We start from the raw sequence: 66,267 nt of genomic DNA, 5'->3' as shown, positions 1-66,267 counted from the left end.
CGCTAGAACTTTATTTGGGGTGAAGGCGGCAAAGACGCAGGTGGGTTGGTCACATCCAGGGTGTCAGGGTGCAGACCGCATCCGCACCCCCGCGTCTAGAGGCGGGTGACGAGGTAGCACGTGCGGTGGGAGGCAGAGAGGGTCTTGGCAACAGCGGAGCAGGGGGTGGGAGGCCTGGGGAGACAGACCGCAGCGCTGGGTCCTGCCTGGCCCCTGCCCTCCCAGACCTAAGCTCTGCCCTCCTTCCTGACCTCAGGAGGCCATTTCTTGTTACCTGGGGCCTGGGCTGAGGTGGGGAACTTGGGTCCGATGGCTGCCCGGCCCTTCCTGAAGCTGTGAGAGGAGGGAGAGGGTCAGAGGTGGGGGCGGGGATGGAGGGGTCTCCCCCCACCAGGGACCAGCCAGGATCACTGCCCTCCCCTGTCTTTCAGCTGGGTAGGGATGGTGTTCTACACTTATGAGGGGGCTGAGCACCCACAGTGGCGATGGCAGGAGTGGGGATTCGGGGGACTGTTACCAGATTGGCGCTGGAGGGCCTCTGGGGGCGCTTTCGGTTCCAGAAGCGACGACCCAGGACTCTGTCCCAGAACACCTGGGGACAAGCAGCGCTGGAGGTGGACCCCACACCGCGATGCTGTGGCTTGACTCCCCCTCCCCTAGCTGGGGCCCAGGCCCACCCACCTCACAGAGGTAGTCCAGGATCTCCAGGATGGTGAGCAGGCTGGCCCCGATGAACAGTCCCATCTGGCCCCCAATGTCCCCTGTGGAGGCGGGATCACCCGGTCAGCCCACAGCTGTCTGCCCTGCCCACGCCTCCCTCCGGGCCGCAGGGCTCTAGCTGCAAGCAGGCGCAGACACACCAAGCAACTCGGACATTTCGTAGGCCTTCTTCTGCTCCACCGTCTCATAGTTGAGGGCTTCGAAGAAGATGTCCAGCACCAGCACGTTCTCCCTGGAGGAGGAGAGTGTTTGCTGGACACCCCTAGTGCCAGTTGCTGGCAGGAAGGTTGAGGCTCTTGCCCAGAGCCCCCGGAGCCGGGGAGCGTTGGGTAGCTGGGTTTCCCAGCCCTGGGTGCGCACGGAGGTTCTGCCCGGAGGAGGGGGCCCGCCCCGCCTCCAGGGCCCCGCCCGGCTCACGCGATGTAGGCCTCGCTGCGGTTGTGTTTCCGGGCCAGGTAGCGGGCGGCGGCGCGGCTGGGCATCCGCACCATGGAGAGCTCCTTGGCGTAGCGAGTACTGGCGCACGGGTTGGGGCAGCGGCACGCGTCCTTCCGCAGCAGGGCATCTGCCGGCCACAGGCGCCCGGGTCAGGGCCTCCCGCTTCGCGGGGCCGGCGCCGGGATCCGGGTCGCCGGCGGAGCCGGGGTGGGGGTGGGGCCGGGGTGCGGGGGAAGCTCGCCCCTTACCCAGCGCCGGGTGGGCACAGTCCTTGTACTGCTGGGGGCTGCACACTGGGGCACTGCCTGCACGGCAGGGGCAGGAGACAGCTTCAGGAGCGGCCCCCAGGACCCCTGCTTCCCCGTACCCCCTCCTCTGAGGCCCCCCCTCACCCGGCATGTGCACCATTCTGCAGCCGCACTTGCGGGCCACATAGCGGCTCTGGCAGGCCAGGCGACACCCCACTAGACTATACGGAGGGCTGAGGCCCGGGCTGGGGGTACCCAGAGGACCAGGCGCTTCTGGCTCAAAGTCAGGGTCCAGAGAGACAGAGCTGCAGTCGCCCCAGGGCGGCGGCAGGAAGCTCAGCTGGAGGCAGCGGGTTAAGGAGGCTCCCTGGGGGGCAGTGAGGTCCCTGGGGCAGGTGTGAGGAGCTGGGATGGGGTCTGGGGGGGTGGGGTAGGGGCATCAGGGAGGATGCTTGCTGCTTCTGGCAGGACACGAAAGTCTGGTAGCCAGGGGCTGCCCCGAAGCCCAGCTGGTCGATGAGTGGCGGCTCCTCCTGGGTATGGATCTGCACTCGAACTCCCACCTCAAACGGGGTCTCCTCTGCAGGAAGAGGGGGACCCTGAGTCCTGAGGCCCAGGTCCCAGGGCCCCCCCTGCTGCAGCCCCCTCTCTCCAGGACTGTGACCAGCTAACTCCACCCCTTCCCACAGGAAAAGGACAGGCCTGGCTCCACGTGGGCCCACTCCCGGGACGCCCCCCTGCACGCTCCCCTCCCCGTACCCACGTCCCCCCACACGGGCAGGTACTCCTCCTGCTGCACGTCCAGCATAACCTCCAGCCCGTTGCCCATGCCACCCTTGGGGGTGCTCAGCAGCTCGGCTCCATCAGCACCAGAGTTAAAGGTGTAGCACTGGCCCATCCGCGTGAAGATCTGGGGGAAGGGCAGGGGACAGGCGTCTCCGGGGGCCAGCCGGCCCTTTCTCAAGGCCAGCACGAGGACCCTCCCTGGCCTCTATCTGGCGCTCTCTTTGAACACTGAAGCCTGCATTTTCATGCCCCAACGTGTGTGATAAGTCGCTTCAGTCGTGTCCGACTCTGCGACCCCATGGACCGTATATAGCCCGCCAGGCTCCTCTGTCCATGGGATTCTCCAGCCCAGAATACTGGAGTGGGTTGCATGCCTTCCTCCAGGGGGTCTTCCCGACCCAGTTATGAAACCCAGGTCTCCTGCATTGCAGGTGGATTCTTTGCCAGCTGAGCCACCAGGGAAGCCCAAGAATTTTGGAGTGGGTAGACCATCTCCTCTTCCAGGGGATCTTCCCGACTCAGGGATCAAACCTGGGTCTCCTGCACTCCAGACAGATTCTTTACCTGATAGCTGAGCCACCAGGGAAGCCTCATGCCTCCAGACCCTCCCTCCATTGGCACATGGACTTGGACCCTCATCAGCTCCCATCACCCCCATGCCTCACCCTCACCGCAGGCCTTGAGCACAGCCCGCAGGACAAGTGTTTCTTTGGAGACTGGAATAAAAGGAAGAGGGTCCCAGCTGCCCTCCTTCAGGTCTGGCAGAAGAGGCAGAGGGAAACCAAGCCCCCTCCCTGCTGGCAGAGAAGCAGGGGGCCCTGGCCCAGCACACCAGACACCCCCAACTCCCTAGGAGCAGGCTTTCCCCAGACCAGACCTGGGCCCAGAGCCAGCCTGGGTGAGGGCCCCCAGCGCCCCCAGTGTGACCTTGCCCTCTGCGGTCCAGCTGAGGGTTGGGAGGGGGCTGAGAAGGACCAATTTTTGGGCTGAACAGAAAGGCACTGTTGAGGCAAAGGGAGGGGAGCCCTGGCCCCTGGCATGGCACGGCTGTCCAGGACCCTTGGCTCTGGGGGAGGCTGGCGCGGACAGCTCACCGTGGTGAAGTTCTCGGGCCCGCAAGGCCAGCCTCGGTAGCGACAGTCCAGCAGCATGTCCTCGAGGGCGTGCCCAGCCCGGGCATAGAGCCGGGCCACGTCAAAGGTGGGGCTGGGCATGAAGCCGGGGGGCGCGGGGGGCCGGCCCAGGGCGCGCAGGTAGGCGGCATGCTCGGCAGGCTCCAGGCCCAGCAGCGCGGGCCCGGCCCAGTGCAGGTCATTGGGCGTGAGGCGTGAACGCCGCAGCGGGTTGACGTTGCACAGGGTGACGGCCGGGAAGGTGAGCCGGCGGCTCTCACGTTCCTCCAGGGCCGTCTCGTGGTGGAACTCGCCATAGTAGCGCACCCGCCCTGCCACCTGGTACAGGAAGGTGGCCAGGGCCAGGAGCACGGCGGCGGCCCACAGCCCCCGGCGCACCGGCGGGGCCCCCGGGCCGAAGACGTGGCCCAGCCCGTGCATGGTGCAGCTGCTGGCGAACGCGCGGATGTCCGAGGCGGGCAGCCGGGCCTCCTCTGGGCCCGTGGGGGGCTTCATGGCTGCAGCCCCCGGGGTGGAGGTGCAGGGGCGCAGGGGGGCAGGCAAGAGGGTCAGTCAAGGGTTGGGAAGGGTCATGCAGGGGTGCGTCAAGGAGGGCAGAGGCGAGGCAGAGGCACTGGCCTGGGGAGATGGGCTGTCCTATCCGAAGGAGGGTCCCCTTGGCCTCCTCTGGTCCCAGGTGGTGGCCCCGCTGGGCACAGTGATGGGCCTCAGGGTGCGGGGGTTGCTCCGTGGCAGAGACCAGGTAGGGTGCAGCCGATGTGGCAAGCAGGGCAGCTCTGCTGGAGGCTGCTTGGCTGAGCCGGAGCTGCTGCAGAGGATTGGGTTTCAGCGGTGAGGGGGCAAGGGGGCTGGCAGAGCAGTCTGGGGGGGGTGGGGAGGTCCCTGGGGCCCCAGGCTGAGCCATTAGTGCAGCGTGGGGGGGGGTAAGGGAGGGGGGGTGGCAGTGGAGTCTACCAGAGGCGCCAGCAGGAAACCACAGCATTCCTGGATCGGGCTTGAGGAGGGGGAGCCCGGAGATAAATTGGGGCTGGGGGTGCTCTGGGTGGACCCCAGGTTCCCAGCTGCAGCCCCTGAGTGTTGGGCCTGAGGGGCAGCCGCTGACCCTTGGCCCAGCCCTTGCTCCCCGCCGCCCCCCGCAACCTCACCCTGGTTCATCTGCTCTTTTGCAAACAGCGGAGCTGGCTCTCCACCAGGCTGGAAAGCGATGGGGAGCTGGCATCAGTGAGCTCTTCCTTCCAGACCCCCAGTGTCCCAGATGACTCTGGGTGCTGGGAGCTCCTCTGGCCCCACGTCCAGAGAGGCGGTCCATCTCCAGCGATTCTCTCCCACCTCCCCATGCGCAGGCCCTCCTGTCTGGGTGGAGGGGGGGCTGGCCTCTGCCGCAGTGATGGTGGGCTCACCCCTCACCCTTCAGGTGGGACATAGGTGCCCACGGGCCGCCCTCCTGGGTAGTACAGATGCTCTGTGAACTTCACACCTCTTTTCACTTAACGACACACCCTGGAGGCCATGTGGTATCCAGTACCTGGAAACCTTTTATGGTTTTAAACGGCCGCACACCATTTCATCTGTGTGTGTGGATGCACCATCGTCTGTACTGGCACAGCCTCACCTCTGTTGATGGATATTGGGGGTTTCCAGTCTTTTCTGGCAAACAATGGCACTCTCAGTAACGCTGCACAAATGGAAACTCCCAGAAATACAGCTGCCGGGTCAAGAAGAGGTAACTGCATGGGGAATCTGATCGACACCATAAAATTCCCCATGGTGGGCGCTCCCATCAGGAACAGGGGCGTGTGTCTGTCTTCCAAAGGTGGGTGGGAGGCGGGGGGGGACTTTTCTAAAGGAGGAGCTACATGGCCTCTGGGCCAGCTGGAGAGTCCTGGGCCACAGGGCCCAGCACGGGGTGGTAACACTGGCCGTCTCAGGGCAGTCGGGGCCCTTGAATGATGCCTCGGATGTTCCACAGATGGGTCGGGTGGAGGAGAGCTCCTGGCAGCTGGAAAACAGAGAGCAGAGCTACAGGCCCGCTGGCCTCGTGGGGTTCCGGTATCTTGCTGACCCGAAGTACAGGGGACAGGAAGGAGGCAGCTGCTGAGGGGTCCTAGCTGGGGAGGGCCTGCTGGGCCGCCAGACCCTGGGTTCGGTTAGCCGCTGGTCTGCCTGCAGCTGCGGGAGGCACTGCCAGCCTGAGACGTGCTGGGGTTGATCTCCGCTAGTTTGTCGACTGCATTAATTTCTGCTCCGTGTCCTTCCACAGAGCCTCTGCGGCGAGGCTCCACGAGACGTGGGCTCTTGGCAGCAAGGGGAAGTGTGCCAACTGAACACGGCCACACTGCACCGTGATCGCCCGTCCTCCCAGTGAGACCGCAGTGGGCAGGGGCCTCCCCGTCCCCCCCTAGTGGGCTTTGCGGCCCACAGCATGCACTTAATGAACACACATCTTGAGGGAGTGAATAACACCGTTTACTGCACAGATGTAACCAGCGTCTGAGGCTGTAGCCCCAAGTACCTTACCACAGATCATTCTAATTAAACTCTTAAAAACAAGCTCTCAACTAGAAGTACAACTGGGTTTATGACCCATGCGGAACAGCTGCAGGAGCCGAGGTTGGGGTTAAGACTACGAGTGGGCGGCTGACCGCAGGGGCTTCCGTGGTCTCACTACTTCCCTAAAGGGGGTGGGGTAGGAGGGGGCAGGATTCGGAGAGGCCACCCTGCAGAGGTAAGGAAAGACCTGGGATCTGGTGTCGGGAGACGTCTGGAGGCTGCTGGTGGAACAGGAGCTGGCCAGGGCTGGGAGGGGCCCAGCCGGCCAGTGTGGACCAGGGCGGGAAGCTGAGACCTGCCCTTGGCTGCCCTCCCCAGGGAGGGGTTTAGTGGCAGAGCAAGCTGGAGCCAGGCCAGGCCTGCCTGCCCCAGGGAGTCGACCTCTCATCAGCAAGAAAGCAGGGCATCCAAGCAGGCTGGTCGTGGCCCAACGGTAGCATCTGCTCCCGGACCACATGCACGGAGGCTGCGGGGGACTGAGCCCTGGCTGCCGCGTGCACACTGGAGCTGTGCAAGCTGCCCCAGGCTGGCCTCCAGCTGCAGCCGCAGCCGCCCCCGGTCACCCTTCTATGCCGTGGGATATATCCAAATGGGCTCACTGGGGCAACCTGCTTCCTCACCCCAGGGCGAGACTCGGCGGGGTCGTCAGCCGGTACGGGCTGTGAAGTGGGGTAAGCTTCCTGGACGGAAGTGCCATGAGCAGAACTCAGGGAGGAGGGGTGACCAGTTCTGGGGCGACCAGGGCTGGAGGGAAACCCGGGCTGCTCCGAGGGCCCTTGGAAGCTGACACCCCACCCCACTCACAGCTTCGGGGTCGCAGGCTCATGCCACTGGGCAGCTGGCCTGTCCTCTCTCAAGAGGCAGCTCTGGTCAGACCTGCACGTGGGACCTCCTCTGACCACCCCAGGGAGGCTGGCAGTGGCCGCTCATCGTTGGCCTGATTTTCTGTCTCATCAGCCCAAGGAGCTTGGCGTCAGCTGCTCCATGGTGGGCTCTAGGGGGCGTTAGCACTGACTGTCCCCCGTGGGTGGGGGCTGGGGCATGTGTCCCCCTTCTGTCACTGTCAGAGCTAGGTGTCCCTACCTAGAGGGCGGGGGTCCACGTTCTCACCAGGTGACAGACTACAGCCACCCCTGACCCCCCGCCCCTGGGCCAGGGGGCCCGCCAGGCACCTGTCCCATTCAGACGGTAGTGGGGGTGGGGGCGACGTCTAAAGGACTGTGTTATGGGGCAGGAGAAGGGAAGCTGTGCGCTGGACGGGACTGTAGGTTTGAAGGGTTGGTTCAGAGGCTGGTCCGCTTCTCCCAGCGTCTGAGAGGAACGTTAAGAGTCCGTGGAAGAACTGGCTTGGGTGTGGGAGGAATGCTGGGGTAAGTCCCCACCGCCCTCCCCCAGCGCTGAGTTGTGAAGAGTCCTTGCAGCTGCGGCCTGTATACCGTTAAGCTGTCAGGTACCTAGAGGTGAGGCGCAGCAGGGTGGGCAGAGGGGTCAGGAGGGCTGGGCAAAGGGAGGGGACCTGCGCGGGGCCTGGGAGCCCGCCCCCTCCCCTGGGTGGCCGGCCCAAGGACTCGGCTCCAGCAGGAGGCCGGCAGCCTGGCAGCAGGAGGACAGCTGAGCCCAGCCTCCTCCCAGACCAGTGCCTGGCCCGGGGGTTTTATTCCGAGCAGGGGGAGCCGCCCCACCCAGCATGCTGGCTCTCCTCCTGGAGGCGGGGTCTGCAGGAGGTCCCCCTGAGCTGAGCTTTGGCCTCGGCCATGGACGCCTGGCAGTGACCAGACCTCTCAGGACTTGGAGTGCCGGTGCCCGAGGACTTGGGGTGCCTCCGGAGGCGGGGTGTCCAGGGCCTGTCTCCGGATGAGCTCCGAGTAGAGCCCGCCCTTCTTCAGGAGCTCCTCATGGGTCCCCATCTGCAGAGAGGAAGCGGGGGCAGATGGTCACCCCCGGCCCGGCCCAGAGCTCACAGCCCTCGGAGGACCAGCTCCTTGGGCTGGCCTCCACCTAAGCCAGAGCCCCTCCCGAGGACACAGCACTGTGGGTCACAGGTCGCGGCTGGCGCATCTGCACTTGTTAGCCGAGCTGGATCGTGCAAGAGCCCCTGGGTCCCTCTGTCCTCCTTACAGGGCCCGGCGCCCCTCGCCCAATGCAGGCGGCTGGGGGGCTGTGAGCCGGGCCCCATACAGCCTCCGAGTCCCACTGCAGACCCCCCCTTGGGGTGCTGCTCCTGCTGGGCCCCCACCAGGGCCCTCCCCCAGCACCGTGCGCTTCTGGGAACTCTCCCCTGTGACACTGAGGGTCTCACTGCCGCTCTGCTCACTGCTCACCCACCCCCTGGGGAAGAAACAGGGGCCCAGCGTGGCCAGGGCTTACTGAAGGGCAAGAACTCCTGAATCCACACAGGTGCTACTACCAGACCATAACCCCCAGCCCCCAGGGTCAAGCCAGACCCTCCCACAGCTCAGCTGAGCCACCCACCTCCCTGTGTCCATCCCAGCCCACCGACCGTGCCCCAGGGCCCTGGCCAACCTCGCAGACCCGGCCATGGGCCATGACGACGATCTGGTGGGCCGCGCGCACAGTGCTGAGCCGGTGGGCGATGACCAGCACGGTGCGCCCGGCGCTGGCGCGGTCCAGGGCCTCCTGCACGACTCTCTCGGACTCCGAGTCCAGCGCGCTGGTCGCCTCGTCCAGGATCAGCACGGCGGGCTGCTTGATGAGCGCTCGGGCGATGGCCAGGCGCTGCTTCTGGCCGCCAGACAGGGTTGCACCCCGCTCACCTGGGGGGCACAAGGTGGGGAGAGGGCAGGCGTGACGCCTGGCAGCACTCCGACCCCTCACCCCTGTGCACACAGCGGGGCGCAGTGACACCCGAGTAGGCCAGGCTCCACCCCGCACCAGGGTACAGCTCGGAGCTGCGACAGGCCCGGGCCCACCTGCCCCGGCCCTGAAGCTCTAGCCACCTTCTCCCGGCCTCCTGGGTCTCTGCTGGACCCAGACGTGGCTCCTGGATTGGGGGTGGCAGAATGGCGGGAGTCCACCCTACCCCCGGACATTCTGGGAAGACCACATGTGGGGTCCAAAATGCCCACAGAGAACAGCAGAGGTGGCAGGCTTAGTGCCAAGAAGAGCCTCCAGGTGACGACAGTCACAGAGCAGGAGCCGGAGGGACAGGGAGGGCCGGCTCCTCCAGGCAGGGCAGCGTCCAAGGAGCAGAGTCTCAGCAGCAAGAAACACAGACCTCGAAGGAGGGCTGCACAATGGGGCAGGCTAAGCTCAGCAGACCGAGGCTGAACTGTGTCAGTCACTCAGTCCTGTCCAACTCTGTGACCCTGTGGACTGTAGCCCACCAGGGTCCTCTGTCCATGGGGTTCTCCAGGCAAGAATACTGGAGTGGGTAGCCTTTCCCTTCTCCAGGGGATCTTCCTGGCCCAGGGATCAAACCTGGGCCTCCTGCATTGCAGGCGGATTGTTTACCATCTGAGCCACCAGGGAAGCCCTGACTGAGACCTAAGTGTCAAGAAGAGTTGAGAGGGACTTCCCCAGTGGCCCAGGGGTTACGACTCTGTGCTTCCACTGCAGGGCACCCTGGCTGGATCCCTGGTCAGAGAACTAAAGTCCTGCGTGAAGCAAGGTGTGGCCAAAACAAGAGAGTTGAGAACTTTGGATATGCCTGCACCATGAGAGGACTTCCCAGGTGGCACAGTTGTAAAGAATCCACCTGCCGATTCAGGAGATGCAGGAGACCTGGGTTTAATCCCTGGGTGGGGAAGATCCCCTGGAGGGAGGACATGGCAACCCACTCCAGTATTCTTGCCTGGAGTATCCCATGGACAAAGGAGCCTGGCAGGCTACAGTCCACAGAGTCACAAAGAGTCGGACACGTCCAGCACCATGAGACATGCTGGAATATTCTGCAACAGAGCCAAGAGACTCTGGATAATGGACACGAGCCCAAAGGTTGAAGAAAGGGCCTCTGAGAGGAACACATGAAGCCGCAAGCATCAATATGAAGATTCTCGTGTGATGCTACAACGTTCTAACGTTCTAGAACCACCAGAGCCCTCTTCTGGGTAAGTCAGAATAGAGATTTGCCCAACCAAACCCATCCCTGTGGATAACAAGAGTGGAAACACCTTTCATTCAAGGATAAAAGCCAGAGAGAGAAAGAGATCAATACCCTGAGCTTCTGGTCAGGTCTCGGGAGCTGACGTGGTGAGCTCCGAAGAGTCCCCACGGCGCGGATCACGTGTGTCCCCATCATGCTCCTTTCCCAGCAGCCGGCTTGTGCCTGAACCACCCCGGCATGGACTCTGTCCCCGGAGAGCCACCTCTGTCCCCCGAGGCCACAGTCCCGGTCTGGTCTCCCCTGAGGCCATGACCGTGTTCCCGCCCCACTGCACCCCAGCCCACGTGGGCCCCCAGGCCCGTGTGGGACGCCGTGCCTGAACTCACCCACGATGGTGTTGTAGCCCTCTGGGAAGCTGGTGATGAACTCGTGTGCGTTGGCTTCCCGGGCGGCTGCGTAAACCTCTTCGTCGGAGGCGTCTACCTTCCCGAAACGAATGTTCTCCAGGATTGTGGTTCCAAACAGGATGGGCTCCTGGGGGTGGGAGGTGGGGGGAACCACAGGCAACATCTTGATTCTGCCCCGAACCCCTGAGGGGTGTAATCAGGAGAGTTCTGGCCACAACAGGACCCCGTGGAGGGCAGGTGGGGAGGTTCAGAGTTAGTGGTCAGAGAGAAACCCATCAGAGTGGGGAGAGGCTGAGCTCGCTGCAGGACACGGGGCCCCTTGGGAAGGGGCGAGGGAAGGCGGCTAGGAGAGCAAGACCAGCTGGCCGGGCAGGGCACCCTACTTTGGGGTGACTGGAAAGAAAGATTTTATTATTACAATTTGACCTTCTGGATGCCACGGGCTGTCGGGATCCTAAAAGGGCCGCCCCGTGGGATCTCTTAAATTGAGGAACAAAGTCCAAAGGCAGAGCTGCAGCGGTTGGGACCCCGGTGAATGGACACCAGGACCAGTGCAGACAGCCCACCCGCCCCCACCCCGAGGGCCACAGGACTGAGAAGCAAGCTTCACCTGGCTGATGAAGCCAATGACCTGGCCCCGGAGCCAGGAAGGGTCGAGGGTGCGCAGGTCCTGCCCATCCAGTGTCACCATGCCCGCTGTGGGGTCGTAGAAGCGCTCGAGCAGAGAGGCCACGGTGGTCTTTCCTGGGGGTCGGGGAGGGGAGCGGGGCATGGGTTTCCAGAGCATGTTCCGGGAGAGCGGGGCCCCTCCTGCCACACTGGGTGGTTCCAGGGGCCGGAGTTGCAGATGGGGGGTGGTGGTGGCGGGCCTCTCTTACCTCCCCCGGACTGGCCCACCAGGGCCACGATCTTGCCTGGGGGCAGCGTGAGGCTGAAGTCTCTGAGCACAGGGAAGCCGGGGCGGCAGGGGTAGCTGGCGGGAGGCGAGAGATCCTCAGGTCGCACCAGGTTCTCGGACCCTTGTCGCCCTGGTCCCTCCTGAACTTTCAAGTCTCCCTGAGCCCCGGAGGGGGGCTTATTCAGAGGGCCACACCGTCCCATGGGTCCCCAGACCTCCCCCTCCCCTGCCCTCAGCCTGGAAAGGAGAGGAGGCGGCTGACACCGACCTGAAGGAGACGTTGTGAAAGGCGATGGAGCCACGCAGGTGCTCCCGGGGCAGGCTGCAGCCCCCGCTGAGTGGGATGCTGGGGCTCAGGGTCATGTACTCAAAGACGCGGGCGCCTGCACTGAGCCCCCGCACCACCTGGGGAGGGGTTTGAGTCTGGGGTGAGGGAGGCCTGGGTCTGAGGGAAGGGGCAGCGTCTCCTGGGCTCCCCAACCTGGGTGGGAAGGGCTGATGGTGTCCCCTTCGCCAGATGCCCATGCAAGCATGCAAGTCACGTGGGTGGCTGCGGGACTCCAGCCCGGATTCCAGGCCCGCACCCCCAGACCCTTCTCTGCAGCTCACCTGACCGAACAGGATGGAGAGGTTGGCCATGGACCTGCAAGGAGAAGACGTGGGCTGAAAGCGGGCAACAGCGAGAGGCTGAGAGAAGGCGGCCTGGAGGCGGAGGGGCAGGTTTGAGGGGGCGGGCGTGCTGAGTGAGGTGGGGAACCGGGCAGCCTAAGGCCAAACCGAGAGGCTTCTCCCGAAACCTGGGGCCTGGCAACCCTGGGCAGACCACCCAGTCCTGGGACAAGTCGCTCCTCCCTTCAGAACCGCATTCTCTCCTGGCCCGGAGGGGGCTGACAGCTGAGGACTCCCTGAGGGCCGGGCTCCAGGGAGGAAAAGGCCGGGAAGGCGGGTGGCGGGCAGGGGCTTGGGCTTCAGGCTGCCTGAAGCCTGCAGGGTGAGGCCCACCCAGGCAGTGGGATCTAGGGCTGTCCACGCCCGGGGAAGCAAGGTCTAATGAAGTGGAAAAAAGGATGTTACTCCTTCCACAGGCAGAAGGAAACAGAAGACACTGGACCGCAGGTGGGGGGGTGGCTGGGGGACCCCAAGAGAAAATTCCCTGAAGATGTTATCTCATTGCAGCTGCACCCAGGCAGTGGGCGGCTGCTTCTGTCACACGGGGCTGGAGGGGGGTGAGTCACCGCTCCTTAGTCAAAGCGCCAGGCTGGCCTGGCCACCCATGACTGTGTGTCTGCCATGGTGTGTGCGGGTTTTTCTAGAAGCAAGACTGCCTCCCCAGGGTCATACTTGTCCCAGCACCCAGGTGGGGGCTGGGGGTGGGGGGGACGGGGCTCAGAGTGCTTGCTGGAGGGGGTGAGAGGCACGGAGAGGAGCCGGGACGGGGTGCTCTCGGCCAATGTCGGGAGAGCACGGTCCACCAGAGACCTGGAAGCCACTAGGGCCTGGCGGGGCTGCCATGCGACCACTGAAAGCCAGCTGCGTGTGACCCTGCTCACGGGGATGGTGCGAGAGGCAGGCCTCGCCCTCCCTGGGGGGCCCGCGGGGCAGAGAGGTGGCTGGGCCCTTCCCAGGGGGTCCCAGACCCGGATGCCTGGCCGTGACCCTGGTCCATCTGGGCACCTCCCCGTCCCTTCCAGGACCCCAGGGCCACCACTGAGAACCCCTCAGGTGGGGTCCAAAGATTGAGGCTGCTTGAACTCCGGGCAGGCCTGCCTCCCTGCCTCCCCCTGGGCTAGACCCCAGGAGGAAACACCAACTTCTTTCCTAACACCCAGTTCCTCCAAGGTGGGTGGCGAAGGCTTTCCATGCGGTATATGCGTGTGTGTGTTAGTCACTCAGACGTGTGGTGAAGGCTCTCCATGTGGTATGTGTGTGTGTGTGTGTGTCACTCAGACGTGTGGTGAAGGCTCTCCATGTGGTATGTGTGTGCGTGTGTGTGTCACTCAGACGTGTGGTGAAGGCTCTCCATGTGGTATATGTGTGTGTGTGTGTGTGTCACTCAGACGTGTGGTGAAGGCTCTCCATGTGGGGTGTGTGTGTGTGTGTGTGTGTGTCACTCAGACATGTGGTGAAGGCTCTCCATGTGGTATATGTGTGTGTGTGTGTGTGTCACTCAGTCGTGTCTGACTCTTTGTGACCCCATGGACTGTAGCCCACCAGGCTCCTCCATCCATGGGATTTCCCAGGCAAGAGTACTGGAGTGGGTTGCCATTTCCTTCTCCAGTGGAGTCTTCTGTGGGATCAAACCTGCGTCTCCCACATTGCGGGCAGATGCTTTGCCGCCTGAGTCCCCAGAGAAGCCCCCTGTCCTTGGCGAGGGGCCCCCAAATGGCTGGGCCAAGGGCCCAGCGAGCGGCCCCACCTAGCAGCCTGTGAGCAGCTTTCCTGAGTCTGTAACGGCAGTCTGCTAGCCTGCCAGGCCGTGCAGCTAGGGCCTGGCGGGGAGGGAAGGAGCAGGTCTGTGCCCAGGCCACAGCGCGAGGGGGCCCAGCGGAAGGCGAGTCTGAGGGAGGAAGACCGACCCCATGCAGGGAGCCGGGGGGGGGGGGGTGGTCCATGCAGGTCAGCACTGCGGGAGGGGCAGCCGGGGGCGGCCCGAGTTCCGACTCTGGAACCCTCAGACCTGTGTCCCAAGGCCACGGGGGAGGAGGGGGGTGCGCAGGCCCAGAGGGGGTGTGAAGGGGCCCGACTAGGCAGCACTGAGCAGAAATGGGCGGATCCTGGTCTTTGTGGGACACTGGCCTGGGGCTGGAAAAGGTGGACTCTGTCTACCTGCCCTGCCTCGGGGTGAGCGCCCTCTGCCCCGAATGGTAACAAGGCTAATGGTGAAGGACTCTGGAAGAAATGGCCCCCATGCTCGTGGGGGTGAGACCTGGAGCAGAGCAAGACGCAAAGACCGGGGGAATCGGGGTGAGGTGGGGGGACCCAGGGGGGCGTCGGGGCTGATGCTGTTTTCTCCACACAGTTGGTGGTAACACGGGTCTTCGCTCTGCAGTTACTTGTTGTTTCACGTTTGCTCTATTTATCTAGCGTCTATTTACACTGTGTGTGTTTGGGTGTACATGGTGCATGAGGGAGAAGACAAAGCGAGGGGAAGTGGACTCAGCGGAAGGAGCTGCCAGGAGCTCAGCTTGGAAGGGGCAGGGGAGGGAAGGAGGCCGCCCGCCCTGGGTCCTCTCATGGCAGAGCTGGTGGGGACAGAGGGCCGGCGGAGCCACGGACACGGTGAGCCAGCTTGGTGGGACATGCAGGGGAAGGTCAGGCGGAGGGCGGGAGGCCAGCTCTTAGAGAGTGCATCAGAGATGGCCCACTGTACTTGGACTCTTAAAGAAAGAAAGTGAAGTCGCTCAGTCACGTCCAGCTCTTTGGAGACCCCCATGGACTGTAGCCTGCCAGGCTTCTCTGTCCATGGAATTTCCCAGGCAAGGATACTGGAGGGGGTTGCCATTTCCTCCGCCAGGGGATCTTCCCCACCCAGGGATAGAACCCAGGTCTCGAGCACTGCAGGCAGACCCTTTACCATCTGAGCCACCAAGGAAGACCACACAGAGTCTTACTCAGCCTTAAAAGGGAAGGCAGTTCTGACACCTGGCCCAATGTGGATGAACCTGGGAGAAGTTGCGCTCACAGAAAGACGCCCTCACCAGGGACAGACCCCGTATGAGCCCACCTACACGAGGACCTGAAGCGGACAGACTCACAGAGATAGACAGCAGGACGGGGTTGCTGGGGGCTGGTGGCAGGGGGTGGGGTGGGGGGGTGGGTGGGGGAGGGGGAGTCGTCTAGGGACAGCATTTCGGTTTTGCAAAGTGAAGACGTTCTGAGGACGGATGTTGGTGATGGTCACACAACATGAGTGTTATGTGATGCTAGTGAACTGTACTTAAATACGTTAAGACGGTAAATTTTGTTACGTGCATTTTATCAAAATTAAACAAAAACGGCTTATCAAGCAAACTTTTGAGTTGCTGGGAAGTTGAAGCTGACAGCTGCGTTTCTGAGGGTACAGTGAATGAGGTTGCGGGGAGCCCTGAGTGGGCACTGCTGGGAGGCAGGGGGCCCCCTCCCCAGACCTGCACTTCGCTGGGGGAGCTGGTCACCGTACCCACAGCAGACTGGTGCCCCCTGCCCCAGCTGGGCCCCTCGGGAAGAGAACGGCCCACACTCACCTCTGCACAGTCTGGGAGGCCACCAGGAAGGACATGAGGTCTCCCCCCGTCAGCTGCTGCCCGGCCACAAGGGAGCCCCCAACAAACAGCGTGCCCAAGACCATGCCTGCGAGGGGCGAGGAGAGGTGGTCAGGGAGGAGGGCGGGGCAGAGACTGGCCCCTGTGCTGGTCCTAGCGCCGGTCCCTGCCATGCTCCCCGAATGGCGTTTCGGCAAGTCACGCGAATGGTCTCTGCCTTAGTTCCTCCTTTGGCAATGAGAGGGTTGGGGGCACCTCACTGCTTCCTCCCCAGCAGCTCTGCCCATGGCTCAGATGTGGCACTGGGCCTGCGTGCCCACTCCCTGCCTGAGTTGGCAGCCTTCTCCCCTAGTTAGCAGACCAGCTACCTGGCATTTGGGTGACATTGGCCACCAAACAGGTAGAGGGCTGCCCTGGCTCTTCTGAGTTCACCCAGAGTTGCGCCCATACTCCCCCCGGGGGTCCCTGCTCACGCACAGTTGAAGGCGATGTTGGAGAGCCCCTGGAACAAGGCGATCCCTCTGCCCAGCTCCTCTGCCTTACAGCGGGACCCCTCCAGCTCCGCTCCGTAGCGTCTGGGGATAGAGGCCAAGCCCGGCCTCAGGAAGCTGACAAGGTGGGGCCCAGGGCGGATGGAGGGGCCTTTGGGGAGCATCCCCCAGCTCTGCGCTCTGCCCCGACTCAGGACTCACTCCTCCTCCCGCTGCTCCATGGCGAAGGCTCGCACGGTCCGCACGTTGCCCAGGGCCTCATCTGCCACACCCGTTGCCCTGGCGACCTGCGAGGGACCCAGGAGTTAGGAAGCCGGGATGCAGACGGGGAGGGTGACCGAGGAGCACAGGGCGCAGAGGAGGGGAGTGCGGGGGGGTGGGCGGGAATTCCGATACCTGCTCCTGACACTGGCGGGACAGTTTTCTGAGAGCTGAGCCCATCAGGGTGCCAACTCCCATCAGGGCAGGCGTGGCCACCATCAGCAGCAGCGTGAGGCGTGTGGAGAGCATGGACAGGGACACCAGGCAGCCGGCCACCTGCGTGCAGCTCCGCAACCCCTGGGCAGTGGACAGGAAGCCTGTGAGGTGTCAGCAATAGGACGTGGGACTCACCAAGCATCGCATGGCTAGAGCCAGCTCCCCACTCCACTCACAGGGTAAGGCCACAGGTCTGACCCCCAGGAGGCCACTGGTCACAGACTGTAACCCTCTCCTGACCAGCAGGGGTGAGAAACTACGGACCAAGGCCTCCTCCTCTTCCTCCTCCTAATGCCACTGCCCTCTTCTGCTCCAGAAACTGAACCAAAAAAAGGACCGCCTGGAGATGCCGCCCAGGGCCTGCTGGGGGGTCAGTGACAACATGGGGAGCAGGGGATGGAGAGAGGACATCAGGAATTCAGCAGAGCTGTCGCTGGCTCTCCTGTCAGTGGGCCAGGCACGCCGGGGCCAGGCCATGACGATGCTCTTGGCAAGCAGGGCTGGCAAAGGCTCTTGTCTGAGTTCTTGGGAAGGGTTTTCCGGGGGAGGTCGGATTTCACCGCAGGAGAGAAAGAGCCTGTCCTGACCTTAGACACACGGCCGTGGCACCTCCCACCTGTGAACGTCCCTGTACCCTCACCAACATCCTCACCAGAGGGCAGGCCTCTTGCTTTGGTGTGAGCTCGGGGCGGGGAGACCCAAGAGTGGGGCAGGGCTGGCCTGCGAGAGTGTGTGCAAATGTGTGTGTGACTCTAACAGTGCCCCAGGTCAGGTCCCCTCCACCTGGGGCACTGACCTGGGAGATGACGAGTTTGAAGGAGGATTTAAACTCCTGCACGTCCGTCGTCAGTCGGCTCACCAGCTGCCCTGTCTTCTTAGCATCGAAGAACTCGATGTCTTGGCTGGTGGCGGCCGCAGATGCAGGGAAGGAGGGAGACACGCCCTCAGGACGAGGCCCCGCCCCAGACACGCCCCCAGGCCACAGGGCCCCGCCCCCTACCGGAGCAGGTTGCAGAAAAGCGCCCTCCGCAGGTCCACGGCCATGCGCTCACCAATGCGCGACAGCAGCACCAGGTACCCGAAGGTCAGCAGGCCCTACGAGACAGGCCCGGCTCTCAGGGGAGCCTGGGGCTCCTCGGGGGAGCGGTGGGCCCCCCAGCCCTCCCTCCTGTGGTACCTGGAGGCCGTAGAGGAGGAGCAGGTGGGTGCTGAGGCTCCGGGACTCCGTCAGGAAGCTGCCCGCGTGGTCCCTCGTGTACTTAGCCACGATCTCCACCAGCTGCCCCAGGAGCAGGGGGATCTGCACGTTCACCAAGGCTGCGCCCAGGGCCAGCTTGGGGGCAGGGGCAGCCGGTCAGAGGGGGACCACCTCTACCCCGTTCCTGAACCTTCCTCTCTCACTGCAGCCCCTTGCTGTGGGGTTCCTGTGTCTCTCAGAGAGGAAAACCCAGCCGCCAGCCCCTGGGGACCTTGGACCCTGTCCCCCAGCCACCCTGTGCAGGTCCTCCAAGGGACCCTCGGCCATGTCCCCATGCCAGCGGCTCCAGGTCTCCTCTGAGACTCCGGCGGGCAGGAAAGCTGTCCTTGCGCAGCCCTGGCTGGGGGATTCTGCAAACGGGGGCTGTATCCTTCCCTTCCCTGGTGTTGGTCGGGGGGGCGGGAGAAGACCTCACCACGACGGCTGCCCCCAGGACCAGCAGGTGGGGGCGCAGAAACTGCCAGAAGAGCGTCCAGTTAAAGCGGGGCTCCAGGACACGGGGTCTGGAGCGGACCGGGGGGGCCTCTTCTGGCTCACACAGTGCCACAAGGCCGAGGCGGGGGCACTTACTCAGAACCAGGGGGCCCAGGAGGATTCCCCCGACCCAGTGCCAGGCAGAGGGGCTTTGGATGGGAGCCGGGGGTGCTCGAGGGAGGCGGGCCCGGAGCTGTGAGCGCAGCCGGGCCACGGCCCCGAGGAGGCAGGCGCTGGGGCGGCCATCGGAGGACCTGCAGAGAGAATGTCAATGACGGCTCATGGGCCTGGCTGGCCTTCAGCTGAGCAGCACGGCGCCTGGCTCTTGGCTTTTGTCTCAGCACTCTGGGGGACAGAGGCTTCTCTGTGACAGCTCTCCCTGGCCGTCTCAGGGTGGCTCTTAGGCAACCTCCATTTCTGGGACAAACACACCCAGTGGAAAGTCATCAAGTCTCAAAGGTGTTTGCCCCCAGCTCATCTTTGGGATGGCTGGCCCTAATCAGCGACCACCTCCAACCCCTGCTCTTTCAGAAGAATGACGAGTCATCAGAGCTGGACGGTGCTCCCCTTACAGACAAGCAGCAGAACTGGGACAAGGTGGGAGCCCTGCTGTCTGACTCCAGAATCCAGGCTCAGGACTGAGTGTGATGAGCTCACAGTTACATGTGGTGCGACCAGGAGTGATCCCAAGACTCTGCCCACTGGTTGGAAGCTTCTTATACCCCATCACCCTGTCCCCTCCCGGGCCTCGGCTAACGTGACAGACAAGGCATGGAAGAAAAGGGTGACGATAAAATCCAAGTAACTTGTATCTCGTCATCTCACATAGGCCAAGGTCCCCTATCCTGCAGTTTCGGTATCTGTAGATGGCAATGCAGGGGGACCAGCCTACTGTGCACCGCGCTCTGCTCCAAGGTCCAGGGAGCAAGAGGCCAACAGGACAGACCACGTAACGGTCCTTGTGGTGGTTAAGCTTTAGCATGGGTGTATGGACATACATGCCCTGATGCTGGGAAAGACTGAAGGCAGAAGGAGAAGAGGGCGGCAGAGGATGAGATGGTTAGATAGCAACACCGACTCAATGGACGTGAACTTGAGCAAACTCCAGGAGATGGTGAAGGACAGGGGAGGCTGGCATGCTGCAGTCCAAGGGATGGCAAAGAGTTGGACATGACTTAGTGACTGAACAACAACAATGTATAGGGCGGGGGTGGGGGGGGACACAAAAATAGCTAACGACAAAGCTTGCTGAGGGTGGGGAGTGGGGGACCCATTACTGTCCCTTTAAAACATGTGGACTTGAGAGGGCAAGGAAGACCATAATCATAATTGCATTTTAAAGATCCTTGCAGAGAGGAGTGAGCTGGAGAAGGACAGGAGCAGCTATAGGGAGGCCTGTTAGAAATATCTGTTACCTGGTCAAGAGTAGATGGGAGGATGATCAAAGATGCAAATAAGATTACTGATGGGGAGAGGCTTTTAAAAAACAAATGGATGGGAGGGTTTTCCTTTATGACAATGGTTTTTCCTATTTCCAGACCCTCCTAACTACACACTCAGTCTCATCCTTCCCTGTTTCAATGAAGCCTGCCTGCGCTTCTTGCCACCTCTATGTGACATCTCCCCCCACCCCATCCACCTGCCTGTTTTCCACTGCATATTTCATATCTATCCAAAATATAAATGGAAAAATATATAAACAGAGAAGCTCACTGTCCTGCTCTCTGTAAATACCCCACTTCCCCATCAGACTATACATATTCCTTGATGGCAGGAAGTAAGATCTTATTCACCACTGTATCCCCAGAACACTTAGCAGAGCTCTGGTACAAAACAGAGTTCAGCAAACGGTTATGTTTGTTGAGTGCATGCCCTCATTAGAAATGCAGAAGAATCTGACAAAATCAACCCTGAATATTCATTGGAAGGACTGATGCTGAAGCTCCAATACTTTGGCCACCTGATGTGAAGAGCTGACTCACTGGAAAACACCCTGATGCTGGGAAAGACTGAAGGCAGGAGGAGAAGGGGACGACAGAGGATGAGATAGTTGGACAGCATTATTGACTCAATGGACACGAGTTAGAGCAAACCCTAGGAAATGGTAAAGAACTGGAAAGCCCGGCATGCTGCAGGCCATGGGGTCACAAAGAGTTGGACATGACTTAGTGATTGACCAACAAGTAACCTGATTCACTGCTGCAATGTTTGTAAAGATTTAGACTTACTATAGACAATAGTACGAAATATATTCTACTTTACGACTGAGCACAGTGAACATACGTATGTTGCAGAAAATTGAAATGCTTCACAAAACAATACTTTCCTTAGTTTTTTTTTTTTTTTTTTGGCCTCAAGGTTTGCAGGATCTTTGTTCCTCCACTAGGGATCAAACATGAGCCCTGGCAGTGAAAGGCCCAAGTTCTAACCACTGAATTGCCAGGCAAGTCCCTCCCTAATTTGTTTCTTAAACATGTATTATGTTATATTCACTTTCTTTAAAATTTAATTCATTTATGGCTGTACTGGGTCTTCGCTGGTGCACTCGGGCTCTCCTTAGGTGTGGTGAGCAGGGGCTACTCTGTGTTGCCCTGGGGCTCCTCACTGTGGTGGCTTCTCTTCCTGCAAAGCACAGGCTCTAGGTGTGTGGGCTTAGAAGTTGTGGCATGCTGGCCAGGCCCTCGAGTGCTGACTCAGCAGTTGTGGCCCACGGGCACAGGTGCTCTAAGGGACACGGAATCCTCCCGCACCAGGGATCAAACCTGGGTCTCCTGCATTGACAGGTGGATTCCCATCCACTGTACCGCCAGGGAAGTCCTATACCCCTTCTAAAGGGTCCAGACTCACTAAATTCACTTTCTGATCTATTGTGTTGTGACTTGCAGGTCTGAAAAACACTGCACTATGAACACACAAATCCCAGCACACTATTTGATGTCTTTCCTGGGGTTGTGCTCTCGTTTAAATAACATCAACACCCTTACTCTTTTCCTAAGGACTGTATTCAAACCTTTTAGTAATTTACCATGGCCACTTTCCAGCTTTTCTCATCTTCTCCAAACTAAGGTCTAAGCAGTGCTTGGTCACTGCCCAAAACTGGCAATTACTTCCCAGCACCAGTACTTCTAAGCTGCAGCTCCGCCCCTCTTGCCCTCCATCAGTCAAATGTGCTTCCTGAAGGACACAACTCCACATCCACCCGACCCTGTGATCTGCTGCCTGCCTGGCTCTTGGGTTTTCACTCTCGGATTAGAAAGGAATCAGTTGCTCCTCGTAAAGCTTTTACAACGGAGTCCCAGTCTCTGGGTCCTTTTCGTTCCCCATTTGTGTTTTTCTCTCTTGGGACCAACGTGTGCAGAGCGAATGAACACCAACATATACATACTCCTCTATCTCTGCTGAAAGTATACAGATTTAGGAACCATTTTTGTTCAATTCACACTGAATCTGTGGAACAGCCTTACAAAATGTCTCTGGACACTTAATTTTTGTCCACATCTCCAGACCAATTCCAAGAATGAGGACTGAGGCCAGAAAAGGGGGGGCGGATGAAAGGGAAAAAGTTGGCTTAAAACTCAACATTCAGAAAACTAAGATCATGGCATCCACTACCATCACTTCATGGCAAATAGATGGGGAAACAGTGACAGACTTTATTTTGGGGGCTCCAAAATCACTGCAGATGGTGACTGCAGCCATGAAATTAAATGACACTTGCTCCTTGGAAGAAAAGTTATGACCAACCTAGACAGCATATTAAAAAGCAGAGACATTACTTTGCCAACAAAAGTCCGTCTAGCCAAGGCTATCGTTTTTCCAGTGGTCATGTATGGATGTGAGAGTTGAACTGTAAAGAAAGCTGAGCACCGAAGAACTGATGCTTTTGAACTGTGGTTTTGGAGAAGACACTTGAGAGTCCCTTGGACTGCAAGGAGATCCAACCAGACCATCCTAAAGGAAATCAGTCCTGGATATTCACTGGAAGGACTGATGCTGATGCTGAAACTCCAACACTTTGGCCATCTAATGCGAAGAACTGACTCATTTGAAAAAACCCTGATGCTGGGAAGGATTGAAGGCAGGGGGAGAAGAGGACGACAGAGGATGAGATGGCTGGATGGCATCACCGACTCGATGGACATGAGTTTGAGTAAGCTCCGGGAGTTGGTGATGGACAGGGAGGCCTGGCGTGCAGCAGTCCCTGGGGTCTCAAAGAGTCCAGACACGGCTGAGCGACTGAACTGAACCGAAATGACACCTGTGCAGCACGGCGCCCCCTGGTGGGGAGAGCACACCCAGCGTGGTCCCCGACCCAGAGCGCCCCCCTCCGTCCAGCCTTCGCGCGGACACGGACGCGCCGAGCCTCCTGCCGGCACCTGGCCGTCGCTATAAATAATCGAGGCCGATCCTTCCGGGAACGACAGTCGACCCCCGGGCCAGGACGGCCTACAGCTCCCAGCAGACCTTGCGAGAGCCCGGGACTCCATCTCCCGGCGGGCCCCACGCCCTTCAGGCGGGTCAGTATCCCACGCTCCCAGTTAGATTTCGTCCCTTTTTACCTGACAGCCGAGAATGTCTGGAAGCGGAGGGGTAGCAACGGCTTGCCTGGGACGGGGCCACCCCGAATCCCGACTCGAAACAAGTGCACCAGCATGATGTGGGGAGAACCGGACCAGCCGGCAACAGCGGCTTCACCCTGATCCCATTGAGGGCTCCATGTTGGCTCTGGCCCGCATCCCGACAACCCCCGCGCGACGCGGCGCTGATTGGCGGAAAGAAGCATCAATTTCATTGCAAGCTGTGATTGGAGGAAACCTCGTTCGCGCCTCAACGATGATTGGAGAGAGCCGCCTGTGGCCCGTCCCCCTCCCGTCCAGTTCTGGGCGGGGCCGAGCCGGAAGCGGCAATGTTTTCCGCCCGCCTCCGGGGTCGGCTCTGAGGTGACGTCCTGAGGGCGTGCCGAGTGCTCTCCCCCGCCCCGCCGGGTATCCATAGTAACGCGTCAGCCGCAGACCGCGAGGTCAGTCTCTAACGCGTGCTCTCAGAGCATTCCAGGTGACCCGAAATCTCCGGGGAGTGTAGAACGCTGGTTCTGGGAGACCAAGGGACAAAAATCGTTTGGAGTTTTTTTTTTTTCCCCCCAAAATATGTGCACGTGCCTTTCCATCCACCCCGCTCCCCTAGGCGAGTCAGAGCTCCGGGGACAACGTGTGTGCTTGCTTAGTCGCTTCAGGCGTGTCCGAGTCTTCGCGACTCTACGGACTGCAGCCCGCCAGGCAACTCTGTCCATGGGATTCTCCAGGCAAGAACACTGGAGTGGGTCGCCGTGCCCTTCTCCGGGGATCTTCCCGATCCAGGGATCGAACCTTCATCTGTCTCCTGCATTGGCAGGCAGATTCTTTACCACTAGCTCGCCACCCGCTATGGCCGCCACATATATTTGGGGAAAAACTCCCCTGGTGATTCTGACAAGCTCGCGCTACACAATAGTTTAGAACCACTGGCGCGACTCCAGATTCGTCTCCCCAATAGATACCTTCCTACCGAAGTCAGGCTGACTTGCCTGTAGCTGCCACCGCACAGCTCTTATACCTGCAATTTCTCGCTTATTTCTTCCGTGTAATTATTTGCTTGCATAGCCACCTCCCTACCAGGCTGTGACTGCCTCTTGAATAGTGGCTCTGTCACAGGTCCCCTCTTTCCCTTCTCCACGCCTGGCAAGGAAAAGTGCCCTTTATAATAACTTGAATTGGGCTGGTGGTAGGGAGGCTGTCCATTGATGAATCTGGAGTGAAACTGGGGAGGAAAATGTGCCAGGATTAGTTTGAAGTTCAGCTGGGTGCAGAGGGTGTATGAGAGGATCCTAAAGTGCATATGGTGGAAAACTGGGGTGAGTGAGGTTGGGGAGAGACCAGAGGAAACCCCACAGAACCCATTTGGGCAGACATCTCAGAGAGATCGTGGGAATTTCTCGGCCCCTCTGCAGTGTGAGGTTCCATTTGGGGACAGCCGAAGTCTTGTTTTCATAGCTCTGCCTCCTGCTCTGGGATAAAACTCTGCAAGTCCTGAGCTATTATGACACTTCCCCTCCCAGGAAAGAAGCACAGGTTCCTCCTCCAAGTTCCTCCAGAAGGCAATCTGGAATGCACTCTGTTTCTCTCTCTCTCCATTTCCTGGACTGGTCCTTACATCAACCCCTGGGCCTAAGCCCTGGGGGCCCTAACACCCAGGTGGTTGAGTCAGCACCGCAGGAATGGGCTTCAGTAGGAAACCTAATGATTCAGGATCTCAAGAATGGCGTTGGACAAGCCACCAAACCAGCTGTCTGGGCCTCCGCCCCCTCTTGAGGTGGCAACAAGGAACTCAGCTCAGTCACAGGGCACCCAAATTACCTGCCCTTGCAAATTCCAGACCTTCAGCTGCCCTCTGCTGGGTCAGCCCTGATGCTTCTCAGGGGGGCCCCCGAAACTGGATCAGAACTTGGAGAGGGTTTCAAGAGGATGAATCAGTGAACATAATGGAGCTTCAAGAACCGCCCTTTCCTACTGTAAAAGCTCCAAGAACCATCTCATATCCAAAAGAACCCCCTCTCCTCTCTTCAGTTCTCTCCTGTCCTGTTTCCCCCGACCCAACTGCCAAGTCAGTCTCCCCTTTTCCCTTCTTTAGTACCGTCATAACAACAGAACATGCACACGCTTTTCTTTTCTTTTTGGTTTCAAAGTGTTTCTCTGTTGATCACTCTGTGTGTATGTATGGAGGGAGGAGAGAGAAGTTTTGTTTTGTTTTGAGATTAGGTTTTAAGAAACCAAAGATGCACAGCATTGTCCTGGCCCCATGGCTCTAGCATCTTCAATAGGGTTCTTTTCGCCTTTGGTTTGGCTGCTGCTCTCTAGCCCCACCTTTAAATCCCCTGGAGGTCTGAAGGTGGGACTGTGGGGATCTCCTTCCGTCCTCTGCAACTCCTGCCTGGCCAGGTGTGGAGGTGGAGCCCTAAGAGGTTTGGCCACAGGTTGCCCTGGAAGGGGTGCGAGTGGTCGGGCTGGTGCCTGCGAGTTGGGACGCCTGAGGCCCGCCCCTACTGAGTCACGAGCTGTTGTTGTCACTCGTCCTAGTTGTCAAAGTCCCCTCTCAGCAACGCAGCCCTCTGCGGAGACGGCAGCAGCTCCCATCCTTCCGAGCTTTCAGGAGAAGCCGCTGGCCTGATGGTGAGGCAAATGGGCTGGGGGGGGACCAGGGGGCGGTTGGGGCGGTGGGGAGACCTGGGGCCTGGATCTGTGCCCCTCCTCCCCACGCCACTGCCTCCTCTTCCTCCTCCTCCCTGTCGGGGACCTGGGGCGGGAAGGGTCTCCTTCTTCTGTCTCTCCCCTGTCCCTCGCACAAGAAGGGCCCCTTCCTCAGCTCCTCCTTCAGCCTCGGGGCTCCCCTGCCCAGCGGTGCAGGGCCCAGGGGCTTCTCAGCCTTGCCACAGTGCTCCCCCAACCCCAGCCACTCCCCCAGTGCAGCCCCAGCCCTCGATGACACCCGTCTCTGCTCCCCCTCTCTGGGGTTCCCACTCTGCCCCTCCCCCGGCCTCGGGGACTCCGCCTCCCCCACGCCGATGCCCCCAGGACTCTCCTGGGCTGCGGATAGGCCCTCTGATACCTGAGCAGGATTACGAGCGGCTGGAGGACGGTGACCCTGAGGGGTCCCAAGATTCACCCCTCCATGGGGAGGAGCAGCAGCCCCTGCTTCATGAGCCAGAAGGGCTCCGAAGTGAGTGGGTGGGTTGGTGTGGGGCTGGGGAGGCCCTGGAGCCTCTAGGGTTGCCTCCCTCTTCCCCCCGCCTCCCGCCCTGCCCTGGGCTGGGCCTCTGGCAGCAGCTTGAGGGCATGGAGTCAGGTGAGTGCCACACCCCAATGCTCTCCCTTCTGTGCTCAGGCTCCTGGCACCACATCCAGAACCTGGACAGCTTCTTCACCAAGATATCCTTTCTGTGCGCAGCGTGGCAGAAGGGGCACGGCAGGCAGGGGGACGGGTACCGTGGGCTGGGGACTTGGGGGGGATCGGGAGGCATCCTCAGGAAAAGCCCATCAGGCTTCAGGCTGACTTCTTGACTTGCGGCCACATCTACAGCTACCACCAGACGAATGGCTTTACCTGTATCCTGCTGGAGGATGTCTTCCAGCTGGGGTGAGATGTGCCCAGGGGCCCAGCAGGAGGGGCTAACCAACTCAGTGGGCCTGGGGGCTGGGGCAGGAGCCCACTCAGCCCTCAGGCTTGAGCACTGCTCTTCCTCTCGTCCCAGACAATTCATTTTCATCGTCACCTTCACAACCTTCCTCCTTCGTTGCGTGAATTATAATGTTCTCTTTGCCAACCAACCGAGTAACCGAACACGACCTGGGCCACTCCACAGCAAAGTGACCTTGTCGGACGCCATCCTACCCTCCTCCCAGTGTGCCCAGCGGTAAGTGAAAGCCGGCGGGGGCAGGGGCTGGGGGAGACCAACACAAAAGCCTCCCCTCCTTTTGTTCCTTGGTCTAGATCATCCATTCTCCAAGGTTTTGGTTTGAGTGCACCTTTAATCCGCTTAATGTTGGTGGAGAATACACCTTTAATACACTTAATGTTTGTTGAGAACCAACTCCCAGGGGCTTTTGTTCTGAGCATCCTATCTGCATTTACCTTGTTAGATGTCAAAGCCAAGAACAGCTTTAAAATCTATGAATGTAGGAACATACATCCCGTCTGTGAACGTGATGTCACATAGACTCTGGAAAAGTCCACGGGATACTCTTGGGAGAATGAGAATGAAAATGGCAGAAAACCTGAGTTTTAGCTGAAAACTTTTGACCTTGCAGACACAAGAGTCGGGGGACCTCTAGGACCCACACTCTGAGAATCACTGGTCTGGCAGGGCCCCCTCTCCTTGACCTCCATCGCTCCCCAAGACTGGTCTTCCTTGCTATGGGGCCCCTGCTTTGTCTCTGCTATCTGTCTCGCCTCACACAGGATCTGCTCCAGCCCCCTCCTGGTCTTCCTGCTGATCCTGGCTGCTGCCTTCTGGCTGTTCCAGCTGCTTCGCTCAGTCTGCAACCTCTTCAGCTACTGGGACATCCAGGTGTTTTACAGGGAGGCCCTGCACATCCCCCCGGTGAGTTGGATGAGCATGTCTGTGGAGGGGTGCCATGTCGGGGGGTGGGGGGCCGAGGATGGGGAGGAGTGGCGGGCTGTGCAGACAGGAGGAGCCACTGGAAAGAGGACAGACCTTTGTGACACACCTACCTAGGCTTAGCCCCAAATAACGCTAGGAAGTGGAGTACTACCCGTTAGAACCCGAGGTCCTTACTGTTGTGGTGCTTAGTTGATGCAGATGGTTATGGAAGATATGTACAGCCCCGTACTTGTGGTCCAGACGATGGGGATTTAAAGGGGTGGTCCTCTGGTTTTACAGAGCAGGAAGAACTGAGACCTGGCTGGGAAGGATAGGAGGTGAGAAGGCGTTCCAGGCCCCATGAAGGAAAGGGGTCGGGGGAGAGCAGTGAGCATCTCAGGCAGCGATGAGGAGACTGACCTACCAGCTTGCCACTGAGTGTTCAGGCCCGTCAGGGGAGTCCACCCCGCTTTCTGGCTTCTCTTTGCAGGAAGCTGCTTTGTGGGCCCCTTCACTGTCCCTGGCACACTTCGCTCTCTCCTCCTCCTCTTGGTCTCAGCTCCGTCTGCCTCTGTACTTATTCTCTAAGGCACAGCACAAAGGCTACCTTCGGCAGTCAACTTCCCTTGCTCCCCTCAGAAGTCCAGAACCCTGCCCTCCAGTGCAGCAAAGGGGAGAGGTCCTCCGAAAGCCCCCTTGAGTAGGGGAGCCCGAGACACAGCAGAGGGCTGGGGACGGACGCAGGGAAGGTCGGGAGCTGGACCGCCACTCCTCCAGGAAGGCGCCTGACCCCTTCTCTTTTTCCTTCCTTCTTTCTGCTCTTCCCTGCTTCCTTTCAGAGGTAGGGGAGACCCTGGGGTGGACTGGAGAGGCTGGCCTGGAGGGATGTGACTAAGCTGGGCTGGGGAAGCTGGGTGAAACTGGGCTAAAATGAGTTGCAGTGGAGCAGCAAGTGAGGTCTGACGGCCTTCCCCCACCCCAGATGGGGATGTGGCCACTGTCTTAGGAAGATTAATCTGATGGAGGGGATGGGGGTGGGGTCTCCAAGCATGCCAAGGTAAAAGCTTGTGCGGCTTCTGCGCCCGGCTGGCTGGCACCCTAGGAAGGAGAGTGATCGCCCTGTTACCTGCAGCTGTGGTGTGCCTTGTGCCTGTAGGGCTGCCAGGATGGGGACGTGTCTGGAAGATCTGCTTGGAAGGGGCCGAGCTCATATACCTATGGAGTTTAGCTTATAGGGTGGGGGTGGGGGGTCCCTGGGGAGCACGTGACTCCTGGCCCAGGAGGGGCAAGGGCCTGGGGAGGGCGCTTCAGACCGAGGATGAGGTGCTCCTTGTGGGTGGCAAAGAGAGGAGGGCGAAGGGGCGGCCGTGAAAGGCGGTGGGTTTCCGGCGGGCGGGCCCCGGGTGAGGCCGGCGGGGAGGGCACGCCGGGATGCCGCTCTGGCACGCGGAGGGTGGGCATCGCGATGGAGATGGGTCGGGGGCGCTGGCTTCAGCCGTCGCCTCTCCGCAGGAGGAGCTCAGCTCGGTGCCCTGGGCAGAGGTGCAGTCCCGCCTGCTGGCGCTGCAGAGGAGCGGGGGGCTGTGCGTGCAGCCGAGGCCGCTGACGGAGCTGGACGTCCACCACCGCATCCTGCGCTACACCAACTACCAGGTGGCGCTGGCCAACAAGGGGCTGCTGCCCGCCCGCGCCGCGCTTCCCTGGGGCGGCGGCACGGCCTTCCTCAGCCGTGGCCTGGCGCTCAACGTCGACCTGCTCCTCTTCCGCGGGCCCTTCTCGCTCTTCCGCGGCGGCTGGGAGCTGCCCGACGCCTACAAGCGCGGCGACCGGCGGGCCGCCCTGGCCGCGCGCTGGCGGCGCACGGTGCTACTGCTGGCGGCCGCAAACCTGGCGCTGAGCCCTCTGGTGCTGGCCTGGCAGGTGCTGCACGCCTTCTACAGCCACGCCGAGCTGCTGCGGCGCGAGCCTGGCGCGCTGGGGATGCGCCGCTGGTCCCGCCTGGCCCGCCTGCAGCTCCGCCACTTCAACGAGCTGCCGCACGAGCTGCGCGCGCGCCTGGCCCGCGCCTACCGCCCGGCTGCCGCCTTCCTGCGCGCCGCCGCTCCCCCCGCGCCCCTGCTGGCGCTGCTGGCCCGCCAGCTCGTCTTCTTCGCTGGCGCGCCCTTGGCCGCACTGCTCGTGCTCACCGTGTACGACGAGGACGTGCTCGCCGTGGAGCACGTGCTCACCGCCATGACCGCGCTCGGGATCGCGGCCACCGTGGCCAGGTGCGATGGAAGAGGGCCGGGAGGGGGCCCTTTTACTCGGTCCTGGGTCGGAGCCTCCGCGCACCCCTCCTTCTCCCCCAACCCCCCGCACATCCTCTGAACCGCAGGCCCCCTTCTTTCCCCACCCCGATCCCGCCCTCTAGGTCTTTCATTCCGGATGAGCAAGGCCAAGGCCGTTCGCCGCAGCTCCTGCTGCAGGCGGCCTTGGCCCACATGCACTACCTCCCCGAGGAGACCGGCCCTGCCGGCAGGACCAGCTCTTACAGGCAGATGGCGCGGCTGTTGCAATACCGAGCGGTGAGGGTCAGGCCGGAAGCGGCGCTGCGGGGGCTTTTGGCTGCCCGCCGGGGTCTAGCGGAGGGCCCCCGGAGGGGTTGGAGGTTGCCTACAGGGCGAGTCTGATTGCCCTCAGCAAGCCCTTCTCGGCCTCGGGCCTGCTTTCTCCAGGTCTCCCTGGTGGAGGAGCTCCTGTCCCCTGTCCTCACCCCCTTGTTTCTGATCTTCTGGTTTCGGCCCCGAGCCTTGGAGATTATCGACTTCTTTCGGCACTTTACTGTGGATGTGGCTGGGGTCGGGGACATCTGCTCCTTTGCCCTTATGGACGTGAAGCGGCACGGCCACCCTCAGGTGAGAGCCTGTCCCCGGAGGTGTGGAGTAGGTAGGTTGGGTAGGTATTGGCTTGCCTCACTGGAAGCAAAACTGGGTTCCACCCCCACCTTCACTGCTTGGCACCTGCAACCTCGAGCTCCCCACTTCACTTTCCTGAGCCCTCATTTTTCAAATGTGGGCAATGACTAGCCAGTGCTTGGGGCTGTTAGGAGGATCACGTGAGATGACAGGTGGAGAGCCCTAAGAGGGTGCCCAGCACCGTCACACACCAGTAAATGGGAGTGCAGACCACTGGAGAGAAACGGCGTGGTCAGTGGATGGGGCTGGGGCACGGATGGGTTTCCTGACCAAGGCCATTGGGCCAGTTGTGGTAGCCAGTGTGCACAGGCCGGCAAAACACTGAGCCCACATCATCTGCTAGCACTGGGTCTGGACCCGGGTCCTGCCCTCCGGCTGTGTTTTTTTTTGGCTGATCTTGAACTCGTCCCCTTGTGGCCTCCATCCTTTCACCCTGGGGCTAGTGTTTCCTGTCCTGCCTACCCCATGAGGCCCCCAGCTCAGCTCTCCAAGTGGAGTTGGCTGGAGTTTCCTGGTGGCCTAGTGGTCAGGCTTTAGCGCTTTCACTGCCAGGGCCCCTGGTTCAATCCCTGGTCGGGGATCTGAGATCCCGCAAGCTGCGCTGCCTGATCCTGGCAGCACATGAAGGGCCATCGTTCCTTTCAGTGGCTCTCCGAGGGACAGACCGAGGCCTCACTGTCTCAGCGTGCCGAGGACGGGAAGACAGAACTCTCCTTGATGAGGTTCTCCCTGGTTCACCCACAATGGCGCCCCCCAGGCCACAGCTCCAAGTTCCTGGGGCATCTGCGAGGCCGGGTGCAGCAAGATGCAGCCGCCTGGGGCGCCAGCTCAGTGCGCAGCCCCCCTGCCCCCGGGATCCTCAGCGACTCTCCCTCCCCTCTGGTGAGTCGGAGCCGGTACCCACCACCCTCTGCCTCACCCCTTTATTAACCTGCTCGCTGGTGCCATCTGCTCTCTTGCCTTCCCAGACCTTCTCCCTCCCCTCTGTCCTCTCTTCTGACCCTCTCTCCTCTCTCTCCTAGCCGGAGGCCTTCCTGGCCAACCTCTTGGTGCAGCCCCTCCGGCCGCCTCAAGACCTCAGCCCCACAGCCCCCTGCCCAGCCGCAGCCACGGCCAGCCTCCTGGCCTCCCTTTCCCGAATTACCCAGGACTCAAGGTGAGGGGTAGGGGCCTGAGATGCTGGGAGCCAGGGGTGGGGCTGGTCCTCCAGGAGAAGGGGCACTGGAGTAGGGGGTGATGTGCAAGGGGAGTTGAAGTCAGGCTCTCCCTGGGGGGATGTGCGTGTCTTCATGATCAACCGTGCCCTCTGTTCTAGCTGTGTGTCCCCGGGAGGCACTGGGGGCCAGAAGCTGGCCCAGCTCCCAGAGCTTGCATCTGCTGAGATGAGTCTCCACGCCATCTACCTGCACCAGGTGACCAGAGGGGGTGCCAAAAAGAGAAGGGGAGGGATGAGGCAGCTGAACCAAGGGGAGAGTGTGGAGGGGGCTGGAGTGTAAGGAGTTGCTCAACAGGAGCTGGAGGAGGAGTGTCGACAGCCTCTGCACCTGGCCTGGGGCTGGGCCTCACACCAGGACAGGACAGAGGCCTCTCATCTTCTCCCTTCCACTTAGCTCCATCAACAGCAGCAGCAGCAGCAGGAACTGTGGGGCGAGGCCTCAGCCTCCCCACTGTCCCGGCCCTGGCCCAGCCCCCCACAGACCCTCTCTCCAGATGAGGAAAAGCCGTGCTGGTCCAGTGATGGTGAGGCAGTCAGGGTGTGCAGGGGACAGACGCCGGGGAGCTGCGGCCATCATGGCATTGCCCAACTCATGGCCTTTCTCACCAGGCTCCAGTCCCGCCTCCAGCCCCAGACAGCAGTGGAGAGCCCAGAGGACCCAGAGTTTGTTTCCTGGAGGGTCCCAGGAGCCCACAGACACCCAGAAGGAGCCTGGCCAGGCTACTAGCACTGACTGAGTGGGCTCCTTGGGGGTCAGTATTGTCTCACGGGGGTGGAGGAATGAATAGGATATTGAGTGGTGTCAGACTTGGAGGGGTGGGAAGAGTGGTGGGAATTTGGGGTGACGGGGGTGGTCATCTCTGGAACCTGAACCCCTGGACGCCTGCCAAGAGCTTTTCCTCCCCCAGGCTCCCTGGCTTCTCCAGTCATAGGAGATCGGGCGAGGCGGAGTGGAAAGGCATCCTGAGCCCTCTTTCAAGACCCCCACAGATGCTTTAGTTGGGCAGGACTTGGGAGTCATTGACGAACTTGCCCAGAGCACAGAGGAATGATAGGAGAGGAGCTGCCCGAGGCCTCAGGAAACACGTCTTGGAGACAGTCCCCACGTGGAGGGGCTAAGGGACGACCGTCGGTCCTAGAGTGGTAGCCTGGGGAGAAGTTACCAAGTGACCTCATGCCCGTGGGCAGGGCCAAGGTAGAGGCCAAGCTACACATCAGGAAGCGATGAGGGACGGGACCTGAAAGGCAGTAGGTGCTCAGGTTCGTCTGGCCCTTAGGTTCCTATGGGACTGGTGGAAGGGCATGGGACTGTGAGCATGAAAGACCAGAGGGGCCTGATGTGTTTGGAGTTCACGGCGGTGTGACGTCCGAGAAAGTGGCCGTGGCTCCTCGTGCTGTGGGGAACCAGCAGTGAAGTTTGCCACGGCTGTGCTGCTCATCTTTGTGACCTTAGTCCTGGACTCCCCACGCCTGGCAGCCAGGGCTGTCCCTGCTTCTAGTCAAGATTAGGGAAGCCACACTGGAGAACTGCCTGCTCTTGGCTGGAAACCAGGCTTCTCCAGGGCAGGAGTCAGAGAGGAGCCTATGGGACAGGACTCCTCTGTCCAAGAGTTACCACCCCGACACCTTGCACACAAGTTAAAAGACAAAGCTTGTCATTATTCTGTAACTGTAATTGACAGCGCTGGCTTAGGTATCTTAGTAGGTCTCCTAACTTCTGGTCCAGTCTCTCTTATGGTTAAATCTTCAATAATAAATATTTCAATGATTTAAAGATCAGGTTTCAAGATAAGATACTTCCGGAGAGAGGCGAGGGGAATCTAAAATTCACCTAAACACCAAAGGGCTGACTGTAGGCTCTGGAATACCGCTGCTGCGAGGGGTCTTCCAGATAGACTTAGGGTGGGGAAACAGATCTAGAGATGAGAGGATGAGATAGTACAGGGAATCCGAACAGTCTCCATAGACTCTGGACAGACGGTGGGAAGTCACCTTGGGAGGGGAGGGAGAGGTGGCCGGTCCCAGTAAGGCCGACAGGACAGCGGCAGAGCCACAGTGGAATGACAGCCCCTCTCTTCGGGAACTGCAGTGGGAGGCAAGAGGGGTCTCAGGGGCCGGGGGTGTCTGGGCCGGGCGGGTCGAAGGCCCAGGGCACCGCGCCCCGCAGATGCCGCTCCTGCAGGGAAAAGCTCTGGGTACGTATGCGGCTTGTCACCTCCTGGGTGCGCAGCGTGAGGCCAAAAATGTCCTCGTGATAGCGTTGCTGATCCTGGGAGGGAAAGAGGGCGGAAGATCAAAACCCCAATGGAAGTGTGGAGCGGAGGCCGGCCCGCCGCCGTCTGGCCCCGCCCCCGTCCGGGTCTGGCCCCGCCGGCCCAGGCCACGCCCCTGCCCCGCCCCTCCGCACCCGCAGCACGCCGATGACGTCGCCCGCCTCGTCCAGCTCCATGCCGCCCTCTGTCGCCAAGATGCGCTGCACCGTCTGCAGGACGCTGGTTGCCATAGTGACGTCGCCGCAGACAAACATGTGGCCCCGCTCGAGGCACAGCACGCGGTGCACCTCGGCAGCCAGCTCGGTTCTCAGGATGTCCTGTACGTAGGTCTGAAGGGGAGGCGGGGTTAGGGGCGGACCCCGGCGGGGCCCGCGGAGCAAAGGGCAGGCCCCTGGGGAGCGAGGGGGCCGGGCGGGTCCTGGGCGCGAAGAGATGCCCTGGGTGCCAGGCGGGGCCCAGGTGCGCGGGGCTGGGGTCTGGAGAGACGGAGCGGAGCCGGGGGCGGGGCTTGGGTGAGGGTGACCGGAACCCAAAGGGGGCCCAACGAGCTGATCGGAGTGGGCCGGGCCGGCCTGGGTCTCAGAGCCCAGCTGGAGCACATGGCGATTCTTCCTCCGTACTTAGCTTCGGGTTACCCCAGCACCCTCAGGGTCCCGCACCTTGGGGCTGTCAGGTTCCCGGGAGAAGGCGGTGAGGACACGGCCAAACACCCCGCGCTCCTGGGCGTCCTGCACCTCGTCGCGGTAGAGATGGTCGAGTTGGGAGCACCGGCAGCCGAACACCAGGGTCATGGGGGCGGGCTGCAGCCCTGCGGGCATCACTGTGGCTTGAGAGCGCCCTCAACCCCTCCTAGGGAACCCAGCTCCGGGGACACCTCCCACTGGCTTCCCTTACTCTGGCCGACCGCGCCCCTTTTCCTGCAGAAGCCACCACTCTCCACTCTTTGGCCTCTAGGAGAGGGCTAGATGTTTTCATAGAGAAGCCCAAGGTCACAGGAGGTGGTGACTTCCCTCTGGCTGAATGGCCAGTGGTGACACTGTGCTACAGCAGGGCCTCCTGACTCAGAATCCATGCCCTTGGGACCATGTAACCCTGCAGCCCTGAGACAACCAGCTCTCCCTGTTCAGACCCCACATTCTCCCACACCTTCAGCTTCTGTACTCTGCGCCTTCCTCTTAGTCACAAGCCCCCTTTCTTTTGATCGGCCAGCTTCCCTGGGCACCCTGTACCCAATCCGAACACCCTTCAGCTTCCTGGGATCTCAGACACACCTCGCTGACCTCTGACACAGTCCAGAGTCCACCTGGGGCATTTCCGTCTTTTGAGTCCCAACCCTGTCTTCTCTAGGCTTCCAGGTTCCCTTTGTCCTTAATTCAATCCAATGCTACTTTGTGCTAGGCACCAGGAAACCAGACCAATGGGGCACTGCTCTTGTCTCTAGGGGGTCCCCCCACTCCCCGGTCTAATAAACTTCACCTTTGGAATCCTGTTTCTTGCCTTTCAGCGCCCTGCCCCTTGGTCCCCCTAAATTGTATGACTCCCTCTTGCCTTCTGGTCACTCCCTTGGGCCCTGGCCTCACCTTTGCTCTCAATGTCGTGCAGCCGCTCCTGCCAAAATCCCCGGAAGGGGGCGATGCCAGTGCCGGGGCCCACGAGGATGCAGGGCACGTAGGGGTCAGGCGGCAGCCGGAAAGAGGGAGCCCTGGCCAAGACACCCTCCGTCAGGCCCCCTTTGTTCCCCCAGACCCCGCCACTCTTAACAACCTCGGCAGGGTGGAGAGAGGAGAACTTAACCTGCTTGCATCTAGCTTACAGCGAGCATGGTATGCTTAGGAAAAGAACTCTCCGTGTTGGCAGAGACTCTCTGGACCTGTGGTTTCTGGAGGTTCCGTCAAAGAAAGTAAAGCTCAGGTTTGAACTGAAGAACATTTTGATGTCTCAGTTTAGGAGATATAGAAAGCACGGGGAAGGGAAGGGCAGACAGCCTTTTGGTTCATAATGGGCTTACTGCCTCAATATAGGCCTTTGGTTTGTGTTCACTAGATGGGCAGTTTATCTGTAATTTGGCCTGCTGGATGGGTTTGGGTCACTGGGCCTGGCTGGTGCATCCTGGGAACTCTTGCTTGTGCCACCTTAGGCCTCCAGCTCCTGGGTGCTGGATGGGGCAAGACTTCTGGACGCAGCAGGGAGGGAAGGGTGTCCTGAGATCCTTCCCTTTCCCTTGAGTCCTCAGTGACACTATGGTGAGCTAACTAGTTTTCCCTGGACTAAAGGCTGGTGGAGCACAGTTCCCAGGTGCCTGCCTGCCAACATCTGTGGGACCCCATGGATGTAGGGAGGGACACAGTACACCTTCTAAAGGGGACAGGGCTGCTGGGGTGGGATCCCAGCCCGTTCCTGGGAGCTGCAGCTTCAAGGTAGGACCTGAAGTTCGAATCAGTGAGAGCCCCGAAGCTAAGCCAGAGTTGTGAAGTGAGTGGCTTAACGGGATGCCCCTTCCTGGCTGGGTTAGGCGGGGCCTGCCTGTTCCCACTCACATGCTCCACCAAGGCTTCTCCCCTCCCCGCCCCGGTCCCTCCCCCACTATAGCCAGCCCATCCTTATGTCCTCGGCCATCTGCGTGGCGCTCTGTCCATCCTGGCTTGGACAGACCCCCTCCTCCCTGTGCCCCTCCTGCGTGCCCCCGCCGCCCCTGCAGTGCTCACTCACCCCCTGATGAAGCAGGGCACTGGGTCTCCAGTCTTGAGTTGGCTCAGCCACGTGGAGCAGACCCCGTAGTGTAGGGGGCCCAGCCCATCTAGGGGGTGGGGAGGAGGGAGAGGGCCCCTGGTGAGGGATCCACACCCCCCGCACCCTGCCCCGGGGGTCACTGCGGGGTCCCGGCCCCGTCCCCCCTGTCCCCCGCCTCACCTTGGGTCCTGTACGCCAGCACAGCCACCGTGAGGTGGACCTCTCCGGGGTGGGCGCTGGGGGCCGAGCTGACGGAGTAGTACCGGGGCTGCAGCAGGGGCAGCTGGGTGAGGAGCAGTGGGGCGGGCAGTGCCACGGACGGGAACTGCTCCAGCACCTCCAGCAGCGTGGGGCAGCGGAACCACTTCCACTCCTCGTAGCGCCGGGGGTCCTGGCGGGGCGGGGGGTGGCAGTGAGCTCGGCTCCCGCCTCCTGTCGACCTCCCTTCTTGACCCCTCCTGAGCTGAGCCTCCTGGCTGGGGGGCTTCTCGCTCCTCAGCTGGGGCCACAGACATTTCTCCAGCACCTTCCGTGTGCCTCTTTAAGGCCAGAGAATTTAGAGATGAATAGGAACACCAGAGTTGGTGGGGGGTCTTAGACCTCCAGGACTTCCGCTGGAGGTCCCCCTCCCCGCAGCTCATCCTGTCTCATGGGCCCTTGCTGCCCCACTGGGGGCAGGGATTGGGGAGGGTGTGGGGGCTCCCGACCTGACTGAGGGTCTCGAGCTCCTGCTGCTCGCTGGGTTCTTCGGCCAGGGTGCTGAGCAGTCGGAGAAGCCGGGGGCTGGGCGGGGAGGTGATGTCCAGGAAGAAGGTGAGAGCCTGGCGCAGCGTGCACGGGGGCAGCCGCGGGTCCCGCACCCAGCTGGGAGGAGGGCCGCCTGGGGGTGGGGTGGGGGGCATGAGGGGACGCTCAGAGGACGGGGCCACACTGGGCCCACCTTGTCCAGGGCGACGGCTGCTTCTTGGGGGAGGACGTGGGGACTGACCACACTTTATGGTGTCATTGGACGGCTGGCCCTTGGACAGTGGTGGTGGGCCTGTCTGGGTAGACCCTGTGTGTCTATTCGAGGGCCCCTGCTGGATTGGGTTGGTCTGGTTGTGTGTGTGTGTGTGTGTGTGTGTGTGTGTGTTCGGGGCCCCTGCTGGATTGGCTTGGTCTGGTTGTGTGTGCGTGTGTGTGTGTATTCGGGGCCCCTGCTGAGTTGGCTTGGTCTGGTCGTGTGTGTGTGTTTGAGGGCCCCTGCTGGATTGGCTTGGTCTGGTTGTGTGTGTGTGCACGTGTGTGTGTGTGTGTGTGTGTGTTCAGGGCCCCTGCTGGGTTGGCTTGGTCTGGGCCCCTGCCACTCCCCCGCTCATCTTATTGTAACTCCAGGCCCGGGGGCAGTGGAGGGCAGCCTGGTGCCAGCTACAGAGCAGGCTAGACGGCTGGGGATGGGGACGGGCCCAGAGGGAGGGGTGGCCTTTTGTGGGGGCTCTGGGGGTGGGTTCTGAGAAGGGAGCTGGAATCCATGGAGGTAGCATGGTGGCTGCGAGTGGGGGCCGCAGCAGCCTTCCATCGGGTCCTGACCCTGAGGGGACCCTGGGGCCAGAGGGATGGAGCGGCCCTCGATGGCCCCCCACCCCCGCCCCCTAGATGGCCCCTCACCTGGGCTGCCCTTCTCCAGCTGCTCCACAGCCACAGACTCGGTGGGCGGCGGTGGGTCCTCCACGCGGCTCAGCAGCGCCTCCACGAGGCCTGGCCGGTTGGGCGGGCAGATGCCTATGTGGTCCCCCGGCTGGTACTGCAGCCCCTCCTGGCCTGCAGTGTCCAGGCGCACCAGGATGGTGGCCCGGCTGGGATGGGGAGAAGGGAAAGTTGTAGGACGGCTGGGGGCGAGGAGGTGGGTGCTGGGGTCTGGGGAAGCGGGGGTGGGTGGGTGGGTTGGGGGAGGGGCCCTCCTCACGTGGACTTGCTGCTTTGCAGGTTTTCCACTGAGAGGACTGTGGCCTGAAACATCTTCCGTCTGTGCACGTGGATCAGGCCTGAGGGGCAAGGGGGTGGGGAGGCGAGCAGACGAGACTGAACCCAAGCCAGGGACTCAGGCCTGGCCCCCGAGTAGTGGGTCCCGGGCCCCCTGGAGCCCAGAGGGCCGGCAGGGTTGGGGTAACGTCGGGCCCCACCTGGCAGCAGCTGGAGGCCCTCGGCCTGGGCGCTTAGCCGGTACCTCTGGCGTTTCCAGCTCCGTTTGGGGCTGAAGATGTCTTGGGCGGCGGCCTTGGCCTCCTCCCCGACGCAGAACGTCTCGCAGGAGGCCTGGGGGTGAGGAGGTGAGTGTTGAGGACCCCCGGCCGCCAGGGAGGCCCGAGCAGCAGGGAGCTCAGAGAGGCTGATCAAGGGCCCGTTGGATCCTCGCCACCTCCCCGAAACAGAGGCTGACGGCGCCTTGTCCTTCAGCCCACTTGGTGCCGCTGTGCTGGCTACTCTTTTGCACGTATCTGTGTCATACCCACTCAGTGGTTAACCTGGTGAGTGTTAATCTCATGGTGCAAGAGGCACAGAACTCATTGCACACAGTAAGTAGCCCTCAGCGAAGGCGTCTGTGTTCAGACCTGAGGTCACAGTCTGATTCCTAGACTGAAAGTGAAAGAAAGTGAAGTTGCTCAGTTGTGTCCGACCCTTTGCAACCCCATGGACTGGAGCCTCCCAGGCTCCTCCTGCCATTGGGTTTTCCAGGCAAGGATACTGGAGTGGGTGGCCATTTCCTTCTCCAGGGGATCTTCCTGACCCAGGGATCGAACCCAGATCTCCCTCTTTGTAGGCAGCTGCTTTACCGTCTTAGCCACCGGGGAAGCCCAGGCATTCCTAACCTAGCAGCTTGCGAGTCTCCGGTTCCCAGGCTTTACACACCTGCTTTGAGTCTGCTGAAGATGAAATGAGAAGCTTAGGTAAAGCCCTGAAGTGCTCCTGGAGTGGGCACAGAAGGGGGGCGGGGCCTGGGGCAGGACCCCTGGGAGGGTATGTATCCTATCTGTTTCTGCTCAGGCGCAAGCCTGGCAAACCACTTAGCCGGCCCCTTAGTGTGAAACCTACAGCTCATCCAGGATTGGCTGCCGCCTCCCCTCCCACTCGCATCGCCAGTCCTGTTAATCTTTCTTTTGTGTGTGTAAAGTCTTATATCTCTTCCTTCCTTCCTTGGCCCCCTCCCTTCCTTCCTACCCCCCTCTGCTCCCACCCTGGTCAGCTCAGAGCCTTCCTGCTTCAGTCTGGATGCTCCTCCCGTCAGCCCTGCATTTCTAAGCGCTGTCCGCCAGCCTCATGCCCGCTCCCTGCTTCTCTCCTCACGCTCCCAGCTTCCTGTCACTTCCCTTTGTCTGAATTCTTTACTCCTGTTTTCCATTCCCTCTTCTCCCCAGCAAGGGCTTCCCTGCTGGCTCAGATGGTAAAGAATCCGTCTGCAATGCAGGAGACCCGGGTTCCATCCCCGGGTCGGGAAGATCCCCTGGAGAAGGGAATGGCTACCCACTCTTGAATTCTTGCCTGGGAAACCCATGGCCAGAGGAGCTTGGTGGGCTCCAGTCCATGAGGTTGCAAAGAGTCAGACACGACTGAGCGACTAACACTCTCCTCCCCAGCAAAACCTCCATCTGTGCTGGCCGGCCCTCCCCACCCCTCCTCCTGGGGAGCCCTCCTCCTTAGCCATCAGTCCAGGCCTGCTGAGCTCAACCTTGGGAACCCTGGCGGGGCCAGCAGTGTCCTGAGCCATGTTAGGACTGGGAGAAGGAGCCCCCCTCAGCTCCAGGAGTGGTCCCTAGACCAGGCAGGGCTGTTCTGGAGGAAGCCCAGACTGAGAAAGTCCCACCTTGTTCTCCCCTAGCCCAGGAACCCCCTCTGGCTCAGGTACCACCCCAAGCCTGTCTGGCCCCTGACTTCCTGTAGTTTCGCAGCTTCAGCCCTTGCCTCTGTCTTCCCTTTTTGCTTCATCCTGCCCTGCACCCTCTCCCCTGCACCCATCCGGGAGAGGGAGTGACCTGTGCCTCTGTGCCTGCCCGAGGCGGCCGCCTGCCTGCTGGGGCCCTGGCTGCTGCTGCTTCAGGGCCATGTCGTCCATCACTACTACTCAGGACTCAGCCAGGAGGGCTGGCTGTGCAGTGGGGCAAAATATAAAGGTGGATTTTGGAGGAGCCGGAAGGGGCCGGAGAACCCAAAGAGTCAGGGTGTCGGTGAGGCCCCGGCCTCCTCCGTGTGGCAGGTCTGGAGGTGGATGGAAGGAGTCAGCATTGGAGTTGGAGGGGTGGCGGGAGTTGGGGAGCTCACCTGGAAGGCCGCCTTTGCCCAGCCACGGAAGGCCTCCTCCTGGCCGCAGAGCTCGTCGCCCTGGCCCAGCTGCAGCAGCCGCTCCCCTCCCAGCTCTTCCAGCCGGGTGTCCACTGCACGCGCGAAGGCGCAGAAGTGGGGGTACGCCCGGGAGCCCAGTCCAAACACACAGAACCTGGGGTACCGGAAGCCATCAGGGCAGGCCCCTTCATCCTCGCCCCTGGTGCCCAGGCAGCTCGCCGCCCCCACCCCCCGGCAGAGCCCTCCTCGCCGAGGCCCCCGGACCTGAGGGTCCCCAGGGCCCCCGCGCTGTCTGTGTTGCTGGACTCCTTTCTCTTCCGCCGCCAGGAGGACACCAGCGGGTCGGAGCAGGAGACGCTGTTGAAGCGGATCTTGTAACTCCTGCAGGAGGCCAGGGGACAAGGGTGCCACAGGGGAGGAGACCGTCAGGGCCCAAACAGCGCCTGCGGGCAGCTTCAGGGGCTCTGCCTCTGTGGTGCTGGGGGCGGGGTGGCTTGGTTTCGTGGCTGAGGGTCCGTGTCCAGGGGTCCCTGAGCCCTAGGCCCCGTCTCCTCTCCTCTCTCTGCAGGAGACGGGCCCCTCAGAATCCCCGGGACTGAAAGTGGGTACGTCACAAGGAAGAGGGTGTCCTGAGTCTGTGGTGGGTGGGCTTAGGCCTGTGCTCAGCTGTCCTCCAGCTTGTTGGGAGGCTGACTCGCGGCCCAGAGAGGGGACTCTGTAGACCCCCTTTCCTTTTGTGTCTCCAAATGCCTCCCTTTCTCCCCCCTTCCCCTCCCCTTCACCCTCCTTCTCCCCTACCCCCACCCCGCCCCCACTCACTTGTGCTGTTCCGGCCTCGGGGAGCTGTTGTAGGGCCCCGACATCTCCATCAGGGCAGCTGCAAAACTCTGGTGAGGGCAAGCGTTAGCGTGGTGATTAGTTTTGTTTTATTTCAGACTGTACAGAAGCTCATACTGCACTGGAGTGGTCCCTGTTATCATTAGTTACGATTTTAACTTTTGTTTTGAACATTTCACAAAAAGAGGTATGGGCTTTTGCAAAACATTACAGAAGTGTGTCAAGTAATAAAACAGAAACGCTACCCTTCCCTTCCCTCCAGTCTCATGCGTCAGAGCGGATGTACCACAGACAGCTGTTACACTTTCTAGCCCCTTTTTCATTGTGCTTAATATATATCTGTATTTATAGTTTATTTATTTGGCCATGCCACGCAGTTTGTGGGATCTTATTTCCTCGACCAGGGGTTGAACCTAGGGTCCCCCAAGGTGAAGGCACCATGTCCTAACCACTGGACTGCCAGGGAAGTCCCTAGTTTTCCTTTTAAGTGAAAGTGGGATCATATTATGGTTACCTGCTTTTTGCCAATAACCTATCATGGGTGTCCTTCATGTCCACACACCAACACTGACCTCAGTCTTTTAAATGACGACACAGCATCCCATCATGTGTGGGTACCGTTATATATGAGACCTCCCTCTGACAGGGACATCTGGATGGTCTACGAACAATTCTCAAACACTCATATGTGCTTGCTTCCTCTTTTGTATATTTCAGGAGGGTAGTCCTTGGAGGTGGACTTTCTGAGCCAGGATTTGAAAACGAGTCATCAAATTGTCCTCCAGGATCCTGTCCACACTGGAGGTGACCACTCCATAATGTTTCAGCCAATTTGATAGGTGGAAACAGCTCTCAGTCTCCCTGCGTTGTCCTGATCACTAGCGGCGCTAACACCTTCTAGAAAGCTGAGCCGTTATCACGTGCTGCCACGGAAACAGCTTAGAACTACACATGCCAACCTTTGCACAGGAAAAAACAAACCGCGGCAAGGCCATAACATCCCGGGATTCACTGCAGATGCCTTTAGGTGGTGGGCCTACAAGTTCACCGCAATTAGCATGCACTACTTTACTTTCTGAACATTTTCTTGAAGTATAATGTACCCACAGAAAAGCACCCAGGTTATAAAATGCCCAGCTTTATAGCTTTTCACAAACTCAACCTACCTGTGTCATCAGCATCGCATCAAGAAACGTCACCAGCGTCCTAGAAGTCCCCTTCGGGTAACCTGAGCCCAGGTTCCCACCTCCCGCCCTGGGGTCACCACTGACTCTCCTGATTAAAACACCAGAGATGTGTCCTCCCTGTTTCTAAACTTGGTGCAAAGTGAGTCTGATGGTCCAATTCTCCGTGTCTGGCTTCTTTCCCACTCACACGTGATGTTTGAGATTCATCCGTTTCATTGTGTATGGTTGTAATTTGTTCACTCTCATGATGCATCGCGTTTGAAAAGACCACGATGTATTTTTCCCGTCTATGACTGAGAGTCATTTGAATTGTTTCCAGTGCGGGGATACCATGAGGAGTGCTGCTATTAATATTCTTGTTCATGTCGTTAGTAAATATATGCCATTTTCTGTGGGGTAAATTCCTAGGTTTCCTCCATTAAAAAAGGAATATGTACATACATTGACATGCGCGGAATTTAAGGGTGCAGTTCAAATTGGTTTGGCCATTGGGCGGTTTCAAAGTTAGACATACGTCTACCTAGTGACCCAACAGTTCCACTCCTAGGTATTTATCCAAGAGAAATGAAAACATAAGGCCACAAAAGCCTTGTACAAAACTGTTCATAACAGCTTTATCCACAATAGCCAAGCGCTGGAAAACAGCCCAGGTGTCCGTCAGCAGGGGAGCAGAGAAATAAACTGTTCACACCCCCGAGGTGGACAGGAATGAACTACTGAATGGTCCAACAGCGAGATGAGCCTCCAAAGTAGGGTGGGTGAAAGAAGCCAGACACCGCGTGCCCCTTTCCGTGACCTTCTAATGCAGGTGACAGGAATCAGGACGGGGGTCGCCTTTGGTGGGGAGACTGGGAAGCAGATTGACTTGGGGCCTTTCTAAGTGCTGGGAATGTTCTCTGTCTCAAAAGGATCGTGGGTCCCACGGATGCAAACACGACTCTCATCCTAGAAACAGCTGGTGAGTGTGTTTTTCTTTAGAAGGGAGGTCGCACGCAGGACTGAAGGGGCAGCGTGGTGGGGGAGAAGGCCTCTGTGGGCATCCTGCTCTAGGGGGCTTGTGGTGTAAGTGCTAAGAAGACACCTAAAAGCAGAAGCAGACAAGAGCTCCAGAAGGGAATGCAGCTAGGGGCTGCCGCGACCGGGAAGCAGGGAAGGTAAGGGTTAACAGTCAGGTATTGGACTCAACTCTAGTTGGTTTCTGTCAAGATCTGTTCAGAAAGTGAGGTTACCTAATTTCTGTTAGCATCGGAGCAGTGGTCTTTTCTTTTGTTAAGAAAGGAAGAAAAGATAAAAAGCTGAGATCTCACTTTAGCTGCCGTCTTTCCCATCTGTCAATGCCTGACCAGCCAGGAAGTGCCTCCCAAGTGTGAAAAGCTTGCTCTGATAGTGGAAGTGACTCGGACTCTGGGTGCTGCCCAGCCACACTCAGTTTTGAGTCTCCCTTCTTGCCAGGTGCCCCCTTCCCTGGCAGGCCTCACCTCTCCATTCTCTGGGGGATCGCCATTCCCAAAGGTGCTGGTCACCACCAGCACCAGCGCCTCGTGCTCCAGGGACACCACGTCATACTCATCCATGCACAGGACCTGCAGGCAGGGAGAAGTCGGATGTCCTGGGGACCCAGGCCCGCTGCCCTGGTCTGTTTCACTCTCGTCCTCGTGGGAGGGCGAGACTCAGGCCCTCACCTGATCCCTGCGTCCCTGAGGGTCCCGGGCTCCTCGTGGGCCCTGACTGTGACCCTTTCCCGTCCTCCAGCGTGTGAATGAGGATAGGACCAGGACACCCCCCCACCCCCCACCACTTCTTTTCAGACCCTTGCCCGCTGGGCTCAGCCCTACCCGGGGGTCAAAGGCCTTCCGGAAGAGCCTCCCCAGCTGCTGAGCATAGCTCTGGGCCCGGCCGGTCTCAGAGGCGTACAGGATGGTTGCTTTCACTCGCTTGGCCATCAGGGTGCCCATGAGTGAGGCAGAGATCTTCACCGCACTGTGGGCGAGGAGGGGATGAGGGGATCCCAGGCGCACAGAGCCAGGGGCCTCCCCCTGCGAGTAGGGTCTCGGTGGGTTTGCAGGGGTAGTGTGCCCAGACCACCGATGGTGGGGGGGGGCGGTCCCCTGGGGTGTGGGGGAAGGGCAGCCCCCCACTCGGTGCGGGGAGGCACTTACTTGGCCACTTCCTTAAAGGTCTTCTTCCTGGTGATGCCGGCACCCTTGGCCGCGCTCCCCTTCCAGGGGTCTGGCTGCAGGGGGATGAGGAGGGGCAGGAGTGAGGGGGGAGAGGAGAGAAGAAAGGGAGGTTGGAGGCTCCTGGAGGCTGTTCCGTTAGAGCTGGAGGAGTGGGCAGGAGCCCGTGGTGGGTGGGGTGGGTACCTGGTAGCGGAAGGCAGGGGACAGGACGTAGTTGACCATCTCCTGGTGGAAGACGGGCGTGAGGCTGCCCGAGATGGGGGGCACGATCCAGGCCCAGTCAGCGGGGCAGCCCCCCCTGGCCTTCTGCTCGTTGTCCAGGTGCTTCATGAAGGACACCGTGGCAGCGTGGTGGTCCACGATGGTCACCTTGGCGAGCTGGGGAGAGGGAGGGAAGGGGCGGGGCCAGGCTGAGGCCCAGCCCACAGAGCCGCCCCTCCGCCACTCACCCCACACCTACATGTACGGCCTTCCCAGAGCCAGCGCCACCCCTGCCTGGGGTGCTCGTGGTCCTGCTGCCAAGTCAGCGGCAGAAGCAGCGGCTCTGAGCTCTGACGTCTGTGTGCCCACCTTGACCCAGCCCACACATCAGCATAGCCGAAGCTCTCGAGACCCTGCAGAAGTACTCGGCAAACCCTAGTTTCCTCAAATTACAATGCTCAGCATGCAATTGATCCTAGAATTAGAGTTTCCAGAATCCAGTGGGTCCCCTAAAGTGTGAAGCCCGGAAGGCCCCCAGGGACCACAATTACCGGGCATGCGCCAGTCGGCTGGGTTCCCGTACTGGGACCACCGGCCTAGGCGCTCAGAGCCCGCCATCTAAGTGCCTCCCTCTCTTCCAGCCCCGCTCCTGGCCCGTCGGGGCCCATGTACCTGAAAGCTGTGCAGCACAGCCAGGTTGATCTCCACGGCCGCCTTGTCCTTCCACAGGGACGAGGTGGTCCGCGTGTCGAGGTCCATGCAGACAGCCACATCCTGGGGGCAGAGGTGCCCAGCATCGGTCGGGATGGGGGTGGGGAAGGGTGGGCAGAGAACATCTCTGTCTCTAACTCATGAGGGGAGGGAGTGTGGGTGGGTGAGTGGGTGGCCATCCGGAGGCCCACCTGCTTCACAGGGCCGATTCACGTGCCTGCCTACAAAGGCACCTCAGGGCAGAAAGGGACCCTGGCGCCACTGACTTGTTGGCCCTATTGATTTTTCATCTCTAAAATGGGTTTTAACATGTTTTGAGTCAAAATACCCATTGAGAGAGCCTCCCAGGAGGCACTAGTGGTAAAGAACCTGCCTGTCAAGGCAGGAGACATAAGAAATGCGGGTTCATCCCCAGGGTCAGGAAGATCCCCCGGAGAAGGGAATGGCAGCCCACTCCAGTATTCTTGCCTGGAGAATCCCATGGACAGAGGAGCCTGGTGGTCTACAGTCTATGGGGTCGCAACAATCAGACACGACTGAGCGACTTAGGACACACATGCACACTCACGCTTTGAGAAACTCATGAAAGCTCCAGCCCCCATTCCCCGAAAAATAACTACATCTTCGCCTGTGGGCACCCCCTTTGCCCCGACCTTCGGTTCTAGCTCAGGAGGCTGGACCTGGCGTGTTCAGATTTCTCCCTGTTGCTGACACCCGGTACATCCCCCCCACCCCCGCCACACTGGTCCTCACCTCCAGGATGTTGTAGCGGTGAGGGTCACACAGGTTCCGCGTGCCAATCTCCGTGCTCATGTACCAGCCGCTGAAGGGGGCTGCGGGGAACTCCAGACCCCCGATTTCCAGCAGCATGTTGGACACGGCCGGGAGGGCATACCAGCGCAGGCCCAGGGCTGCGAACCACTCCAGTCTGGGGGCATCAGGACGTGGGATCAGCCTCTGTGGAGCCATACCCGCCCGGCCACCCCCCCACCTGCCCCAGCCCCTCTGTGCTCACGTGGGGTGCTCCAGGGGCACTTCGAGGACCAGCTCGGGGGGCAGAACAAAGAGCTCTGGAGCCTCATCTGGGGCCTGAAGCAGCAGGGGCAGCACGTCGAAGCGGCCGTTTCCGGGGGCCCAGCCGTGCTGGATGCAGAGCTGCGGGGAGCGGCCGGAGGGGTCTTGGGGCCGAGCCCTGTGGGCTCCTCGGGGGCCCTTCCTCCTTCGTCTCAGTGCGGTGCCCTTCCCCTCTACGCTGACCGCCCTTCCACTGGACCCTCCTGCCTCCTCCCAGAGTTCTCACTGTCTGGCTTTCCCTTCTCCTCTCCCCGTGCCCACCTCCGTGGTCTCCACGTTGGCAGGTCCCCCCATCTCCTCTCCCTGTGCCCGCCTCCGTGATCTCCACGTTGGCTGGGTCCCCCCATCTCGTCTCCTCGTGCCCACCTCCGTGGTCTCCACGTTGGCGGGTCCCCCCTTCTCCTCTCCCTGTGCCCACCTCCGTGATCTCCACGTTGGCGGGTCCCCCCTTCTCCTCTCCCTGTGCCCACCTCCGTGATCTCCACGTTCACCGGGTCCCCACGCACAGAGCCGTCCTGCTGTCTGTAGCCTGCGTAGCGCACCAGCTGGCTGTTCCAGATCCGGAAGTCTCCGCGGCCCGGGGCGCGCTGCGGGAACACTGTGATGGCCGAGCTGACACAGGGATGAGAGCTGGTCAGGGCCTGGGTCCATGGCCTGCCCTGGGGCAGGGTGGGGTCTCGAGCCGACGGGGGGCGGCACTCACCGAAGGTTGCCGCGGTTGGTGGCGTACTTGATGTGGTTGCAGATGTAGGTGAACATCTCCTGTGCTGAGCTGCAGTCCCGGGCATCGAACACCTGAGCCGGCCAATCAGGGAGACAGGAGGGAGGTGCGGGTCTTGAGCAGCAGCCCCAGGAGAAGGGAGGGAAGTGGGGCAGGGACTGACGACCTTGCCGCAGCCCTTGAAGGCTGGTGGTGCCGAGAGCTGTGAACTAGGGCTCTTTTTTCTCCGGGCAGCCTCCCTGACCCTTTGGGCCCACACCGATCCTTCCTGTCCTGCACCCCACACGCCTGGCATAGCCTGGCCTGTTCCTTATGCTGGCGAGTATCTCCCCATCCCTATAGGCTGACCTGGTCTCTGGTACAGAGGAGGGACCCAGTCACTGCCAAACTGATCACTGGGGAAAGGCCACCAAGTGACTGGAAGGCCACCCGGGGTGTGGATGTTGAGAGTTCCCTGTTTCTCACGGTGCTCAAGCAAAGGTGGGTGAGCCCAGCCCGTCTTCTGACCCTCCTTGGGCACACATGATGGGGAGGGGGGGATGGCTGCATCAGGTGGCCTCCGGGGACCCTGCCCATCCTGGCATTCTGATGCTAGGAGGAGCCATCCTAACTGGCGGTGTGGAAGCCCCAGAGGCTGGGAGGTCTGATTCCTGCTTCAGGGAGGAGAGGACTCATGTTGGTGATAGCGGCAGGCCTGGGGTCAAGGGTGGGTCAAATACAGAATCTCTGATGGATTCAGAGCTGAGCCGGAGCTTCAACCAACTTCAAGGGTTGTGCCAGCGTCAGACAGGACTGTTCTGATTTTATTCGGGACTCCTTTGGGATTTACGGGGCATGTGGCTTACTTCCAAATTCTCTGGTATTCAGTTACCGCTAAGGAGGCCAAGGTCACAGACCCAGCTCCCCCGTGGTCAGGCTGTCCCAGTAACGTGGGCGGGCTGGCTGTGAGTCATGTGGAGGAGGGTGTGGGCCAGAGGCTCCGGCGGGGGGCGGGGGTGGGGGCAGGGGGGTGTGCTGGGAGGGAACGGTGTTTGGGGTGAGGAGGCTAGGATGGGCAAGTGAGGGCCTTTTCTGGAAGATTCTGTTGCTCTGACAATACCACCCCCCCCAACTCCACCCCTGGCCCAGGGATCACTGCTAAGCTGTCCTCACCTACACAGTGCATACCTCTGTCCATCTGGCCATTTCTCCCCACCCAGCCAGGGCACTGCTGTGGGTCTTAACAACCAGCTTTTGGCTCCTGGGCAGAGGGCTCTCCTGGGATGCTAGTCTCTAGGGGGGAATGGGCAGGAGTCTCCCCATTGCTGGGACCACCACCCCTGCCCCAGGAAGCCTCGGGAGCTTGTCACACCCCTCTTTTTTCTCTTCTGCACCCCCTGGCTCCCACACTGGGTGCTTGCCGGCCGGCCATACCTGCAGCTTCCCCCACTGGATGCGGCCCACGCAGCGGGGCGCGTTGCGCCAGGCCTGCTTGGCCCCGAACACCAGCTCGCTCTCTCGGAGGTGGTAGGTGCCCGTGGATGCCACCTCGGCCTCCACCTCCTGAAGCCGCTCCTCATGAGCCTGGGAGCCGCTCCTAGGAAGGAAGAGGGGAGTGGGAGGAAGTCATTGGCAGGGGAGGACCCCCCAGGCTCAGCAAGCATTTTTTAGGGGGGCATGGTGTTGGCGGGTGTTGAGCTCAGGACCTCCTCCCCCATGTAGTATCAGGATGGGGGGAGGGAATGGGAGCTGCCTCGAGGGAAGCGTCATCCACTTCTTGGTCTCAGCAGGACCTGAGCCGTAGGACAAGGAGGGGCTCAGGGGCTCAGGGGAGGGTCTCACCTCTTAATGGAGCTGTAGTACTGGTTGATGAAGTCCCTGGCCTGGCTCAGCAGCTGCTCAGCGGGTGGAGGTCCTTGGGAGGGCCGAGTCTGCAGTTTCCGGGGCAACACCAGGGAGCCGAGGCAGAGTCTGGGGGTGCAGGGCCCGTCCTGGGTCGGTGGAGGAGAACCGAGGTCAGGACCAGATCAGGGCTGGCGGCGGGTTGATGGGTATGGGGCTAGGGCCTGGAGGCAGAGTCTGGGACCCCAGGGAAGGCTGGGGGCTGGGGCTCCCAGCTAAAACTTTAGCAAACAGCCGGGAGGTTGGGCTGGGTTAGGGCGGCTTGATAATGAACAAAGTGCCCCCAGTGTGTCCCTCAGCCCCTCCAGTTCCTGGCAGCGGGCCTCAGCCCTCTGGACCCTGACCTGGGACACGGGCGGGGCTCCAGGCCTCACCTGCTGGGACTGCGCGCACAGGGTGTCGTAGGTGATGCTCCCCAGCTCCCAGTTCTTCACGCGAGGGAACTTGGGCCCCTCCGGAGGCCGGGTCAGCGTGGGGCTATTGGGAGCTGGGCTGGGTCGAGAGAGAGAGAGAGAGAGAAGTACGGGACCCTTGGGGAGTGTCCCAGAGACCTCTCTGGCCGCGTCAAGAGCCCCATGACTCATTTCTTGCCTGCCACGTGCTTTCTCACCTTTCCTCATGGCACCCACCATGGCCTTAGGAGGCAGGTGGTATCGCCCCCTGCCTCCCCTGGGGGTACAGATGAGAGAACTGAGGCTCAGAGGATGCCAGGACCGTCCAAGGGCCAAACTGCCCCTTCTATACCAAGGCCCAACCCACACCCACCCTGGATGCTCGGCCAGACCCGGAGCCGCGGGGGCTGCAGCGCTGGGATCTCAAGGCCCTGGTTCAAGGCTGGTCCTGGTCCCCACAGCCTCCTCTGGACATCTTCCCGGAGGCTGACATGAGCCCTTGCTGGCCTGGAGGGGGATGAGCCTGAGGAAGCCCCTGTGGGGACTCCTGGCCCAGATTTCCCTCCAGTTCACGCCCCTCCTGACAGTGGCTGCAGTGTGTGTGTGAGGGGAAGCCTAATGGGCCTTATCACTTCCTCCCAGAGCCGCTGGCCCAGCTCGAGGAGGAAGGGAGGACCTCGGGGCTTAGAGCGCCCGGTGCTCAGGGCTCCTGGCCCCTAGCCCTTCCCTGCAGAGCTGCCTGCCTGGCCTGGCACCCCACCTGGTCCTTCTCCCCAGGGACCTCTGCCCTGGAGGTGGGTGGGGGCCCCCCTGCTGGGGGGCCAGGGCTGCAGGCTCAGTTTTGGGGTAGATGGCGAGTGGGATGAGGGGTTTGGAGCAGGGGAAAGGGGACCTGGCTGCCCTGTGCTCTCAGTTCTTCCCGAGGCTCTCAGTCTCTCCCCCATGGCCTCAGTCCCTCACCCCATCTCTCCCCAGCTCCTTTCCGTTCCCGTTAAATTGTCATGGCCGTGTGTTTGAAGTCTTGCTGTAAATTGGCAACTCAGAACAACCCCGTGGTGGTAAAGGACCGCTTGGTCCATATTTGATATAAACGGAGGTTCAGAGGTTAAGTAAGTTGTTTCGAGTCACACAGCTCTTGGCTGCTGAGCAGCCCGAAAACCCTGGCCATGCACACCTGTGACGCTGGCACCCTCGCCTCAGCTTTCAGCTGCTGCTTGCTGGCCCTGATTCGGGCCTCTGGTCTGAGCCTCCTTGGCGATCTGTCTGCACCGATAGCCTTTGGCATCTGCCACCTGGCTCTCTGGAGTGGGAAGCAGGCTCCAACCCTTCCCAGCCCAGCCTGCAGGCCTCGACGGCCGCGCCCCCACCCTACCACCTGTGCCCTGGCCTCCGTGGCCCTCACCTGTGGTCTGGCGCTTGCGGGGTGGCGGGTGCAGGGGCCCGGCTGGGCTCAGGTGCTGGGGAGGCTGGGCCCTGCTTGCCACATAGCCCGAAACCCAGCCCCAGCCCCAGGCCACAGGGGGGCCCGGGCTCCTGGCCCACACTCTTCAGGTTGCCCATGTCGCTGGGGCGGGCGGGCTGCCTCCGTTTGCTCTGTGGCTCCCAGCAGAGCCTCGGGCCTTTTCCTTAGGAAGGGGAGGGGGCAGTAGGAGGGGGCCCTCGCCCCGCCCCGTCCCTCACACACACAATGGGACAGGAACTAGCCCGGCCGGGGAGGCTCCAGAGCCTCGGCTCCACGCCCGCTGGCCCAGAGGGTGGAGGGCCAGACGCTTGGGTTCCGCTCTGAGAAGGAGGGTGATAAGGGGGAACCCAGGTGTCTGGCAGAACCCTGGGGCCGGAGCACAGGGACTAGGGTGCGTCAGGATGGTGAGGTGGGCTAGCCAGAGCTCCCGAAAGAACCCTGCGGGGGTGTCTGACCAGAAGGGAGACCTTCCACCTCGCCCTTGCCGGCCTCGCCCTGAGGCGTCAGGCAGAAGGTGGGCACTGTGGCCACAGCAGGTAACATTGAGTCCCTTGCTCTCAGTGACCACAGGGACTGCTAGGGTCACCCCAGGGCTCTGCTTGACCACCTTGCTGACATCTAAGCACTCTTGGACTCCTACTGTTGAGTCCTTTCGGGTTCCTGGGGATACAGGCCCAGCAAGGGGGCACTGACCCTTTGTCCTTGGGTCTGGCATTAGGGTATTCCATTCCCTCCAGGCCCCTATTTCCTGGAACCCCCGCTCCACCCTGCCGCCCCCTGTGACTCAAGTTGGGGGACACAAAAGGGCAGGAAGCTGCTATCCAGGGCCTCCACCCCCCACCGTCATCCAGTGACGAATGCTTCCCCAGGGGGTGGGGGTGGGGGGTAGGTCAGCAGACAGACCCAGCGGTCAGGGCTGAGGCAGGGACTGCCCACTGGGGAGATCTTGGAGCCCTGGCAAGCATGCGGGGTGAGGGAAACTACGATTCCCAGGATGCAGGTGGTGTACTCAGGCACTCCTCAGACACCATGAGCCATAGTGCATGCTGGGGTTTGTAGTTCTAAGCCATCTAGGGGCTGGAGAAGGGCCGTAAGCTGGGGCTTCAGCATCTACAGGGGTTCCAGCCTCGTGGATCTGAGACCACGCAGACCAAGAGAAACTGCGACAAAGAAACAGAGGTTGAGCGACTGGGATGGGCAGAGACTGGGAGAGGCAGACAGGCAGACAAACAAACATGTAGATTTGTGTTGGCTGAGCTCCTTCGAAAGCAGTGGAAGATATGATGGGTGCGGGCCTGGGTGGGGGGCGAGCAGGCGGACCAACCGGAAGGAACGGGCCGTGCTGCGAGCTCTGGGGTCACACCAAGAAGGTGGGGTCTGCCGGTCTGCAGGGAAGAGGGTGAGGGGGGCCTTGTGTGCCCAGACAACCCTGACCTCCTGGGCTCCCAGAAACTTTGCTGCCCCTCTCTCGGCCAGGGGGCAGGTGAGATTCAGAAGTATGAGGCCTGTGTTCATCTCGGCCTGTCCCCGCCGCCCACCGTTCCACTGGCCCTGGAACCCGAGGCCCCACCCTACTCGCCTCCGGAGGCAGGAGACAGACGGGGGTCAGGCCCCTACCTCTCAGACATTCTCCCCACCAGGGCGGAAGCAGATGGACCCCATTTCTGGCTCCCATGTAGCCACCACCTACAATGAACATGACTGAGAATGGTTCCTTTTTCCAGATTCCAGCTAACAGCTGTGACTGGCCTCCCCAGGGACAAAGCGGCAACGAGCCACAGATGCTGAAGTCATTACGACCTCTCGCCTGCAGCCCTGACCACAGCCCTTCCCTGTGGACTCTTGACCTCGAGGTCTCCCCTCCCATCTGCGCTCCACACTGCCGCCAGATCCATCTCAAAGTCAGGGCTGACCTCATGCTTTGACCCTTTCTGAAACCTTCAACCCAAGGTTGACACACTGGCCCCAGGGCCTCGATTCCCGTCCTGTGCCACTCATAGCCCTCTGTTCTAGACAAATGGGCTTCCACACAGTCCTTGTGAGCTCCTGCCCCCGGGCCCTTGCTTACGCCACCCTCATGCCCTCTCCCTTAGCCCTCCGACTAAGGAGGATCTTTCTTTTCCTTCCTCGTGGCCCAGCCATGGCTGCTCCGGAGGCATCCTGCCCAGGGAGTACCTGCGACAGGAGGTGCAGGTGTGATGTCCTGAGGCTGCCCAGCACCAACCAAGACCACCTGCTCCTGTAGGGCTTCAGACGGCCCCTGGGCCCCGAGGTTCGCGGGTTCAGCACTGCTGCCCACGGCAGGGGCGGGGGCGCGGGGGGGGGAGGGGTCTCCAGGCCGTCTTCCTGCGGTGCTCCTGTCAGCCTGCTGAGACCATCTCAGGCCTCGCTGTGGTTCGAGGCCAGTCCCATCCAGTCCTCCCTCCCCTCTCCTCCCACAGATGTCAGACCTGTGTCCTGTCCCACGCCTTCCCATTATCTTTCACAGACACGAATCCCTTTGCTTCCAATTCCTTCTGGGTGTGCTTCCTGGAGGACGCACGGCCCCGCTGTGTTTCCTCGCTTCCACCAGCCCGCTTCTCCAGGCTCCCCATGCCTTGGGAATATCTCTTGCCCTGGTTCCTCCCAGGGGCGGCTCCCGGGCAGATTTCTCTTCCAGATGAACTTGCGCTGCTCTGGAAGGACAAGGCAAGTGCTGCTCCTCTGGGGTCCGACCAGGCCTGCGTCTTCTGCACCAAGTAGGTGCTTTGTGGATATTGGCTTGTGCAGCTGCAGATGCCTGCAGCTGTCTGGGGCCGGCAGCTATGTGCTCGAGGCAGTTGGAGAGGGGCCGCTGAGCAGGAAACTGGCTGAGGCTCGTGGGTCTCAGTGGGCAGAAGGAGCAGGTTGGACTGGGCAAGGTCATGGTGCCAAGAGGGGACCTTCTCTGGACTGGGAGGCTGGGGACAGTGGAGTGCCGCTGCATGGACTGTGGGGACCAGGGACCCTGAACTGGTCTGGGCAGAGGGAGCCTGGCAGGGGTTTTAGGAAGGGAGACAGAAAAAGTAGAGCTAGTGAAAGCCAGAGGTGAGGCTTTACCGCAGGGGAGTTTCTGTTTGGCTGCATTTCCTGGAGCTTTGGTCAGCACTGGCCCACGTGTCATAGCTCCCATCCAGAGACCCTGGCATGCTTGATCCTTTGACCCTCCTACCTCTGGGCTGGGGTCATTCTCATCTCTCCGCAGACCCTGCCTTGATCTTTACTAGCCATCCCCAGTGGGCATTAAGTCTTATGAGTTTAAGTGACTTATTACTCTTCTTAGCAACTGCATGTTTTTTTTTTTGAAGTTGGGGTAGAATTGCTTTACAATGTTGCGTTAGTTTCTGCCATACAGTGAAGTGAATAAGCTATATGTATACACATATCCGGCTTCCCGTGTGACTCAGTTGGTAAAGAATCTGCCTGCAAAGGAGACCTCCTGCCAATGCCCTGGATCAGGAAGATCCCCCGGAGAAGGAAATGGCAACCCACTCCAGTATTCTTGCCTGGAGAATTCCACGGACAGAGGAATTTGCTGGGATACAGTTGACAGGGTTGCAAGAGTTGCGTGATTCAGTGACTAAACCACCACCATACACATATCCCCTCCGCCTTGTCCTCCCCCAATTCCACCGTCTAGGTTAGCAATTGTGTTTTAAAGAGTAATTGCTGGGCTGCTTTGCGGTCAAGTGGTTAAGATTTTGCCCTTCCACTGCAGCGGTTGTGGGTTCGATCCCTGGTCCAGGAAACCAAAATCCCACATGCTGCATGCCCCCCCGCCCCAAAAAGAGCAATTGCTGAAAAAACAAAAATTTCAAAATCTGCAGAGTTGAAATTTCCATTGATGGGAGAGAATTTTAACTTATTTTTTCTTAGCTGCAATGCATGGCTTTCAGAATCTTAGTTCCCCAACCGGGGATTGAACCTGGTCCCCCTGCAGTGGAGGCAGGGAGTCCTAACCACCGGACTGCCAGGGAATTTCCAAGAATTTTCATTTTTCAAAAAAAAATTTTAATTGAAGAATAATTGCTTTACAGAATTTTGTTGTTTTCTGCCAAATATCAACATGAATCAGCCACCAGTTCAATTCAGTTCAGTTGCTCAGTCGTGTCAGACTCTTTGCGATCCCATGGACTGCAGCACGCCAGGCCTCCCTGTCCATCACCAACTCCTGGAGTTTACTCAAACTCATGTCCATCAAGTCAGTGATACCATCCAAGCATCTCATCCTCTGTTGTCCCCTTCTCCTCCCGCCTTCAATCTTTCCCAGCATCAGGGTCTTTTCCAATGAGTCAGTTCTTCCCATCAGGTGGCCAAAGTATTGGAGTTTCAGCTTCAACATCAGTCTTTCCAGTGAACACCCAGGACTGATCTCCTTTAGGATAGACTAGTTGGATCTTCTTGCAGTCCAAGGGACTCTCAAGAGTCTTCTCTAACACCACAGTTCAAAAGCATCAGTTCTTCGGTGCTCAGCTTTCTTTATAGTCCAACTCTCACATTCATACACGACGACTGGAAACACCATAGCTTTGACTAGATGGACCGTTGTTGGCAAAGTAATGTCTCTGCTTTTTAATATGCTGTCTAGGTTGGTCATAGCTTGCCTTCCAAGGAGGAAGCCAAATATCAGCATGAATCAGCCTTGTCTCCTCCCTCTTGAACCTCCCTCCCATCTCCCTCCCCATCCCACCCCTCTAGGTTGTTACAGAGCCCCTGCTTGAGTTCCTTGAGTCATACAGCAAATTCCCACTGGCTCTCTTAACTTACTTGGGATTTTGAGCAGGAATGGACTTTGGAGAGGATCAGTTTGGGATCCCCAGCCCCAACAGTGGCTGTGTTTTCTGCCCCTGGGGAGGCCAGCCCCCAGCCCCCAGCCCCCATCAGTCCTGATCCATGAGGGTGAGAGACCCTTCGGTGGGTGGTTAAGCCAGGCCCTTGGTGCCCCCTGCTCCCTCAGAAGGCAACCCACCTTACTCCTGCCTTCCCCCTCAGAGCAGGGAGCCCTGCGGGGCTGGGGGCGGGATGCCCTGACCTTGGGGAAGGGAAGGCCCTGGCTGGGGTGGGGGCGTGTGTCCGGGCTGTGGGACTGTGGAGGCTGGTGGCATTGGCAGGGGGGCTGAGCGGAAGGCCCTGGCTCTTTATAGCCCAACCCGGGGTTGTTCAGTGTGAGGTGGAAGTGCTCCACCCTCCCCGCTATGAGCAGCTTCCTTCCCGCCTGCTGGCAAACCTGGGTGGGGAGCTGAGGGGAAAGGAGGGGAGGGAGGCTGGAAGCAGGTTAGCGGGGAGCAGGCAGCCCTCTGGGGCCCCCCTTCCCCGAGGCTGTGGGGGGTGGGGGTGGAGTGGGGTTTGACCCTCAGACTGTAACTCACATTGGGGTTGGGAGCGGAGAGGTTGGCCGAGCTTCCCGACTGCAAAGCAGAAAGCTGGGTCTTTGGGGGTGGTGGTGGGGGCTATGGCAGGGTGTTGGGTGTTCAGGGCTCAGGCCCTGGAAGATGCTGGCTGTGCACAAGGGGCTCCTGGCGGGCACCAGGGCAGCCATCTAGCGAGCCCTTCCTGAGGACGCCACATGGAGGCAGCAGAGAGCTGGAGAGAAGAGGCTGCTGCAAAGGCCTGAGCTAAGGTTCTCAGACCCTCAGGGAGACCCGGGCTGCGCTGGGGACTGTGGCGTGTGCCTGGCTGGGGTGGTGGGTCCACACTAGCTCCCTGGGACCCTGGAGTGGTTCGTCTGCAAGAACCTGAAGCCCCTGATGATGACTCTGTGACCAGTCCTCCCCTGAGGAGCAGAGGTCCTCCTCTTAGAAAGCTCACCCCCACTACCCACTCTCCCTCCCCGCACCCCGCCCCCCACCCCCCCCGAACCCCCCCTCCCCCCCCCCACCCCCCCCCGCCTTGGAGCTCCTGGGGAGACGGTACTAACTTCCTGAGGGAAACCTGGCGTCTTCTTGATTCTCCTTGAAGTTTAGACTCTTCCTTCTCAGCCACAGTTGATTCTCTGCCTCTGCGTGTGTGCGTGTATATGCAAGTAGGAGGATGTGTGGTTGTGTGCAAACGTGTGTATATGATGTGTGTGTGTGTGCACATGTGTATGTGTGTCTGCGTGTGCACATGCCCTTAGGCAGTGTGACCCGGGGCTTACTCCTTTCCCTGCCTTCTCTTCTGCTCCCTGCCCCTTCCAAAGCTAACGTGGACCAAGAACATCAGGGTGGAAATGAATGTTTTCACATCCCTGGGGACTAGAAAATGCCCTTTGTTTCCGAGATCCTGAGTGAAAATGAGGTGTTTTTAGGGTCAGGCTGAGGTTTCCTGATGGACGACCATGGGGGCCCCTATGTCAGGCCATGGGGGGCCCTATATAGAAGCGGTGGTTGTCGGGGATCAGCCTAGCAGGCCCTACCCATTTCCTCTCTCCTTCTCTCTCCTTCAATCCCTCTGGCTGCCGAGTTTCCTGGTGTGGTTGCTGGTGTGGTTCTGGGTCTCTAGGGAACGAGGACTTTGAGCATCTAGTGTGCCCAGCATGGAAATTCCATAGCAACAATCGCTGGGGACTGGCAGGGCAGCATCTCTTCCCATTGCCTCTCAGGTGCCCCTGGGCCGGGGACGGACTCTGTCTCCAAACCAGAGTGGAAGAGAAGTCTTTATATCCTTGCTTCTGATCTGTGAGATGGAGAGACCCTGATCCCAAGCCCTGGTACACCTTCAGTCGTTTGTCTTTCTCCTGTCCTGCCAACCAGATCACAAGCCCCTTGACTTTCATCTCATCCTCTGTCATCCCCTTCTCCTCCTGCCTTCAGTCTTTCCCAGCATCAGGGTCTTTTCAAATGAGTCAGCTCTTCGCATCAGGTGGCCAAAGGATGGAGTTTCAGCTTCAGCATCAGTCCTTCCAATGAACACCCAGGACTGATCTCCTTTAGGATGGACTGGCTGGATCTCCTTGCAGTCCAAGGGACTCTCAAGTGTCTTCCAACGCCACAGTTCAAAAGCATCAGTTCTTCGGTGCTCAGGTTTCTTCACAGTCCAACTCTCACATCCATACATGACCACTGGAAAAACCATAGCCTTAACTAAACAGACCTTTGTTGGCAAAGTAATGTCTCTGCTTTTTAATATGCTGTCTAGGTTGGTCATAACTTTCCTTCCAAGGAGTAAGAGTTTTTTAATTTCATGGCTGCAGTCACCATCTGGACACGAGTTTAGGTAAACTCAGGGAGTTGGTGATGGACAGGGTGGCCTGGCATACTGTGGTCCATGGGGTCACAAAGAATCAGACATGACTAAGCGACTGAACTGACTGGATTGACTTCCAGTTACCAGCAAACGAACCATTCTTGTTATACTTGCTGTCACTGTGACCTGGGCCTTTCCCGGGTCCTCGTTCTGTAGTCTGGCCTCCTTAGTTCTAGTCTAGGCGGCTGTAGGAACTGGTCCACCCCTGCTCTGTGTGCATGCCTGCTCAGTCACTTCAGTTGTGTCCAACCCTTGGCGACCCCATGGACTGAAGGCCGCCAGGCTCCTCTGTCTATGGGATTCTCCAGGCAAGACTGTTGGAGTGGGCTGCCATGCCCTCCTCCAGGGGATCTTCCTGACCCAGGGATCGAACCCTCGTCTCTGATGTCTCCTGCACTGGCAGGCGGGTTCTTTACCACTCGGACCACCTGGGAAGCCCAAGCTTTAGAGGAGCCTGATTTATATGGTGCTTTGCTTTGTGGATCCAGAAGGGGGAGCCCTCCAAGCCACTGTTTTATTTCCAGGGGAGAAAGATAACCCTGTCTTCCTGGACGTTCTGGGCCCCTGCCCCCCCGTGATCGACGTCTGCTGTCGCTTTCGCAGCCTCGCCAACTTTGTTTTCCTACCAGAAGGGCCCACACTGGACTGATGTTCTCTAGAGGGACAGAGATGAAGTGTCCTGACTGCCGTTCTCAGCTCAGCCAAATTCCCCTTAAGCCTTGCTCCTTTGTGAAGACTTCCTTTTCCTTTCCAGCCTTAAAATGATCTCTCCCTGTTCTGAAGTCACAGCTTTCATGGTCTGCACCACTACCTGCTACTTGCGATCTTGGACCATGTGACTTACCTTAACTGGCTGCCATTATTTGTAGTTGGCTCCTGTAATATTGTGTATTTCTGTGTAAGCATCTTTTCTTCCTAACTAACTACAAACTTTTTCAGGCCCAGGGGCTGGATTCTTCACATCATGGGATGCATAGAAAGGAATGGATAATTGTTTGTGAGTAGATTGGGAAGATGTTGGAATGGGGGACTTGGTTGAACCTGAGTTCTTTTCTCTGGTCCTTCATGTCACCTGATGATTCATGGAGTGGGATGGACACCCTTCAGGATATGGAGCTAGTGATGGGTTAGCATTCCAAAGCTCATCCCTACCACCTAGCTGGGGTAGGCTGTGAATTCTTCTTCTTCTTCTTTTTTCTAAAATATTTATTTTGTTTATTTGAGTGCACCAGGTCTTAGTTGCAGCATGTTGGATCTAATTCTCTGACCAGGGATCGAACCTCTACCCCCTGTATTGAGAGCTCAGAGTCTTAGCCACTGGACCACCAGGGAAGTCCCGAGGCTGTAAATTCTGCCTGATGAATTTAACCGAATGAACAGGGGATAGTTTTGGAGAGCTGACGTAGTCGCATCTGTATCTGGAGTTCTCTGGGTCTTGTATCTTCTCTCTCTCTCTCTCACACACACCTTGAATTCTCAATTTCTTTTTTTAAAAAATAACTTCATTCATTCATTTATTTTTGGCTGTGCCTCATCTTTGCTGCCTGGACTTTTCTCTAGTTGTGGGGGGTGGGGACTACTCTCTGGATGCAGGCGCAGGCTTCTCATTATGGTGGCTTCTCTTGACATGCAGCATGGGCCTGAGGATGCAAGGGCTTTAGTAGTTGGGCTTCCAGGGTCTAGAGCACAGGCTCAATAGTTGTGGTGAATGGGCTTAGTTGCTTTTTGGCATGCGGCATCCTCCTGGACCGGAGATCAAACCTGTGTCTCCTGCATTGGCAGGCAGGTTCTTTACCAGTGAGTCACCAGGGAAGCCCCCCAATTTCATGTAGCTCTTGCTATATGTGGTGTATGATCCTTGCTGTATGTGGTTTATGATTGTATACCCGACCTGGTATATGCCATGAGGAAATCCCTTGACTGAGATCTACAGGACCTGCTTCTGTTTCTCACTTGTAGCATAACCTTGAGGAAGGGTCTGTACTGCTCTGAATCTGTTTTCTCATCCGAAACATGAACATTATTTCTTTCTGGCTCTAATATTTCATAAAGCACCAGAAACCTTCAGGGGAAAGAGTTGCAAGGGTAAAGCTCAAAGGAGGATTCGTATCCTTTCCTCGATGACTTGTGTAGGGGTGAGAGTGAAAGGGCCATTCTAGTCATATGGAAATGAGATGAGGCTTCCAAGCACTGATTGGCAAAGCCAGCTCTCGATTCATCATGTGCTGCCTCCTGGAGCTACTGACCAGTTCCGGAAACATTTCCATGGCTTTGGGGGACTGTTTAACTCTCTTCCTTCTGGAGGAGAGCCCCGGTCTTGGTCACCTGAGTTGCCCTTGCTGGTTTCTTGCTGAGCCTGGCATGAAGGGCTTTCAGCACCCTGGACAGAGACAGAGCTCCTGGGCAGCCAAGAGAGCTTGGGATCGCCTGCCAGGCCGGCTTCTCTGGCAGAGTGGCACCAAAGCCGGTTTGCTCCTTAATATTTTTCAGTCTCTCAAAGACACTCTAAAATAAACCTCTAATATGTGTCAAAACGGTGCACTCGTTCTGCAAATTCTGATAGCATGGTTTCACAACAACTACCCCCCACAACTATATCCTACAACAGTTTCAGGTACATATTAATAGTAGGTGCTTAGTAAACACTTACTTTAAAAGAACATATGAAAACCCAGCCTCCAGACACGTGTTCTAGCCACCTCTCCCCATAATCAGGATTCCCCCTCCTCATTAGCACCTCCTATATAATAATTCTGGAGCTTCCGCTACTTGTTGAGCTTCAGAGCCTCACTTAAGTCCCTCCTTGTGTTTGAGGAGGCCAAGCCCCATTCTTTAATCAAAGAAACATATGGCTGTTAAGTTCTCAGGCAGAATAAACTTAACTTGGTCCCTCCTCTTTTTCATCTGGGAGTAAGTAGATCAGTGTGAAAACTCACACCTGACGCCTATGGGGATCTTGCCTTATGAAGATGTTCACTCCCTTCCTCTGTGCCTGAGAGAACCCTTCCAATCCTGAGGAGCTCAGCTCTCCCAGGAAGCCCTCCTGGTTCCCCCGGCGCCCTCAGAGCCCTCTCTCCTCTGGACTCCCTCGCACATGTTGTCAGTAGAACAGCATCACACCAGATCATTTTCATTTCAGGTTCATTGGTTCTCCCTCCCCAGTTAGATTATGAACCCCTTGCAGGTAGGGGTCCATATCATACATCTGTCTGTTTTTAAAAGACCCCACGGTGAGGAATACACAGCAAGGTGGACTGAGAGATGGATGGGTTTAAGGATCTTCTCACCTGCTCTTAAGATATCTCCCACTCCGCTTACTTTTAGTCTGAAATAAACATGTAGAATGGGCCAAGGTCCTAGCTGTGGAGTAACCAATGGTCTCAAGGACGCCTAAGATCAGACAGCAAAGGCAGGAGGTGGCAGTAGAGGTGGAGATGGGTAAGGAGGGCAAATGGAGAGTGATTGGTGGGTAGGGAATGTGGTTGTGTAGAAGGAAAGAATCACTCACTCTTGGGGCTGGAAGGGATCTCAGAGATCAGCTTGTTTGGTCTTCTCATTTTACAGGTAAGGAAAGTGAGATTTAGCGATCCTCCTATAGTTACACAGTCAGCAGGCCCCTTTCCATCACCTCTGACCTGGTTCCAGTGTTCCACATCTCTCCTTGGACTGCTGCATGCTTCATGTGGCAGGCAGAACTTTTCCAAGGCGTTCATGCCAACAGATCCATTGTATGTGCTTGTCTTATGTCAGTGGCGCTCCTCCATTGAGAAGAGGGGGTCTTTGTTCCTCTCTTTGAATCTGATGGACCATCATTATGGCAGAAGTTATGTCGTGTGACTTTCTAGGTTAAGCCATTGAAGGTGGTGCAGCTGCTGCCTGGACCTCTCTGGGGACACTTGTCCTTGGAACCCAGCCACCACGCTGTGAGGAAGCCAGGCAGCCACGAGGAAAGGCTTCATGTAGGCAATCTGGCCCCAGTCCTGAGATCCCGGCTGACAGCCGGCAACAACCACCAAATGTGAGTGAATGAGCCTTTCAGTCCTGGGTTGAGTGGAGCAGACACAAGTGGTCCCGGTGGAACCGGTCCAAATGGCAGACCCATGAACAAAATAAATGCTGTTATTGACTTAAGTTACTGAGGTTTGGGATGATTGAAACACCTTATGTCTGCCTCTGTTTCTCCAAACTATGATACACATTTCATTAATTCAGTGGGTCTGTATGAGATGCCAATCATATGCTAGGAGATGTATGAAAACAGACATGATTTCTACACTCAAGGACAATACATTTCAGGTGCCACCACTGTTCCTCTGGACACACAATAAAACCCATACTCCCCAGCCCTCTGCTCATGGTTCCAGCCTACCACTCCACTGATACCACACTGAAATATTTCGTCCCCGGACCTGAATTCACTCTCCACTCTCTGCCTTCGTTCATGTTGTCCCTTCCACCTGCCTCACCTCCTCGGTCTTCAAGGACCTGTTCTGGAATCTCGCCCCTTCACCAGGCCCTGCCGGACTCCTCCAGCTGGAGGTGATCGCCACCTCCCTGGAATCCCATGGCACTTACTGCAGACTGCACAGTTTCTGTGTGCACACTGCCTCTTCAAGCTGCAGCAGACTGTGAATCCCTGGAGGAGGAAACCTGGCTTGTCCCTTCTGTCCCTCACAGCACCTGGCAGAGGGCCCAGCACCTAGGAGGCCCCAGCAAACATCTGTTGACGTGACTAGTAGCAGAACCAGAATGGAAAGTCAGGTGTCCTGAACCTTAGTCTCCAGTGCCTTGCTTCTCTGGATAGCACCATGGCAGGGGAAAGTCCCAGCCGTGGAGGGTTATCAGGTGGGTGGGAGAAGACCTTGGTTATGGCTGGGGGCGACAGGATCGTTGTGCATGAAGCTGCAGATGACCGGGAGGGGATGGAGCTCTGGCTCCTGGCCAGGGCTTTGTGGTGGGTCCCTCCCTCTCTCCCTTCTTGTTCTCAGCAAGCCCTGAGCACCCATTTCTGGAGGGAAAATGTGCTGTTTCTCTGATCTTCCTCTCCTCCAACCCCTGTTCATTTCTGAGAATACCTTCCTTCTCAGGACCCAGTCACACAGAAACCCAGGCCCCAAGTGCTATCCACGCCTGCCCCCTCCCCCTGACCCGCCCCCCGCCCCCCGCCCCCCCCACAGCCGCACCAAAAAGGCCGGCTCTGCATTCTGCTTCTTCCCCAGGGCTTCTGAGGAGCCCCCTTCTCTGAGTTCTCTCTCCTGTGCCCACCTGCCCGGAACTGCTCCCTGGTCCTGGTGGTTGTCACTGGCTCTCCTGGGCCCCATGCAGGCTGCAACTCACCTGGCCTGTCCCTTAGGGGTTCACCAGATGGAGCAGGCTTCAGTTCCTTTGTCTCCAGGGACAGGTGCCCTCAGACTGAGCAGAAGCAGAGAGTGAGTTGGGCAGGATGTTGTCCAAAGACTTTTCTTCCTGTGCTGTCTCTTTCTAGGAGCTGGGAAGGGCATCTGTGGTTCACTGTCCGTGTGCAGCCTGTTTCCTCTCCCGCTGCGTGGTCTCAGGCCGGGTGGGGGAGGACACTTCCTAGGACTCATCCCTGAAAATGGCTTTGTGAGCCCCAGTAGGGGTGGGGCGGATTCTGGTGGCTTGGGTATTAAGGCTGAGCACTTTCCTCTCTCTGTGGAAAGGTGGAGGTGGGGAGGTGGGTGGGTGGGTGGGGGCGGCTTCTCTATCGCCTCCTCTGCTGCTCCTGACCTCCTGGGGGCCTGGCACCTGTGGCCGCAGGAAGGATGTCTATGCCGTGAGCTCCTCCATATCTCACAGTCTGCTCCTGGTCTCTGTCCTGGGCTGCGGGGATGGTTCCACCGGGCTGCCTTCAGGTTCTCTCCTCCTCAACCTCCAGGAAGTCAGTAACCTGCATTTGGCTGTGACTTCTGAGTGAGATGTGTGTGTGTGTGAGAGAGAGAGACAGAGACAGAGAGAGACAGAGATTGGCCTCTCCTTAGCCTGAGGCCACAACTCTCTCCTTGCCTGCCTGCCTCTAAGCACAGGCCGAGGGCTACCCTGTGCCTGGTGTCCTCTCTGTTGGTAGGATCACTGGTCTCTCTGATTCCTTCATCCTCCTAGGAACATGGGAGCCTCAGGGTGGACAGCTGGCCAGGTCAGAGGAGATGCCCCTTCCACTTCTTTCCCTATGCCCAGTCTCACTGAAGGCCAGTTCTCACTCTCTCAGTCCCTTGACCTGGAGGGGAAGACACCCCAGTTGGAGGTGGAGCACCCTAGACTTAGGGCTGGCAAAGCAGCATCTAGGGGGTAGTCGGTCATTGACTGTGTTCCTCCCAGCACGCTGAGGGGTGGATGTGCCTTGTGCCGGCTCACCGAAGACGGCGCCTGTGCCACTGAGGGCCTTGGGCACCTTGAAGGGCGAGTGAGGAAGCTGCCGGAGGTGGTGAGGGCCGAGGGGATGACTGTACAGACAAGAGCCTCTGGTCTTTTTTAGCATCAGCTGGTGGAGCCACCTCCTTCTCTCCCACTGGCTGCCTCCCTGAGTCACTGCCCACCCACCAGCAAATTAAAAAGGGGTGTCATCTGCTGGCCAGTGGCCCCATCCGGCCCCCAGGGTTTGCCTCTTTCTGCTCCCGGGTGGAAGGTGAAAGCCTAGGTAGGGTGGCCTCCGCAAGACCTTGTTCCCCTGGGCCTGTCTCTTTCCAGCCTCCGCTTCTTCCTCTGCCCTTTGTTCCTCCCCTCCCCCCACGTGCCATGATGGTTCTCCCCGGTGACAAGACCCACCCCCTTGCTCCAAGGACAGAGGCAGCTGCAAGGCCTCAGGGGCCCCCCACATGGCCCCATCCGTCTCGCCCGGTCTGTGATCCGGGCTGCAGGGGAGGGGACCCGCGGACGGCGGCGGCTCCCTCGCCGACTCCTCCCCGCCGGCCAGCCCAGCTGTCAACACTCGCCTGCCGGCCCCGGCCGTTCTGAGGCGCTGCCTGGCCGCTCCGGCCGGGGACATTGCGCCCCGGAGACCCTCAGGCAGACCCAGGCGGGCGGTGGGCAGGCGGCGGCGGCCACCCTGCCTTGCCCTTGAGCATCCCCGGGCCTCCTTGCCTAAATAAGGGAGCTGCAACTGGAGGGAGCCAGCTGGCCGCGGGGAGGGGCCTGCGGCTGGGCCAGGGTTTTCCGAGGGGCTGGGCCGCCGCCGCGCCGCAGGGCCCCGAGCCTGCCGATTGGGCCTGCACCGGCGGCCCCGCGCTGCAGCGGGAGGGCGGGCCCTTCGCACAAGGGGATCCCCAAGGCTGGAACCTCGCGTTCGGGGGCCTCTCTTTGATTCCGCAGCGAGGAGGCCGAAACCGCTGTCACCATGCCCCTCTTTGGGCAGGAGAGCCTGAAATCACCCCCAGAAAGGCCTCTGTGTGTGTGTTGGGGAGCACCCACACCCTGGGTGCGTGCCCCCCTCAATCTCATTCACCCTTATCTCAGATCTCGGTGGCCGGGGGTTCTCCAGGTTGTCTGGCCCTTCACGTTTCTCGGGTCTCCTCTGACCCTGGCCTCGTCCCCCCAGGGCCCAGGCCTCGCCCGTGT

At 59.6% G+C, this 66,267-nt stretch overlaps 4 protein-coding genes across 5 annotated transcripts; 1 reads left to right on the top strand and 3 right to left on the bottom strand.

Annotated features, from left to right (window-relative positions):
* Window positions 1–53: 53 nt before the first annotated feature.
* On the bottom strand, window positions 54–3,820 carry ASIC3 (acid sensing ion channel subunit 3). Its single transcript, XM_068973258.1, has 11 exons — window positions 3,287–3,820; window positions 2,166–2,316; window positions 1,859–1,986; window positions 1,551–1,746; window positions 1,407–1,463; window positions 1,138–1,285; window positions 861–952; window positions 682–761; window positions 518–592; window positions 275–333; window positions 54–174 (listed from the first exon to the last, which is right to left on the bottom strand). The coding sequence occupies exons 1-11, from the start codon at window positions 3,818–3,820 to the stop codon at window positions 96–98; spliced, it is 1,599 nt and encodes a 532-aa protein (XP_068829359.1). The 3' UTR covers window positions 54–95.
* Window positions 3,821–6,531: 2,711 nt separating this feature from the next.
* ABCB8 (ATP binding cassette subfamily B member 8) lies at window positions 6,532–22,879 on the bottom strand. 2 transcript variants are annotated; one of them, XM_068972614.1, is made up of 16 exons: window positions 22,744–22,879; window positions 18,126–18,438; window positions 17,630–17,785; window positions 17,453–17,547; window positions 17,249–17,354; window positions 16,372–16,533; window positions 16,177–16,262; window positions 15,962–16,059; window positions 15,467–15,572; window positions 11,853–11,886; window positions 11,512–11,648; window positions 11,224–11,318; window positions 10,956–11,089; window positions 10,325–10,472; window positions 8,399–8,649; window positions 6,532–7,782 (listed from the first exon to the last, which is right to left on the bottom strand). In XM_068972614.1, exons 1-16 carry the CDS (start codon window positions 22,836–22,838, stop codon window positions 7,657–7,659), a joined length of 2,142 nt encoding a protein of 713 aa, XP_068828715.1. In that variant the 5' UTR covers window positions 22,839–22,879; the 3' UTR covers window positions 6,532–7,656. The 2 variants fall into 2 exon arrangements, with proteins under 2 accessions (XP_068828715.1, XP_068828716.1); XM_068972615.1 differs by having other exon boundaries at window positions 8,474–8,649.
* Window positions 22,880–25,386: 2,507 nt separating this feature from the next.
* On the top strand, window positions 25,387–32,224 carry ATG9B (autophagy related 9B). Its single transcript, XM_068973386.1, has 13 exons — window positions 25,387–25,936; window positions 26,102–26,145; window positions 26,289–26,353; window positions 26,469–26,630; window positions 27,176–27,317; window positions 28,830–29,584; window positions 29,728–29,881; window positions 30,032–30,211; window positions 30,917–31,153; window positions 31,294–31,427; window positions 31,587–31,683; window positions 31,882–32,011; window positions 32,097–32,224. Exons 1-13 carry the CDS (start codon window positions 25,387–25,389, stop codon window positions 32,222–32,224), a joined length of 2,778 nt encoding a protein of 925 aa, XP_068829487.1.
* Window positions 32,225–33,185: 961 nt separating this feature from the next.
* Window positions 33,186–51,569, bottom strand: NOS3 (nitric oxide synthase 3). The gene is made up of 26 exons (XM_068972761.1): window positions 51,394–51,569; window positions 49,974–50,091; window positions 49,540–49,688; window positions 49,132–49,294; window positions 47,701–47,792; window positions 47,468–47,609; window positions 46,939–47,078; window positions 46,677–46,851; window positions 45,885–45,986; window positions 45,195–45,389; window positions 44,991–45,064; window positions 44,667–44,811; window positions 44,310–44,414; window positions 41,627–41,694; window positions 41,072–41,188; window positions 40,787–40,961; window positions 38,653–38,785; window positions 38,436–38,514; window positions 38,138–38,325; window positions 37,198–37,370; window positions 36,671–36,881; window positions 36,470–36,557; window positions 35,341–35,462; window positions 34,420–34,568; window positions 33,895–34,089; window positions 33,186–33,756 (listed from the first exon to the last, which is right to left on the bottom strand). The coding sequence occupies exons 1-26, from the start codon at window positions 51,549–51,551 to the stop codon at window positions 33,595–33,597; spliced, it is 3,618 nt and encodes a 1,205-aa protein (XP_068828862.1). The 5' UTR covers window positions 51,552–51,569; the 3' UTR covers window positions 33,186–33,594.
* Between the last annotated feature and the right edge of the window lie 14,698 nt (window positions 51,570–66,267).

This window comes from Capricornis sumatraensis, chromosome 5 (assembly GCF_032405125.1).
Source record: "Capricornis sumatraensis isolate serow.1 chromosome 5, serow.2, whole genome shotgun sequence".
NCBI lineage: Eukaryota > Metazoa > Chordata > Mammalia > Artiodactyla > Bovidae > Capricornis > Capricornis sumatraensis.
The sequence above is the reverse complement of the archived record's forward strand: the minus strand, read 5'-3'. Positions and strand labels throughout refer to the sequence as shown.

Coding starts and splice junctions, on each gene's coding strand:
- ASIC3 (XM_068973258.1), bottom strand. CDS start 3,820: ATGAAGCCCCCCACGGGCCCAGAGGAGGCCCGGCTGCCCGCCTCGGAC. Junction 1,286..1,406: donor CTGTGCCCACCCGGCGCTGG/GTAAGGGGCGAG, acceptor TGTGGCCGGCAG/ATGCCCTGCTGCGGAAGGAC. Junction 593..681: donor TCCTGGACTACCTCTGTGAG/GTGGGTGGGCCT, acceptor GCTTGTCCCCAG/GTGTTCTGGGACAGAGTCCT.
- ABCB8 (XM_068972614.1), bottom strand. CDS start 22,838: ATGCTGGTGCACTTGTTTCGAGTCGGGATTCGGGGTGGCCCCGTCCCA. Junction 17,548..17,629: donor TCCTCCTCTACGGCCTCCAG/GTACCACAGGAG, acceptor CCTGTCTCGTAG/GGCCTGCTGACCTTCGGGTA. Junction 16,060..16,176: donor ATGGAGCAGCGGGAGGAGGA/GTGAGTCCTGAG, acceptor CTCTATCCCCAG/ACGCTACGGAGCGGAGCTGG.
- ATG9B (XM_068973386.1), top strand. CDS start 25,387: ATGGTGAGGCAAATGGGCTGGGGGGGGACCAGGGGGCGGTTGGGGCGG. Junction 26,631..27,175: donor TCCTCCCAGTGTGCCCAGCG/GTAAGTGAAAGC, acceptor CGCCTCACACAG/GATCTGCTCCAGCCCCCTCC. Junction 29,882..30,031: donor GGCTGTTGCAATACCGAGCG/GTGAGGGTCAGG, acceptor TGCTTTCTCCAG/GTCTCCCTGGTGGAGGAGCT.
- NOS3 (XM_068972761.1), bottom strand. CDS start 51,551: ATGGGCAACCTGAAGAGTGTGGGCCAGGAGCCCGGGCCCCCCTGTGGC. Junction 35,463..36,469: donor GTGCCCTGCTTCATCAGGGG/GTGAGTGAGCAC, acceptor TGTCTTGGCCAG/GGCTCCCTCTTTCCGGCTGC. Junction 34,569..35,340: donor GCACGACATTGAGAGCAAAG/GTGAGGCCAGGG, acceptor TGATGCCCGCAG/GGCTGCAGCCCGCCCCCATG.